This window comes from Anolis sagrei, chromosome 6 (assembly GCF_037176765.1).
Source record: "Anolis sagrei isolate rAnoSag1 chromosome 6, rAnoSag1.mat, whole genome shotgun sequence".
NCBI classification, from domain to species: Eukaryota; Metazoa; Chordata; class Lepidosauria; order Squamata; family Dactyloidae; genus Anolis; species Anolis sagrei.
The window spans coordinates 28,650,098-28,722,186 of NC_090026.1; the positions used below are offsets into that span (position 1 = coordinate 28,650,098).

The following is a 72,089-nucleotide window of genomic DNA, read 5'->3' on the forward strand; positions in this document are numbered from 1 at the left end:
CATGATGAGGTCTCTTCCAACTCTATCATTCTATGATTCCTATTAGACGGAGTGGTTGGCCTAAATGGCATCAAAAGTTGCCTTAAATGGCAGGTGAGGTTGTTTGTATATGTGAAAGTGACTTCAAGTCACTGTTTGACCTATGGTGGCCCGATGAATTTCAGAGTCACTGTCATTCGGAAGTGGTACCAGAAGTCCAAAAAAAGTACTGTAAATGAAATTTAAGAAGCTTGAACCTGTTTCATAGCTAAAAACACAGCAAAAGATCTTAAATATTTATTTTAAATTTCTTAGACAAGAAATACTCAAAGATGGTTTTCCCTGTTCCTTCTTCTGAAATATAGCCCACAGCACCCTATATTCCTTAGCGGCCTCCCATCCAATTAAATTTATTGTTAGATTTTCACTACCAGGAAGTAGGAAATGCAGCAAGTTCTTTTCTGGGATTTTTTTCCTTTTCCTTTTCTTTTTTTTTTCTCTGCTGGCAAAATAGTTCCTTGCTTCCAAGAGCAGGAGAACATGATTTACTGCTTTGCCTCAAACAGCAAATTGTTTGGTCAGCATTGTTATTGATGCTGGTAATGTTTTCAGGAAAGGCAGGATATAAATAAATAAAATCAGATATAAATAGATTTCTTTATTTTAAAAAAGGAACTAGAATTCTTTGCTAATCTGGAATAGGTCACTTGTAAATATACTGGTACATCTCGATTTACAGGCATAACAGTTGGGAAAGTTATTTTTAGAACCCGGTACTTATCATTGGCCATGTTGGCAAAGGGATGCTGGGAGTTCTTTTTGGAAAATGGAAATCTCCAGAACCTTTTGGAGAGTTTATGATTTTTGGAAAGGCATGGCCTTGTTAGAAGTCACAACCTTTTGAAAATGATGCCATAATCTCATGGTAAAAAGAATGACCTGTTGTCATAACCTTTTTTGGAAAATGGCATTCACCAGCATTCATGCAAGACACCTAGGTCTCTCAGCTGTTAGACTGATGTACCTAGGCACAACTTTGAACTGCTAGGGACAAAGTTCATGTATGTACAAACACACACACACGTGTGTGTGTGTGTGTGTGTGTGTGTGTATACAGAAGTTTCAGAAGTGTTCTTTTTAGTTGCCCAAAACCATCTGCTCTCCCTTAACATATATTTGCCTTTAAATTATGCTCTCAAGAGATAAAAATAAGCAGACTTCTGTAAAAGTAACATACTTGGTTTATTCACAAACTTCATGTATTCAGCATACAGGTACTTTGCATATGAATCCATTTACAGATAGGAATAGAAGTAGTTTCTCAATGTAGGTAACACAAGGCATCTTTCTCATAATCAATAGTCCAAAGCATCTCTCTGTTCTGAGAGTCTCTATCTAGTCTGAGAGTCTAATAGAGTCTCTATCTAGTCTGAAAGTCCAATGGAGTCTCTACAGTAAGCATACAGTTCCTACTGAAGTCCAAAACAAACACTGTTCTAAAATGGAGTCTGAGTCCTGAACATGCCCAGACCTGATCACATAGTTTGCAGTCCCTCCCACAACAAAGAGTTGAGGTCAAATTGCATACCAACACGCATATACAATATAAGTAATCTGAACTATACACATAAAAAAACCAGTGAAGGTTGAGAAGGTTGCTATTTCCAACATTGTAGCCCAAAAGTAACTTCTCAACTCTCTACCAGACTTGTTTTTACAATAGGTTCCAACCAATAATGCTAATAATACGACATTTTGAAATTTTGATATGGAGAGATTAATGCATAGGAAACAGAGCAAAGCAGTTAAGCATATGGGATCTAGCAATAAAAACCCTGTGTTTTCTAAGTGGAATAAGTGGAGATGTGATCTGCTAAGTGGATATATCCTGTTAGAAGATAGAGGGTGCCAGCCATGGCCTCGTTATAGGAAATGTTGAATTTAATTCAATGTATGCCAGACCATCCCAACCTGGTGCCCTCCAGATGTGTTGGCTCCCATGCAGGCTGGAGATGCTAGGTTTGTAGTTCAGCACAGTTGGGAGGCATTAAATTTCAAAAGACTGATGTAAACGAGACTCTTGTACTGTGCCAGTATGTCCAAATACAAAACAGGACGTTTGTAATATTACCAGCTGCAGTGTATCTTTTATCAGTTGTAAAGTCATCTCTTGTATCAGACTCCAGAGCTGTCTTTCCTTGTGCTGCCACTTCTAAAACTGTTGCCTCTGGCAGCCTTGGCCTCTTCCAATGTACTGAAATGGATTTCTAGAGCCCAGAATCTAGACAATTGGAGGAATTGTGCCTTCTTTATGCCTTTGGAATTTAGCAAAAAAGCACAATACAGCCAACAGTGTGAATAGTCAGCTTCCATTCTACTTGTAAATAGTAGCAAATGGGTTGCAGTGATTTTTCTGGGCTGTACAGCCATGTTCCAGAAACATTCTCTCGTGACATTTTGCCCACATCTATGGCAGGCATCCTCAGAGTTTGTGAGGTCTGTTGGAAATTAGGCAAGTGAGGTTTATCAAGCAGACAAGAGTTCTTTCTCCCACCCTGGACATTCCACAGATATATATAAACCTCACTTGCATGGTTTCTAACAGATCCCTTAACCTCTGAGGATGCCTGCCATAGATGTGGGCAAAAAATCGGGAGAGAATGTTCTGGAACATGGCCATACAGCCCAGAAAACTCACAGCAACCCAGACATCCCATATCTATGGAATGTTCAGGGTGGGAGAAAGAACTCTTTTCTGTTTGAAGCAAGTGTGAATGTACCTTTGCTACAATTCCCATTAAGTCTAGTCATGTCTGACTCTGGAGGATGATACTCGCAGGCAGAACTCAACATAGAGCAGAGTATCATATACCACTGAGCCAAAAATCTGTATCTTCTGAGGAGAACAAATTCTCAAGTGTATAACCTTTCCACCAGAAGAAGGCCTGAGACAGGCCAAAACCGGTCATGGACGGCTGATCTATAAGCTACTCAACATAAGAAGATACGACATTGATATTATTCTAAAGAGACTGTACCAGAATTTACATAATAGTGTTTGACATCACTGTGAAATTGAACAGTACAACATGTCTATATAACTGCTTGTTGAATTCCATTATTATTTACTCTATGTATAAGTGGCATTTTTGTTGTATGTAGTGGACAGCTGATCTATAAACTACTCAACATAAGAAGATACGACTTTGATATTATTCTAAAGAGACTGTACCAAAATTTACACAATATTGTTTGACATCACTGTGAAATTGAACAGTACAACATGTCTATATAAGCCGAAGAGCCGGCATTGTTTGTCAACACATCCAAGGTCATGTGGCCAGCATAACTGAAGCGGTACCTATTGATCTACTCTCATTTGCATGTTTTCAAACTGCTAGATTGACTGATGCTGGGCCTAACAGCAGGAGCTTTCCACAGAAGCGATACCTATTGGTCTACTCACATTTGCATGTTTTGGAACTGCTAGGTTGGCAGAAGCTGGGACTAACAGCAGCTCACCCCGATCTCCAGATTTGAACCGCCAATCTTTCGGTCAGCAAGTTCAGCAGCTCAGCAGTTTAACCTGCTGTGCCTCCAGGGGGCACTACACACACACACACATAGAGGTATATTCAAACTCTTGCATATGAAATGTAGAACCATAAGCTAGAAACGGAGAGGTCAAACCAGCTCTGAAGTTATTATAAATACTGACTAGTAGTATGTATTGATTTATATTACACATTTATTTTGATTTCTTGATACTTCTGTTACCATTTCTTGTTGCTTTTCCATTCAAGCACACATTCAAACATCATTTTGCCTCCTTTCTAGGCATCTTGCTTGTGATGTGTTGTGCCGTTACATAATGTCCAAATTCAACTAATCCAACAACTGTATCCATTTCTTTTTCTAAAGGAAAAGAACTTGCCTTTCAAGTAGAAACAACAAACTTCAAGGTCCTGCAAAAAAGGAAAGAAATAGCTTGTTACAACATGGGCTTGGCAAAATGTCACTTGGTGGTTATTTTCAAAGTAGAACATATGTCAACAAATACTGCCACCTCCTGACATCTTTGCCCCATTCAACTAGGAAATACTTTCAAAGGAAATTATAATAATGTAAATCAGGCATGGGCAAACCTCGGCCCTCCAGGTGTTTTGGACTTCAACTCCCACAATTCCTAACAGCCAATAGGCTGTTAGGAATTGTGGGAGTTGAAGTCCAAAACACCTGGAGGGCTGAGGTTTGGCCATTCCTGGTGTAAATGAATTTAGAGAGCTAGTTTAGTGTAACAGCTTGAATGTTCACCCAGAATTCCAGAAGACCAGGGTTTGAGTCCCCTCTTGGCCATGGAAACCCATGGGCAAGTTTCATTCTCTCAGCTTCAAAGGAAGGCAATGGCAAAGCTCCTCTGAACAAATCTTGCCAAGAAAACCCAACGACAGATTTGTCTTCTGGTCACCATATGTTGGAAATGACTTGGAGGCATACAATAGCACAATGAAGTTGAGTTACCATGTTGATGAGTCAGTGAATGTTAAATTGCAGGGCACACTGCTCAAAGACACCCATTCTAGGCAAGCAGTTAATTAAGGTGAAGAAATCCCATCTACCACAATAGGAACAAATCAACTAAAAATAGATGTCCCGGAACAGATGGTTCACATTTTTATTGGGCACAGAACTGGGCATCCTATGTTCTCCAAATCCCCAAAGCAACATATGTACTCTTCACGACAAGTAAATATGTCTGAAGAATACTCTCTATTTCTCTCGTTCTTTCTCTTTTTCTCCTTTTTCTTTCCTTCATATTGCTAGTGAAGTCGAACATGACCCCCCCCCCATAAAAGATAGTAACTTATAGTTTTGCTAAGGACAAGGACACCAGACTGGATAATAAGGGTTAAGCCTTGGCCAACTTGCCTAGACACTAACAACAACAAGGACCCTTCCCATGTTAGATAGTGCGTACATTTAATCAAGGTTTTATGCCCTATGTTTCATATATAGCAGAAGGTAGCACATGTCTTACTGAGAAACCACCGCCTTTTACACTTCTGTACTCTCTTGAACTTCTATGAGACCCTGGTGGAAGGGATAAGTGGGTATGTTTTCTATATCATGATTTCTATATTTCTATATCTCTCCCTGTGTATCTGACCTTTTCCTGATCTTTTTTGCCCAATTCCCCTTTATTGAAACATGTATAAAAATATAAGAAGCCTCCTCTGTGATCCTGGAAAGGAGGAAATACTCAGTTGAAAAAGAACCTTATCAAAAGACATTTCTTGCATGGACAATAACAATGAATCGTGACCCCTGGGCCTCGGAGTTGGGCCCCCCAGGGGAGGCAGTCGCTTGTCTCAATAGGACAAAGGAAGCCTCCGGAAAGCCACCCTTTGTCCTGATCTGTTACTCGTTTAAATCTCCTTCCACTGAAACTTCAGCCAAAATTCCCTCATTGTTTCTATATCTCAGCACCCAGAAAATCCAGATCTGGCAGGCTTGCCAGACATCAACATTTATTACAGCCAATCAAAGACAATAGGAAAGGATGGCTATCTTCAATAATCCTCTCAAGAATCCATTGTTTCCCTCTCGTCCAGCCTCCCTCTCTCCTGATTCGTCAGGACGCCGAGGCGGCAGAAGCCCAGCAATTGGCCCAGGTGCTCAGGAGGCGGCCAAGCTTCCTCCCAGCTGTAGGGCGCCAGCCAATTACCGTCGAGCTGGCAGAAGGGCGGGGAGCAGGAAATTCAAACCTGACAACTCTGTTTCTGTATTTAAAAAGGCTTTTATTTGTGTACATGTTATGCTTGGCTTGGCAAAATACTTTGCTTTGTATCCTTTTCAGCTGAATCGCAACAAAATCATCTCGGTGGCACTACCTTCAACTTTGGTGAGATTTCTTTTGGAAACTTAGGAAAATCTTTTAAATTATGGCTTCTCTTTGCTCACCATTGTAGCAAGCCTTCTTTGGTGGTTTCGCAGGGTCTCTCCTTCAGGGGCAGACCCTTTTAAATTCCTCCTCAATTTCACTAGCATGATAGACTAGACTGAGTTTTGGATTGAGACTCTGGAGACCAGAGTTTGAATCTCCACTCAGTCATGGAAACCAGCTGAGTGACCTTGGGCGAGTCACACTCTCTCAGCCTCAGAGGATCACAAAGTCAACCCCATTCTGACCAAATCCTGGCAAGGAAACCTTGTGATAGGTTCACACTAGGATCACCATCATTTAGAATTGGCTTGAAGGAACGCAACAAATTTTGCTTCTCTATTTCATTTTTTTCTCATACACAGAACTTGAAAGCATCAGATGACACCATCACTTGTTCCCTAATAATGGTGGAGATGATAATGAAAATGCAACAAAGCCACCGTTCAAAATGATCTATTTTTAATGATTTTCAAAGGTTACTTTTAAAGGACACATTTATAAGCACATGCATTAGGGTATTTAATGTTTTACATCATTCTCTTATCAATCAATGGGGTTTTTGGCCCTTAAAACGGGAAACGCAATGGAAAAAGGAACTGTTAATGAAACAATATTATTAAATTGCTTGTTTTCATTAGTAACCAATCTGGACAGCATATTATTTGAGAACGCAGAAATGCTGGACCCTAACAACTACCATGTCAGACTACACAGAGAAGCCATTAAAATCCACAAGCATGTGGACAATTTCAACAGAAAGGAGGAAACCATGAAAACAAACAAAATCTGACTACCGGTCTTTAAAAAAAAATCTAAAATAAGGACAGTAAATAAAGAGCAACACTAAAAAAACAGGGGAAATCCCGATATGAAACAATCAGGACCATCTAACACATCTTACCAAAGGATTCCCCGCAGGCAGGAAGCAGCCAGGCATTAAAGCTGTAAGGCCATTCAATGCTAATCAAGGTGGCCAACCGCAACTTCCACACCTGCCTCAAACAGACAAGAGTTCTTTCTCTCACCCTGGGCATTCCACAGATATATAAACACCACTTGCCTAGTTTCCAACATATCTCACAACTTCTGAGGATGCGTGCCATAGATGTGGGTGAAACGTCAGGAGAGAGTGCTTCTGGAACATGGCCAAACAGCCTGGAAAACTCGCAGCAACCCAACTGGTTGTACATTGGAAAAAAAGCTGCAATCAGTAATAGAATAAATTACTTTGAATAATAATAATAGTAATAATAATGATGATAATAATACCCATCTCTTTTCCACCTGCATTATCTAGGTATACGTTCTTGCCAGAGAGAAAATGAGAAAGGAATCAAAAGGGAGGGACAGGAAAAAGAGTAGTGGAGAGATAGAATGGCAGAAAGAGAGAGAGAAAACCGAGAGTGTGAGGTGAAGTGAGAAGAGATCTTAAAATGCAATCTGTAAAAGCTGTCTACCTACCTTTCATTCTGGATTAACCCATCAGTGGCTTTGGCCCCAATTTTTCTCATGCGGTTTTACTTTACTCTAGGCGAAAGCCTTCAACCTCCATGAAACATATTAATCATAAATAAGCCCCACCGAGTTCCATACCAGCCACTTTCTCATATGTGATAACATATCGCATTATACTATATGGATGTAATTTCCTAGTAGAATGGTCCCCCCTTTTCATGCCCCAGGGAGGGAGCTCTGTTTGGATTTTCCGCCTCATGGGCTGACAGATGTCGGGCTGGCCCTGGCTTGAAACTTATTGCACAGGAATGGCAATGAGGCAATGTTAGTCATGGCAGTGGCCAAAACTGTCTCATAACCTCCCTTGCAAAGACATTTCTTAGGGTTGCCACATTTAGGGTGCTATCATAGAGAATAGCTGTCTCTTTCTGGGTCTCTGGGCAGAAAGACAAATCCATGGACAAATGGCACCAAATAAAAAGTTTGACTTTCATTTGACATTAAAGAATGAGCATACTATTCATCATATCATATGAAAAGTGACAATTCCTAAATCTAATCTCTAGGCTGGGATCCCTTCATTAAATCTGGGATGGTGTTAGCTAGTTCCGCTAGGACAATCAAGTTTTTGGTTGGCATGCAGTTCCTGTGCTTCTGTGATCCATAAATTACAAAGCAATTCCTAATGGGCAAAACTGCCTGGAATAGAGCCTCACTTTGTCTAACCTGCCTCCAAAAGGACAGTGGCATCACCAGCACTACTACTTGTTTGCTTAGACCGGCGTTTCTCAAGCTGGGGGTCGGGACCCCTAGAGGGGTTGCAAGGGGGTGTTAGAGGGGTCACCAAAGACCATCAGAAAACACAGTATTTTCTGTTGGTCATGGGGGTTCTGTGTGGGAAGTTGGGCCCAATTCAATCATTGGTGGGGTTTAGAATGCTCTTTGATTGTAGGTGAACTATAAATCCCAGCAACTACAATTCTCAAATATCAAGGTCTATTTTCCCTAAACTCCACCAGTGTTCACATTTGGGCCTACTGAGTATCTGTTCCAAGTTTGGTCTGGATCCATCATTGTTTGAGTTCACAGTGCTCTCTGGATGTAGGTGAACTACAACTCCCAAACTCAAGATCTGTACCCACCAAACCCTGCCAGTATTTTCTGTTGGTCATTGGAGTTCTGTGTGCCAAGATTACTTCAATTCTATCGTTGGTAAAGTTCTTTGATTGTGGGTGAACTATAAATCCCAGCAACGACAACTCTGAAATGACAAAGTCAATCCTGCAACCCCATCAGTATTCAAATCTAGACTTTTGGGGGACTTGTGCCAAATTTGGTCCAGCGAATGAAAATACATCCAGCATATCAGATATTTACATTACAATTCATAACAGTAGCAAAATTACAGTTATGAAGTAGCAACGAATATAATTTTATGGTTGGGAGTCAGCACAACATGAGGAACTGTATTAAGGGGTCACAGCATTAGGTTGAGAACCACTGGCTTAAACCTTGTAAGAAAGCCTGGACATTAGAAAAGTGTCCTGATTTTCAAATCTCAAAACGAAGGCGCATCCTGGAATAGAACAACGATGCCATGTGGCTCGGCCTGCTCACCCTGAACAACTAACTAGTTTGCTGTTCTCAGTTGTAGTAAAAGATGTTGGTCTGTTGCCAATATGGAAGGGTCAGTTTTCCATCCCATTGGCTCCAAACATGGAATTTTGAATGGTGATAGTGGTGAAGGCTGCCTTCTTGTCCTTTTGGTTTCAAACAGCAAAGGCCAAGAAGGAAGGTGGGTGGACAGCCTTGTTCTTTTTGACTAAGGTTCAACTTGAAGCCCATAAGTTCCCTCCATCTCTGTGAATCTGCCCATTGAAACATGGCCCTGTCTTGTCCTTGGCTGTTACAGAGTTCTTTTCACAAACTTCTTTGTGTGGAATGGTCCAAGTTTTTTTGTACCTATACAGCTGCTTCAAAGCAAAGCATCCCATGTGCCCCCACCCACCCCATCCCCTTTGAAGGCTTTTACCCTTTTTTCTTGTCGGTTTTGTTTCCACCTGGAATGAGACCATTCTGAGAGAAACGCAAGGAGGCGAGGAATATGTCTCTTTCTCTCGTCAATATTTTTTCCTGGGGAAACTGGAGAAGGCCATCTTTGTTAATTGCTTATGTCTCTGTCCCTCTTTGAGGCAGACAAGGCCGCCTATTCATGCTAACAAAAGCCAAGGGGAGACAGGTCTGGGATTTGCACTGTCGCGGCCCACCGTTTGATGTAAGGTGCTGAAAAGAGGCAGCTGGCTTTGTTGTCAGGAAATAATAATAATAATAAAGACGCACCAGAGGTGCCAGGATTCAACCTAGGAAAGGGATACTGTTATAGGGAGGGGGAGAGGGAGGGAGGCAATGCCTCTGCTTTCCAAAAAGGTGAAGGAAAAAATGGATCCTGATACAAACAGAAAAATGCAAAATCAGCTGTGTTCTAACGGAAACTGTGCTATCATGCCTGGTGGCTATAACTCTTAGTGAAAGAGGCATGGACGTGATATCTCTCCCCAGGGGATTGCTTCTTGCCCTCCTATAGGAAAACTGGAACTCCCAAAGACCAAAACACTGTAGATAACTCAAAATAGGTTTTATTGTTAACAAAGAGTTATCCCTTTAAGGCAATAAGCTGGAAGTTTCAAAGGGGTAAAGGAAAATATACATTACAGTCTCTGTTTCTCTTGGGTCCAAGGAATTTTGCAGCTGAGAAGCTTTTCCAGGTCCCTCTTTCTCAATGGCTGTGAATATCGGAATAATCACAATCCCAATTCCAATGGCCTATATTTTGAAGGCACAAAGCCTTCCTCTGGTGCCAAAGAACTAGTTTGAAGGCACTTGAGACTTCTCAATGTCGTCCAGGTTGATCTCAACATGAAGCATAAGTCTCAAGGGTAAGAACCCCAGAATTGGTGCTGAGAGGTAACTTAATCAAGGGCTTCAGAGCCAAATCTCACATCCATCTGATAGAAAGTTTGATGGTGGAATGGAAAAGAAAACACTGCCCTGCTCTCTAGGAAGAGGTGGGGTCAAACAATTGAGCAGGAGGAGCAATTCAACTGGTGCAAACAACATTGATTGACAGCTATAAATAACCAATCAACCCAACTATACATTTACAGAGTAAAAAGGCAAAATCAGGCACGATACAACAGTTCAAATCCTGCAACTTACAGTTCTACATATAGGTGGTGCCACTCATGCCGTCACAGAAACTTCTCTGTCTAGTTAGACCAGGACACTTGTAGTCCTTTTGTTATGGAAGCTCAGAAATGAATGGTTTTCCCATGTCTTTTATTTTTAGGACCCAATAATTAGAGTCAACTCCTAAGATTGGCCCTATCATTGGGGAGAACGAGGTCATTTCAGTTCAAAGATGCAGAGGAACAGATAGTGATGGGAGGGCTAAGAGAACATAATATATGGATTGTCCTGCATGCCCTAAGCTAGTTTCCTGCCTCCAAGTACAATATATCCCATATGCATGGGGGTATTGGGATAACAATGCAAAAGGTTTGCTCGGGTAGATCAGCCCCCCGCAATCAAACTCAGCCCCCCCCCCCCTCCAAATCAAAATCCTGGCTACGAGCCTGTGTAGGATGTAAAGAAAGGTATCACAAAGATGTTAAGCCAAAAAATCTCTAGCTATAGACTTCCATTTCATCAGAAACTTGTCAGCAGCTTTGCAATAAACCAAAATATTAGACCAGTTTGAAGTCGGTTGACTAGACTGGCTTGTGAAGCGAGAAACCAGCTTCTTGATTTGTATGAAGCAGAAAACTATGGCTAATTAGAGACTTTTTATGTTAATTGTGACTTGAGGAAGAAAAGATTAACAGGCTCGGTCATATTTTAACATACTGAACTAAAGTAAGATTGCCAAACTAGAGCCGGTGTGAAAAAAAACACAACTATACACACACATATTGCATTTACATTAATACTAATCACTAAATAATGTTAACAAATTAAAAGTCTCTGTGTGCAAACAAGTGCTTGCTGATTAGTAACCATTTGTTTGCTTAAAACCATTCACCGTCAGCAAATAAGTGTCTCAAGTCTTTTAAAAAAATCAAACAAACAGAAGGTATAGTTAGTCACAGAAACATGCTTTTGCGTTCATTGGGCAGGAGACTTGTGGGATGGTGAAGGCAGACAGGAAACAAGGAGAATTTGGGCTGTCTTTTACATCTGTATAAATAAAAGGACTAACTAGACAATGTTCTTTTTTCTCTAAGCAAAAGCAGACCTTTGAATGTTCTTGCCCCTGCAGGCCTGCTTCTGATTGTGGCCATGCTGGAACAAGAAGGATCACTAATGAATTAGGGCAGCTTTGACCAAGTTGGATGGGAATGGTGGGAGGGCACCAGGTTGTGGTCGGTTGTGTTAAAACATAGGGCAGTGTTATTCAAAGTTCCCATATTAAGCTTGAGCAGTGATCTGAAGTCTTAATAGAGACCTGTGTCCACTGATGGTATCACCACCCCAGACTTCAGAACTGACTTCAGTGTTCAAGCTGTCCTTGAACACACAAAAAAAAAAAACCTACAAAAGAAGATTAAAAATTTAAATTGAGAATTGGAACATATTCACAAACTCTGGTCCATTGTGAGCGGGTTGAACAAAGACAGTAGTTTCTTTGCACACTACACATACAACACTAGTTAACACCAAGATCAGTGGTTCTGAATCTTCCTAATGCCATGACTCTTTCATACAGTTCCTCATGTTGCGGTGATCCCCAACCATAACATTATTTTCATTGCTACTTTATAACTGTTACTATTATGAATAGTAATGTAAATATCTGATATGCAGGATGCGTTTTCATTGTTACCTCTCTTTCTCCACACCTCTCTAAGCCCTGCCCTCTCCCAGGCCCCCCTCCTTCACCTTCTCCCTTCTCACCCCCTCACCCCTCTCCTCCTCCTCCTCCTCCATCCTCTTCCCTCTTGGCTCCTAAGCAAACCTCATCTCCATTGCTCCCGTCTCTTCCTTCTAAAATGGCTGATGGGTTTGAGTGACATCATCACTTCCTTCCAGAGAAGAAGAAGAGGCCTGTTGGAAGCAAAGGGGTGGGGAAAAGTTAGTGTTTCATTTCCTAGGACCATCAGAAATATCTGTTTTCCAATGGTCTTAGGCGACTCCTGTGAAAAGGTCATTCAGCCCCCAAAGGGGTCGCAACCCACAGGTTGAGAACCACTGACCTAGATTCATAAGGGCCTCCTTGGCCAGTTTGTCAGATCTTCTTTCTGGTTCCGAAACATCACGCTACATTTCAGTAACTCCCTCCACCAATACAGTCTGTTCCTCTTGCCATTCGGCAATATCTTGCCTCCTGTCTTTGTCCCCCCCCCCCCCCCCATGACCATCATTAATACCCCATGACTATATTCCTAAGTTTTGTATTTTTATGTCTATTCACACACACAATCTGCCTATAAAGGTCTGTTTGTAAACACTTGGTTCTATGGATCTGAAGAACTGGACAAGTAGACACTGTAGAATTAATACAGTTTGACACCACTTTAATTGTCATGGCTCACTAAGTATATAATCATGGGAATGGGAAAGAGAACACATTTTGAAGACCACTGGTTTTCCCACTCTATAGATCTAAAGCAGAATCGGAGTCATACTATCTTCAAACTGTGGTTGGACTATAGCTCCTAACATTCCTCACTGTTGCCTATGATGGTTCACATTTTCCAACCATATCTGAAGGCTGCATTATTCCCATTCCTGCTCTACATGCTGATTTTACATTGGAGAGCACTAAAAATGTGCCTCTCCCTTCAGCATCAAAAGTGCTATCTCTGTTCTAGCATCTCATTCCTATTTCATGCTTTGAGATTGCAATTTAAATCACAGCTGCTTCCCACTCTTTCCACTAACTTATTTTAGTTTCGTTAAAGACAAGCCAAGTGAAGTTTGGTTTTATTTGAAATATATCTTACCCCCCCCCCCTTCCCGGTTTTAAGTCTTTTTTTTCCTGCTTCTAATTTTACAACATGTGATGTTTCATAGTTTGTAAACTGTTTTGAAGTTTTACATTTTACAATGCTTTGAGGATCCTTGGAAATGACTCAGAAATTATTTTATAAATAATTAACAGCTGTAGATGTGGCAAATTGAATATGAATATGCCAATAGTACTAACAAGGATAATAAAATGTTTTATTTTCTTTTATCTGGGTAGTGTTACATTCAGTCGGAAGGTTGGTCTTTCAAATGCCTTTTCCATTATTGTGTGTGTGCAACTTTTAATGAATTAATAATAATAATAATAATAATAATAATAATAATAAACTTTATTTAGATCCAGCCACCATCTCCAAAAAGGGATTCGGGGTGGATTACAAGATGTGACATAATGGAAAATAAATCACGTGTAGTTCATGTTTGATCAACCACACACTGCCTTGCCAGAGAAAGAAAATATGCCACGCAGGTGAACAATAAAGAACAAGTAGTTTGCTCTTCGTAGTTCAAAACAGATGTACAATGTGATCAGTTGCATCAAGTCACATAAAGTCCTTTTATGAGAGGTTTAAAATGGTCTTTCTTTGTCCATATGGATAAACTCCTTCAGCAGCTCATGAAGCAAGAGTACACCCCAAACTCTGTCTCTCTCTGCTTCTCTCTTCAAACTGTCTCTCTCTGTAGCTACATAGCTCAAGCCTGAACAAAAATGTAACAGCATCCAAAAGTCCCAGGCTCAGACATCTCCCCGGGAATTGCCCAACCAATCGGCTTCATGCATCTTATTTTACAGTTGACACACACACACACACACACATTGATTCCTTGCTTGCTACAACAGAAGGCACTACAAGTGTAGCATATAACATAAACAGTACAGGAGTATACAAACAATATCACATAAAAGTTATAAAAACAACCACAATAAACATAAAATAAAATAAAAACACTGTTTGAAATGCAAAATTCATTTGCACCCAATTAATTACATGAGATGTTTTTAAGGTGATGAATACCTAGAGATTGTCTGGAACCATCCAAAATTGTGAACAGGATAGTGCATGGGTTAAAACTGCAGCAACTGTGACAAAGTGGAGAGATAATGCAAAAAGAATGGCATGCGACTCCACTAACAGTTTGTAAGACACTTGAAGAAAAAAAACATTTTGCTGCATTATTTATTTTGAAGCCTGGCCAATATCCATCCAGATTAATTCTGTGAAAGCATCCTTTCACAGGGCACTACAATCAACTTGAATGTTTTTACAAGAAGCAAGAAGAGCCAAGTTCAAATCAAATTGTGCATGGAAGCCCATGTTGGGCTATATATTTGCATAAGAGAAGCTGAGAAATATCTTTAGGTGTCAAATTCAGGGAAGGGGAGGTAGGGAGGGTAGACATGTTACCCTCTTTCAGCAGAAGACAAGTGTTTTGTGGCAGCATAAAAAGGTGACAGTTAACTTCAGTCTTAAATGCACTTTGTTTGGATAACTAGGTTTGGAAGTATCTTGCATATCTTTCAGCGGCCAAAGAGCAAATGCCACCACGTCCTCCAACTGATAAAAACTGGGACACGGATGGCAAAGCGACATCAGAATGTCATTGAAATAGTAAAAGAGCACCTGATAAACCAACCTGGATACAGCATATTATTTGAGAACACAGAAATTCTGGACCACTCCAACAACTACCATGTTAGATTACACAGAGAAGCCATTGAAAACCACAAGCATGTGGACAATTTCAACAAAAAAGAGGAAGCCATGAAAATGAACAAAATCTGGAAACCAGTATTTTAAAAACTCTAAAATCAGGACAGTAAGTAAAGAGAATACTCAAAACACAGAGGAATTCTGCACAAGAATAAATCTGGGCCAGCTAACATCTCCCAACAAAGGATCCCTCAGGCAGCAACAAGCCAGGCTTTGAAGTTGCAAGGCCATCAAATGCTAATCAAGGTGGCCAATTGCAACATTCACACCTTTCTCAAATAGACAAGAGTCAGGAGAGAATGCCTCTAGACCATGGCCATATAGCCCGAAAAAACTTACAACAACCCAGACACAAGTTCTTTCTCCCACCCTGGGCATTCCACAGATATATAAACCTTGCTTAGTTTCCAACAGACTTCACAGCCTCTAAAGATGCCTGCCATAGATGTGGGTGAAACATCAGGAGAGAATGCTTCTGGAATATGACCATGCAACCCGGAAAACTCACAGCAACCCAGTACCTAGGTTTTTCTGGCATCTGAGGCCAAAAAACAAAATCACAAGTGCCACTACTTGGAGGGCAAAGTGTAAGCACAATAAATAATGAGCAATGTCTCTGCCCTTCCTAAAGGCTTGAAGATAGCTGACTTGGGACGCCTCTCTGTCTGCTTAATAAGAAGGCCTTCCCTTCCCCAGATGTGCCAAGTAAAGGGGAGGAATTTGTTCAGTGGGGTCAAGGGGCTGTAATGTACACATGTCACAATCTCGGGTGGTTTCCTGTAACATTTCCATGTACACAGTTATCAGTATTAGCGTTCCACAAGACTGTGAGAGAGTAATGTACTACTCATATTTCAAGGCCAGTCTGTTGGCAATCTCTCTTTCCCACCCAGCCCACCAAGGTGAAGATAACATACTTCACACCACAGGGGAAGTGAACACCATAAAACATTGTGCCATAATGCACCAGCTAGCCTTTCAGGTATGGTGTGCTTCGACCAAGCTTATGTTTTCTGTCCCGTGTGATGGCAATATTCACAAGTGACACATTTGGTAAAGGTAAGTCTAATCCTGTCTGACTCTGGAGGGTGGTGCCCATCTCCATTTCTAGGCCAAACAGATGGCATTGTCCGTAGACACCTCCAAGGTCATGTGGCCAGCATGACTGCATGGAGCACTGTTACCTTTCCGCAGAAGCGATGCCTATTGATCTACTCACATTTGCATGTTTTTAAACTGCTAGATTGGCAGAAGCTGGTGCTAACAGTGGGAGCTCACCCTAGTCCCCAGATTCGAACCGCCAACCTTTTGGTCAGCAAATTCAGTGACTCAGCTGTTTAACCCACTGCGCCACCAGGGGGCCCGACGAATTTGGTACTCCATGGAAAATTCTCTCCCCTCTATTTTCACCTTGGCTTCTATGACATGCCAACTTGGTAGGACTTTCCTTGAACTACTCTTCTCTTGCTTTGCCCTTAGGCAGATTTTCTGGAATTGTTGTTGTAGTTACTTATACCCTGCTTTCTTCTTTTAACAAGGCTCAATTTTTTTTACTTATTTATTTACAGTATTTATATTCTGCCCTTCTCACCCCGCAGGGGACTCAGGGCAGATTACAATATACACAGACATGGCAAACATTCAATGCCATAGACACACTACATATATAGACAGACAAACAGAGGCTATTTAGCATTCCAGCTTCATGGAGGGTATTCTGGCCACCAGGGGAGCTGTCGCTTCACCATCCATTTGTGACACTGATGGAGTACTTCCTCATTCTTTTGCATGCTTGTTAGAGATTGTATGGCATGGTAAATTAATTAAATTAGCCTCCCCGCATAAGTGGTACCTAAATTTCCTACTTGACAGACGCAACTGTCTTTCGGGCTGCAAAGGTCGACAGCAAGCTACACAAATGGTCGGAAGCTCACTCCAACCCGGGCTGGCTTTGAACTCATGACCTTTCGGTCAGTAGTGATCTTAATGCAGTTGACCCCCAGCCAGCTGCGCCACAGTCCCGGTGTTCAATGTTAAAAACAACACTCAAAATGGAATGTATGAGAACACCCAAGGCGAAAACAGTGCAAAGCAACCTCAGTCAAGGATGATTTATGACTGTGTCAGAAATGCAGCTATTACAATAAAGGTTATCTGTTCATACCTCACTGCCTTGCATAGTTTGGGGGCTGGATTTGCTGAAGAAATTGCTGCAATCAGGTCTCCAACAAGTGAAATCGTATCTAGATGGGGTTGATAAGGTTCTTTAACATATTAGCTTGCAAACTATTACAATAATCCCCCCCTCCCCCACTGCAAAAAAGAACAATGTTACTGGGAAGCTGAGCCAAAAGTGCACCTTTTCTGCATCTTTTTCAGGCTGTGATCCCACCAGTTTTTTGTCACAGGCAGATGGCATTTGTTGCAAAAGTTCCAATGAATCATCTGAGCAAAGGTGTTATGCCTCTGCTTGTAGTCTGTGTGCGATCTTCTTGCAGCAGCTGAGGATGTGATCTATTGTTTCATCTGCTTTCTTCCAGAGTCTACACTTGGGATTTGGCGTTGACTTTTCAATTCTGGCTTTGATGGCATTTGTTTTAATGACTTGTTCTTGGGCTGCCAGAATCAAGCCTCTGTCTCCTTTTTCAAAGTTCCATTTGTGAGCCACATCCATATTTTTTCCTTGTCAATTTTGCTCTCAATTTTTCCCAGGAACTGTCCATGGAGAGCCTTCTTTTGCCAGTTTTCTCTTCTACATTGTATTTTTATGGTATTTCCTCTTTGTTTTTTGCACTTGAAGCAGTTTTCTACTATTGACTTCCCTCAATGTTGGTTCTTGACTGCCTTTCACATAATCTGCCAATGCATGTTTCTCTTCTTCTACAATTTGTTTCGCTTGCAGAAGCCCTCCGCCTTCTGATTTTCTGGGCAGCTAAAGTCTGTTGACATCATTGCATGGGTATAATGAGTAGTAGATTGTCATCAGTTTTCTTGTTTTTCTGTCCATATCATCCAGCTCTGCTTGTGTCCAGTTCAAAATTTCAGCAGTGTATCTGATGACAGGGATGGCCAAGGTGTTGATAGCCTTGATCGTATTTCCGCCATTTGCTCTTCAAAACCTTTCTGACTCTTTGGATATATTCTTTGCTGACCACATTTTTCACTTGCCCATGCTTGATATTGTCCAACTGTAGTATGCCTAGATATTTATAGGCTTCAGGCTGATTGCATTATTATTATTATTATTATTATTATTATTATTTTACTGACACAAAAACACAGGATGTCACAGCAAACAAGATATATATACTGGATTTCGTATCACAAAATCACAAGTCAAACACTTCCCAAGCATCTAGGACTGTGTGATGTATTTTCGAATTATGCGCTCAGATCCAAGTAAGGTGGCCTTTTGCAGTTGACAGATCGTGATTTTGTCAATGTTTATTGCTTCTAAATGCCGGCTGATATCTTTGGTGAGGCACCCAGTGTCCCAATGACCACTGGGACCACATGTACTAGTTTATGCCAGAGCCTTTGCAGTTCGATTTTGAGGTCCTGAGAACAGCTGAATTTTTCCTGTTGTTTTCCGTCAATTTGACTGTCACCTGGTATGATGACATCAACAATCCAAACTTTTTTCTTTTCCACAATCATGATGTCTGGCATATTGTGTTCTAAAACTTTGTCTGTCTGGATCCGAAAGTCCCACAGTATTTTTATTTATTTATTTATTTATTTACCTTACTTATATACCGCTGTTCTCAGTCCGAAGGCGACTCACAGCAGTTTACAACAAAGAAGAACAGCAAGAATTCAATGCCAGTATAAAAACAATTAACAGCCTACACATTACACAGTTAATAAACAATTACTACAAAAGCCATTCACTATCATCTCATCATTTTTGCATGTTATTTCCCCACTACGTTTGATCCCAACAGTTCATTACTACTGGCAGCTGGTATTTGTGACAGAAGTTCCAATGAATCATTTGGGCCACAGAGTTGTGCCTCTGTTTGTAGTCTGTGCGATTTTCTTGCAGTAGCTGAGGAGATGATCAATGGTTTCATCAGCTTCCTTGCACAGTCCTCATTTTGGGTCATCAGCTGATTTTTCAATCCTGGCTTTTATTGCATTTGTTCTGATGGCTTGCTCCTGGTACTACTACTACTACTACTACTACTACTATTATTTGTAACACAACAAGGTGAGTCCACAGTAGACAAGATCACTCTGCTGGCTGTTGTATTGGACACATCTCCATAAGGCTCGGAGCTTCCAGACCCAGCTATCATACTATTACCACAAAATTCATTACAAAGTTTTACAAAAGTTTTTCTTTCTATGTATAGAGACCACTGTTGGCAGAGTGGGTTAAAGTGCTGAGCTGCTGAGCTTGTTGACTGAAAGGTTGCATGTTTGAATCCGGGAAGCGGCATGAGCTTCCACTGTCAGCCCCAGCTTCTGCCAACCTAGCAGTTTGAAAACATGCAAATGTGAGTAGATAAATAGGTAGTAGGCCTGGGCGGTTTCGTTCGTTAATTTCGTAATTCGTTATTAATTCGTATTTAAATTAGCTTACGATCCAATATTGAACCATGCAGGAATAGTGTGAGGAGTAAATTAGATTCGAAACCATTTTTTCAATTTATTTCGTAATTATTTTGTAATTATTTCATAATTATTTCATAATTATTTTCGCATGTCTGGTGCAAGTTTTATAGTTGTTGTTTGTTTTATCACACCAACAGTCAACAGCAGAGGGAGAGGGAAGCTTCAGAAGTTCCCCCTGTCCCAATTGGAGGTTTTTTTAGCATATTGCGCAATCGCGTCCGCCATTAACGAATCGATTCGTAATTATACGAAATTTCGTATATTTCGAAATTTTTAAAAGGAAAAATTCGGAATTATTAAAAAAAACGAAACGCAAGGGCACCCTAAAAACGAGTTTAGAACCACATTTTTCCGTGGTTACCCAGGCCTAATAGGTAGAGCTCTGGTGGAAAGGTAACGGCGCTCCATGCAGTCATGCGACAACAGGCCTGTAGCGAGGGGGTGATTTTAGGGGTTCAACCCCCCCCCCCCGAAATGTTTCAGATTTTTTAAAAAAAATAACCTGGTTTACTCATGAATTTTAACTGGTTTACCCAATCCCCATGCTGCTAAGTCTATGAGATGCAAAAAATTAAGAGTCCCTCCAGAACTGTAAACACTATCTCAAGCAAATATTGACAATTTATTCACACTGTCATTACTTGCAGCAATAGCCGATGTAGCGAAGCAACCAAGTTGGGGGTGTGTGTGTTGAATGCTCTCATTAAGGAGGCCAGACTTGGTGGAGGTGGTTGACAGGGGCGGAGCTGCAGGCTATTGAAGATTGCTCTGCCCCCTGTTGTGCTCTTTGCTTCAGTGTGAGCTAGGAGGCAGGTTTCAACTCCCCCCCCCCCCCGAAATTTTCAAACTTCCCCAAAATTTTCAACCCCCCCCCCCGAAATTTTCACCCCCCCCCCCTCCAAATTGTGAACCCCCCGAAAAAAATTTTCTGGCTACGGCCCTGTGCGACAACATGACCTTGGAGGTGTCTACGGACAATGCCATCTTATTGGCTGAGAAATGGAGATGAGCAGCAAGGAAAAACCTATAGAGACGTTGAGGAAACCTTGGACCTTTGATTGATTGGTTGGACTAAGGTCCCCTCCCACTTCCAGCCAGAACTCTCTCCAATGGGACTAAGCAGTGGGGCGGGGCATGGGCAAACTTTGGCCCTCCAGGGGTTTGGGACTTCAACTCCCACCATTCCTAACAGCCTGTTAGGAATGGTGGGAGTTGAAGTCCCAAACCCCTGGAGGGCCAAAGTTTGCTTCCACCTAGGCTATCCCTTTCGGAAGGTGCCTGGGCTGCTTCCTTGCAGCAAAGGGGAGGAGAGGTGGGGCGGGGAGGCGTGGGGCGTGGGCTGGGAGGCTTGGCGTCAGGTATGGGCTTCGGCGGGACCTTTCCGGAGCGCCTCCACCGCTAGGAAAGCCTCCTCTCCCCCCAGGCAGGCAAGATCGGGCAAGGAGGAGGAAGCAAGAGCACCGGGCTGGTGCTTTCTCTCTCTCTCTCTCTCTTTCTCTCCTCCACTTCCGTCCACCTTCCACCTCTTCCTCCTCCTTTCCTTCCTTCCTCGCTCCTGCCACCTCCAAACCTGTTCCTCCGGTCCTGGGTCTTCTCCCTTTCCTCTCTTTCTTCAGCTACCCGCCCACCGCTTATCCTTCGGGCAGCGGGGACTCCAGGGACAGCCTTTCCACTCGGATATGTTACACTCACAACAATAACAACAACAACAACAATAAGGACAACGGAGAAGCACAACAAGAGCCTTTTGCGCGCTCTGGAATGGCAGCGCGGAGAAGAGAGAGGGAGCCCTAGGCGAGGGAGCCCCCTTTTGTGCGCGGAGGGGAACTGAACCAGCAGAGAGAAGAAGAAGAGGAGGAGGAGGAGGAGGAGGAAGGCTTCTTCTCCTCACCTTCAGGGGCAGAGAAGTGCCCTCAAGGTAGGAAACCAATGGCTGGAGGTGGGAGGGAGGCAAGAGCAAGCATCTGCACTGTAAGATTGCTGCAGTTTCAGGGGCGGCTCAACCCATTACACAAAGTAAGCATTCGCAGTATAGTTGATTTTGCCCAGGGGCGCTCTTGGGGGAAAATAGACCTTGACATATGCGAGTTGTAGTTTCTGGGATGTATAGTCAGAGGCAGACCTAGGTAATTTTCAACGGTAAGCAAACAGTATTTTGGCACCCCCCCCCCCCCCCAAACCAATCACTGAGATATATATATATATATATATTGAAGTACTTTCGTCACATCATGAGGAGACAGGAAAGCCTAGAGAAGACAATTATGCTGGGGAAAGTGGAAGGCAAAAGGAAGAGGGGCCGACCAAGGGCAAGATGGATGGATGGCATCCTTGAAGTGACTGGACTGACCCTGAGGGAGCTGGGGGTGGTAACGGCCGACAGGGAGCTCTGGCGTGGGCTAGTCCATGAGGTCACGAAGAGTCGGAGACGACTGAACGAATGAACAACAACATATATATATATATATATATATATATATATATATATGTTCGTCGTGGGAGTTCTGTGTGCCATATTTGGTTCAATTCCATCATTGGTGGAGTGCAGAATGCTCTTTGATTGTAGGTGAACTATACATCCCCGTAACTACAACTCACCTATGTCAAGGTCTATTTTCCCCCAAGAGCACCTCAAGAGCGCCCCTGGGCAAAACCAACTATACTGCAAATGCTTACTTTGCGTAATGGCTTGAGCCGCCCCTGTGTATAGTTCACCTAAAATCAAAGAGCATTCTGAACTCCACCAATGATGGAATTGAACCAAATATGGCACACAGAACTCCCACGACGGAGAGAATATATATATATCAGTGATTGGTTGGGGGGGAGGGGCAAAATACTGTTTGCTTACCGTTGAAAATTACCTAGGGCCGCCTCTGTGCAGTTTGATACCGCTTGTGCTCAAAATGCGATGGACTCATAGTCGTTCACACTACTAGGCAAAGGGATCTGGCATTCCACATATATCCGTGGAATGTCCAGGGAGGGAGAAAGAACTCTTGTCTATTTGAGATAGGTGTGAATGTTGTAATTGGCCACCTTGATTAGCATTTAATAGCCTCGCAGTTTCAAGGTCTCGCTTCTTACTGCCTGGGGGAATCCTTTGTTGGGAGGTGATAAGCTGGTCTATATTGTTTCTTGTCTGGAATACCCAAGTTTTTGAGTGTTGTTCTTTATTTACCATTTTGGACTTCCAGCATTCCTAACAGCCTCAGTTAGTACACAAACTAACTTACTAACTTACTCAGTTAGTACACAAACTTCTTAATATAAGCTTTCCTAAACTCGGGGTGCGTCTACTCTGCAGAATTAATGCGGTTCGACACCGCTTGAACTGCTATCATTTATTTACTGCCATGGCTCAAGTTTTACAAGGTCTCATCCTCTGGCAAAGACTGCTGATGCTTCACCAAACTCTCATTACTTTGGGTTGCTGTGAGTTTTCCAGGCTGTATGTCCATGTTCCAGAAGCATTCTCTCCTGACGTTACGCCTTTGCCACAGTACCTTATTTATTTATTTATTTACTAGCCGTCCCCTGCCATGCGTTGCTGTGGCCCACATGGGGGTTCCGTGTGGAAGGTTTGGCTCAATTCTGTCATGGGTGTGGTTCACAATGCTCTGTGATTGTAGGTGAACTATAAATCCCAGCAACTCCAACTCCCAAATATCAAGATTCTATTTTCTCCAAACTTCACCAGTGTTCACTTTTGGGCATATTGAGTATTCGTGCCAAGTTTGGTCCAGCTCCATCATTGTTTGTGTCCACAGTGATCTCTGGAAGTAGGTGAACTACAACTCCAAAACCAAAGGACACTGCCCACCAAACCCTTCCAGTATTTTCTGTTGGTCATGGGAGAACTGTGTGCCAAGTTTGGTTCAATTCTATTGTCGGTGGGGTTCAGAATGCTCTTTGATTGTAGGTGAACTATAAATCCCAGCAACGACAACTCCCAAATGACAAAATCAATTTTTTGAGTGAAGCCCATACATTGGGTTGTTAGGTGTCTTGTGTCCAAATCTGGTGTCAATTCGTCCAGTGCTTTTTGAGTTCTGTTAATCCCACAAACGAACATTACATTTTATTTATATAGATTTACGACATTTATATGCTGCCCTTCTCACCCCGAATATTATTATTGTATTATGTATACAATATTCATATTATGTATACAATAATAATACATTGTATACATACAATATATTATTAGCATAGTACAATATCAGTATTAAATTTTACTATATTGTACTATATAATTATATTGTAATATTATTAGTAATATTACATGTATTTTAAACATATAATTATATTATTATTAGTATTATGTTGCATTACATTATAATATTATAAATATTATATGTATATACAATATATTACATTAAATTATATTATATTACATTATATTATATTGTATTGTATTATTAGCACAGCACAGGAGACAAGGTGGAACTGTCGTCCCCGCGTCCCCCCCGCTCTTCACTCTGGCCCAGAGCGACAGTTGGTGCTGTGGGAGGGGTCCCTTAGACCTACAAGATACTTTTGCACACCAATGCCCATTGGAATCAAAAGAATGGGAATGTATTGTCGAAGGCTTTCATGGCCTGAATCACTGGGTTACTGTGAGTTTTCCGGGCTGTATGTCCATGTTCCAGAAGCATTCTCTCCTGACGTTTTGCCTGCATCTATGGCAGGCATCCTCAGAGTTTGTGAGGTCTGACTTCTTACTGCCTGGGGGAATCCTTTGTTGGGAGGTGATTAACGGGTCTAGATTGTTTCTTGTCTGGAATACCCCAGTTTTTGAGTGTTGTTCTTTATTTATTGAAAATTTATTTATTTATTTATTTATTTACTGCATTTGTATACCGCCTTTCTCAGCCAATCGGCGACTCAAGGTGGTTTCCAACAAATCAGTATACATAAAACATAATAGATTAAAAAAATTAAACAGTATAAGACATTAAAAAAGTAATAAAAGCAGTAAACAATTCTCAAATGATATGCTATGTCCGGGTTGGGTCATTGGGTGCTCCAGACAAGAATCAATCAGGGCCAGCTAGCACCTCCCAACAAAGGATTTCCCCAAGGCAGCAACCAGCCAGGCTTTGAAGCTGCAAGACCATTCAATGCTAATCAAGCTGGCCAATTGCAACATTGCCTCAAGTAGACAAGGGTTCTTTCTCCCACCCAGGACATTCCACAGATATATAAACCCCACTGTCCTAGTTACCAACAGACCTCACAACCTCTGAGAATGCCTGCCATAGATGCAGGTGAAACATCAGGAGAGAATGCTTCTGGAACATGGCCATACAGCCCGGAAAACTCACAACAACCCAGTGATTCTGGTCACGAAAACCTTCGACAATACATTCTCATTCCTTTGATTCCAATGGGCATCGGTGTGCAAAGGTATTTTGTACCTTTAAGTTACTGTGTGGATGGTTTTCTAATAGTTGTAGGTGCTTTTTAAATGGTTGCTTTGGAACAATTAGAGCTTAAGCGACTGAGGGGAGAAAGGAAAGGCCTGAGGCTGTTAGGAATGCTGGGAGTTGAAGTCCAAAACACCTGGAGGGCCCAAGTTGGCCCACAACTGTTTTAGATACACCCTATGTCCGCTCTGTGTTACTGGCTCGGAGGTAAGAAATCTAGTTCTCTGCTCACAGAGCGCACACGTTCCTCTTTACTCAATGCACCTTAGGGACCCTGGCTTGCTTCCCCCAATGTTCCCCATTTTTTTGCCTGATCGTAAAACTGTACTCGTTTAGATTTCAGCAACCTTAGGTACAACTGTCTGCCTAAATATCCTAAAGGCACCAGATCCTGTCTGATCTCGGAAGCTGAGCAGACTTGGGGTGCATCCAAACTGTAGAATGAATGCCGTTTGACACAACTTTAACTGCCATGGCTCCGTGCTTCGAATCCTGGAATTTTTAGCTTGGTGAGAAACTAGCACTTTTGGGGGGGGGGGGGGGTATAAGACTTCGTACAAATACAATTCTCACGATTCCGCCATGGTGGTGTCAAACTGCATTCAGTGTGTTGTCGAAGGTTTTCATAGCCAGAATCACTGGGTTGCAGAGTTTTCCGGGCTGTATAGCCATGTTCCGGAAGCATTTTCTTCTGACGTTTTGCCAGCATCTATGGCAGGCGTCCTCTGAGGTTGAAGGGTCTGTTGGAAATTAGGCAAGTGGGGTTTATATATCTGTGGAAAGTCCAGGGTGGTAGAAGGCAAGTTTGAGGCAAGTTTGAATGTAGCAATTGGCCACTTTGATTAGCATTGAATGGCCTTGCAGTTTCAAAGGTTGACTGGTTGCTATCTGGAGGGATCCTTATTTGGTAGGTGTTAACTGGCCTTGATTGATTATTATCTGGAATTATCCTGCTTTTTGAGTGCTTTATTTATGTTCTTTATTTACTGTCTGGATTTTAAATGTTTTTAATGCTGGTAGCCAGATTTTCAAGGTTTCCTCCTTTCTGTTGAAATTGTCCACATGCTCATGGATTTCAGTGGCTTCTCTGTGTAGTCTCACATGGTGGTTACAGTGGTCCAGCATTTCCGTGTTCTCAAATCATATGCTGTGTCCAGGTTGGTTCATCAGGTGCTCTGATATGGCTGATGTCTCTGGTTGAATCAGCCTGCAGTGCCTTTCATGTTTCTTGATTCGTTTCTGGGCAATGCTGCGTTTGGTGGTCCCTATGTAGACTTGTTCACAGCTGCATGATATATGGTAGACTCCTGCAGAGGTGAGAGGATTCCTCTCTGAATGTAGCATTTGTTGGATTTTCTTAGTGGGTCTGTAGATAGTTTGTAGGCTGTGTTTTTTCATCAGCTTCCCTATGCGGTTTACTTGATGTATGGTAAGAACACTTTACCTCTGGGTGGATCTTTGTCTTTACTCTTCTGGCTTGTTCTTATCCTTGAAGCTCTTCTGATGTCTGTGGTGGAGTCTCCATTGACTTGTAGAATCCCCTTTAGGTGGTTCACTTCACCTTGGAGGAGGTGGGGTGTGCAGATTCTTTTTGCACAGTCTGCCAGGGCTTTAATTGTGTTTCCTTTTTGGCTTGGGTGATGGTTGGAGTTTTAATGTAGGTATCTATCTGTGTGTGTAGGTTTTCTGTAAACTGTGTGGCCCAATTGTTGATTGGTTATTGCGGATGACTAGGAGCCCCCGGTGGCACAGCAGATTAAACCCATAAGCTGCTGAACTTGCTGACCGAAAAGTCAGTGGTTTGAATCAGGGGAGCAGGGTGAGCTCCCACTGTTAGCCCCAGCTTCTGCCAACCTAGAAGTTCAAAACATTCTGATGTGAGTAGATCAATTGGTACCATTCCTATGGGAAGGTAACGGTGTTCCATGCAGTCATGCTGTCCACATGACCTTGGAGGTGTCTACGGACAATGCCGGCTCTTCGGCTTAGAAATGGAGATGAGCACCACATCACAGAGTCGGGCATGACTGGACTTAATGTCAGGGGAATACCTTATCGAAGGATTTCATGGGTTGTTGTGAGTTTTCTGGGCTGTATGGCCATGTTCCAGAAGCATTCTCTCCTGACGTTTTGCCTCTTTGTCTTAGAAATTGAGATGAGCACCATCCTCCAGAGTTAGACACAACTAGACTTAATGTCAAGGGGAAAACTTTTACCTTTATCTAGGACATCTAGAAATGGCAGTTTTCCTTCATTTTCTTTTCCCATGGTGAATTGGATGTTTGGATAGATGCTGTTGAGGTGGTTCAGGAATTTGTTGAGTTCTTCTTCTCAGTGGCCTCAAATGTTCAAGGTGTCATCCACATATCTGAACCATTTAGTGGGCTTTTTGTTCCTGTTTCATTCTATGGTGTAGATGCACCGCTGGTTAGTACTTGGATGGCAGTGCTTTATGGAGTTTGGCAAACCCACCTCTTAATATTACTTGTGTAAGAAAACCCATAAGTCGACAGGCCAATTGAAAGCTTATATGCATGCACAGGTATAGCAGCATGTGCTCTGAAATAGCCCAGGTGCACAGGCGATAATCCCCTTCCAAAGCACCCAGGCGCCCAGGATTCCTGCACGCTTTCTTCCCTTTCCGGGACAGATCTAAAGAACCTGAGATTGGATTCCAATAAACCCCTCCCTTTCCCAGCCACATACATATAGAGGAGAGTGAGCTTTGATTCCTCTTCTTCCCTCCAAAATAGTGCAGTCGGAATTCCAGGAAACTTCCAATCACTTATTTTTAGGTCAGCCCCCAGTTTGGCCCAGCTCTTGCCTTTCCAGGTAAATCCATGGTTTGTGTTTGTGAGAGGGATCTAGGGTCATGGTCAAGAGAGTAACCCCCCCCCCTCCCTTTCTTTCCACATGCACACACGCACACGCATGCCTCTTTGCCTAGGAGGATGGCTAGATGGAAACCAGCTGGAAAGAGACGAAGAGGAAAAGCGGAAATATCCCTGCCTTGCTTGCTCTTTCATCCGCCTGGTTTGGATTACCTGCTGCTGATGGAAAGCAGCATGCCTGGGCTCCCTGGAAGGGAGGACAAGGCAACTACAAGGGGAAAGCCAGGGTTGCCCACCGCCCACGCGCCCGGCTGGGGTCGAGACCCTTTCGCTTGCCTTCGGAGACAGGGAATCCAAACCAGCAGTGGCCAACCTGTCCTTTGAAGGAGGCAGATTAGGAATCTTGGCCTTAGAAGAAAACAAAGGCACTTTTCTTGCACTTCTGAACCAAATGGATTGCTAGGAGGAGAGAGGGGGCAAACTTATTTTCTGCCAGTCTGGAGTCTAGCAATGGATTCAATTTGCAGGAAAAGAGATTCCATCTAAACTTTAGGAAGAATTTCCTGACAGTGAGAGCCCCCGATAGCACAGTGGGTTAAACCGCTGAGCTGTCGAGATTGTTGACCAAAAGGTTGCAGGTTTGATTCCAGGGAGTGCCGTGAGCTTCCACTGTTAGCCCCAGTTTCTGCCAACCTAGCAGTTTGAAAACATGCAAATGTGAGTAGATCTATAGGTACCACTCCAGCGGGAAGGTAACGGCACTCCATGCAGTCATGGCGGCCACATGACCTTGGAGGTGTCTACGAACAACGCCGGCTCTTCAGCTTAGAAATGGAGTTGAGCACCACATCACAGAGTCGGGCATGACTGGACTTAATGTCAAGGGAAAACCTTTATCTACCTAAGAGCTGTTTGGCAGTGGAGTAAGCTGACTCAGTGTGTGATGAAGGTTTTAAGCAGAGGCTGGTTGGCCATCTATCGCAAGTGCTTTGATTTTATTTTCCTGTTGGTTTGGATGCCTCTTGGTGGTCTCTTCCAACTCTATGATTCTATCATTCTTAAGTCCAGGCAGTCAGCCCATTGTATGCTAATCAAGGTGGTCAGTTGAAATATTCACATCTAGCCCACCTGACAAAAGTCCTTGGTCATTCCACAGATATATAAACCCCTTCCAGTTCCAACAGACCTCACTGCCTCTGAGGATGCTTGCCATAGATGCAGGTGAAACTTTCAGGAGAAATGCCTCTAGAACATGGCCATATAGCCTGAAAAAACCCACAAGAACCTAGTGATTCCAGCCATGAAAGCCTTCGACAATACATAACATTAAATCATCAATTAAAATCACATCATATTCCTGGGCCAATCCAAGTCGTCATTATGATAATTATAGTCCCTATTGCACTGCTCCCATTACTGATCAAAGACCTGATCCCAGAGCCATATTTCAATTTTTTCCCTGAAGGTCAGGAGGGAGGGAGCAGATCTAATTTCACTGGGGAGAGAGTTCCATAGACGAGTGGCCACCACTGAGGAGGCCCTGTCTCTCGTCCCTACCAATTGCACCTGCGAAGGAGGTGGGACCGAGAGCAGGACCTCCCCTGACAATTTTAGCCTCCGAGGTGGATCATAGAGGGAGATACGTTCAGACAGGTAAGCTGGGCCGGAACCATTAAACCAGATATAAAATTATATTAGTGTTCACAGGTCAACCAGTGACCCTTTCCTTTTAAAACAAGGTTCTTGTTGTTTTTTTCTGAATATGTCCTGCCTTCCAGTTTCCCATTTTCAACCCAAATATGCATCGGGTGAGACTCCATGCAGCTTTTCCTCAATTGCAGTGTTCTCTGAATGTTAGATTATAGCTTTTATTAACCTTGGGGATAGTTAGAAGCCAACATAATTAGTTGTGGTTCAGGTTGCAAACAAGGAGGAGGATTGGCTAATTCTTGAGACAGCAGTGTGTACAGTAGTTTGAACCTAGTTTAAAGCGGATAGTGAATAGGTTCAGTATGTCTTGTGTTTATTGTGGGGGCAAAACTTGGAGATATTCATGTTTGGATTACAACTTCAGAATCTCTTAACTAGCTTAACCAGTGGCTAAGATACTTGAGGGATTCTGAGATTATAGTAGTGGTAGTGAGGAAGATCAAGGTGGCTTAAAGTCTCCTCCAAAATGTTGTTTGTCAGGCTCTGAATGGGGAGGTGCCCAACCCCCCATTCAGTCACGTTGTTTTCATGGTCACCAGGTCAATTTTGTTTGGGTGGCTTGTAAAACTAGAAACCCAAGTCAGAATTTGTTTTCAATGGGAGAATTGAATTGTGATATAGGACAACCCAGTATCAATGGGGGAGGCATTCCTGGAGTTTGCATGGATACATAATACTGTGGATAATAGGGAACCCTATTGAAACGAGGGACTTTGAGCTCAAGAATACAATGAGATGTGCTGGTGGATCTATAAAGTGTTAGGGAAAACTACCCTAAAATATAGCAGGACATCCAAAAATCAAACAGGATACTTAAAAGTTGAGTATTCAGCTCATTAGCAAGCAGAGCGTGAAGTGACATTAGTTGTGGCTGTAAAGAATTAAGAGCTTAGGCAGGCAAAGATTCAGAGTCCAATTTTAAAAACCACAAAAGGTTTATTTACAATAACAAAGAAGTAACTACATTTCTTCATGGTAAAGAACTGGGTCTGAGCTATTCTAACACCCATCTCTTCTGAGGTTTCAAAGAGAGGGGGGAAAACACCAATCACTACATCTCTCTGACACACAAGGAGAGAGAAATCTCAAAGCACACAGAAGTCAGATTCAAAAAAGCTATCAGTGGATAAGTATCCATTCTATACATTTATTTATTTATTTATTTATATTTCAAACTTATATGCTGCCACTCCCCTAGGGCTCGGAGCGGCTTACAAGAACAAACTAAAATCTAACACAAATTAAACAACATATCAAAGATCAAAAGCCTGTCAAAACAAGTATGTCTTACAAGCCCTGAAGAAAGCTGATAAATCCCGCAAGGCACGGACTTCTGGTGGCAGTGTTCCATAGCGATGGTGCCACTACTGTGAAGGCTCTGCATCTGGTTGCTGTTAGACGCAAGGTTTTAAAACTGGGGACTTCCAGAGGGATCTCTGGGGTTGGTAGGGGGTGAGGCGGTCCCTCAGATACATCGGCCCCAGACCATATAAGGCCTTAAAGGTAAGTACCATCACTTTAAAAGTGATCCGGTGCTCAATTGGTGACCAATGCAGTTGCAATAAAATTGGTGTTATATGGCATCTCATCGGAGCTCTCACAAGAAGCCGAGCAGCTGCATTTTGTACCAACTTGAGCTTCCGGATCACCAGTAGCTGAAGGCCAATGTAGAGGGCATTATAGTACTCCATCTTGAGATTACCGTGGCCTGGATCACTGTATCTAGGTCATCGCTGGACAGATAGGGGGCCAGTCATCTAGCCTGCCGCAGATGAAAGAAGGCGGTTCTGCTAACGGCGGAGACCTGATCCTCCATCGTCAGCAGAGGGTCCAAAAGGACTCCCAGACTCTTTACCAATGATGACGGACGTAACGCCTCGCCATCCAGAGTAGGCAGCTGGATATCCCCACCTCCCAGTCGACCCAGCCTCAGAATCTCCGTTTTTGCTGGGTTCACCCTCAACCTGCTGGCGTGCAGCCATCCAGTAACGGCCTCAAGGCATTGATGAAAATTATCGGGTACAGAGTCCGGTCGGCCTTCCATCTTCAACATAAGCTGAGTGTCATCAGCATACTGGTAACACTCAAGGCCAAAACCTCGGACCAGCTGAGCAAAGTGGGCACATATAGATGTTAAACAACAGAGGGGAGAGAATGGCCTTTTGAGGAACCCCGCAAAATAGAGGGTTCAGAATGAGAGCAGAAACAGAGGAGATAAAAAATAGATACATTCCCAACTGCCATACAGGAGACATGGGGTAAGGAAAACCCTTGGGCAATACCAGGCATGGGCAAACTTCAACCCTCCGGGTGGTTTGGACTACAACTTCCACAATTCCTAGATTGTTAGGAATTGTGGGAGTTGCAGTCCAATACACCTGGAGGGCTGAAGTTTGCTCATGCCTGGTCTATACTAAACTAACTGCACCTTGTTGTGGACTTGAGACTTGGGCAGTCTGGGGTTGAATTCCAACATAAAGTGCCTCGAGACACCATCGTTTATCATGCTTGAATATGGGGATTGTAGTGTAGTTTTCAAAGAAAACTATTAGTCTGTTTTAGTACAAACATAGATGATGGTAGAATGTGGAAGGAATGCTTGTGGTTTCTTTAAAACTAATTCATTTTGGCAGAAATGTTCATGGATTACAATCCCAAAACTCATGATGAAAACTCCCCCAGAATAAATTAGTGTAAAGATGCCACAGGGCTCTTCCCCATTCCACCTACCTTCTCTCTTTTTAAAGTCCATTCCTGACAACTCCAAGAATTCTTTATTGCAATTCAGGTGGAAGCTCATTATTTTGTTATAGGTATATTTAAATAACTGGAAACCAAAAGCATTTGTAGATGATCCAGATATCTGCTGGCAAAACCCAATTTACCTTCTGCCCAACTTGGCTGAGAGACAAGCAGAGAAGAAAAATACCTGTGCTTCTCTCTAAGGGCATTGTTAGCAAGAATGAGTCAAGAAGCAACTGGGTTTCATTTGAGCCCAAATGTTTTCCAGATTCTTTAGATCTGTGGTTTAAATTTTGAGTTCTTTTTACTTCACCTATAATCCACCCTCAGGTTTCTGTACTATGAGGGTTGAATGAAAAGTAATGCCTTCATCTTCGTAACTCCTCAACAGATGGCAGTACTGGTATGTGGCAGGTACTGGGTTGTTCAGTAGACTCCCCTCTACAGTTCCATTTTGGCAGGAAGCCTTAGCATTGAATGTTTGTGTTGTTAAAGTGTGAGGTATGGAACCCTGCGCAGACGGTTGGTCAGTGCGACTTAAGCAACGTGCAGTCATTGAATTCTTGACAGCAGAAGGTGTCAGCTCAAAGGAGATTCATCAGAGCATGCAAGCTGTTTATGGTGATTGTGTTGATGTGGGTACTGTGCATCATTGGGCGAGTAAGTTCAAAAATGTTGAGGTGGGAACATCTGACTTGCATGACAAAGAGTTGGACATCCTGTAACAGCAGGACAAACAAAACAAAGGGTGACAGATTGATTCAGGATGATTGCCATATCGCTCGGAAATTTCAAGCATAATTGGCATTTCACAAGAATGTGTGGGTCACATTATTGCTTTGCTTGGCTATTGTGAGATCTGTGCACAATGGGTACCCAGGATGCTGATGCCTGAAATGAAAGCTCACAGACTTGAAACTTCAGAGACTGGATCTCACCACCGTATGACATCTTCCATACAGTCCAGATTTACCACCGTCTGACTTCCATCTATTCCTGATAATGAAAGAAGATTTGCTGGGACATCATTATGCTTCTGATGAAGATGTTGAGAGAACTGTGAGACGCTGGTTGTGGAAACAGAATGTTGACTTCTTCCGTGATGGCTTCGGAAAATTTGTTCATTGTTGTCAGAAATGTATCCAATTGTTTGGTGATTATGTGGAAAAGTGAATAGTGGTAGTTAAAGAGCACATTCTAAGGATTATTTCTGCATTTGAGTTATTAAAATATTCCCATCTAAACCCAAGTAATGATGGTGGAGGCATTTCTTTTCATTCAACCCTCATACATTATGCCCCACCCTCAAGACTTCTCTCATGGTTAATGCCAGGCATTTTGCTCCCAGAGGTAAAGGACAAGATAGCACCCCTTCCCTAGATCGTGTTCTCAAAGGGATCTTATCTCAACTGTGGCTGTAAAGCAGTTCTAAATTCTCCCATCACCACACCTTAGGAAACAGGGTAGTTTAGTGTGCCCAGGATGGGACATGTGATGTACGCAGCTCTATCTTCCAATTAAAATGTGGAGTTCATGAAGAATAGCCAGGAGGAGGATGCCAATGCTTCCTTGCCGCAGCATCTGTTGCCTGAGGCATTTGCCTCACTCTGACTCATGAGAGTGTTGGTCTTCTTCCAACGAGTACAGTCACACCAAGGTATCATACCAAGGTTGACCACAAGGTAAACTTGAGTTGAAAGTGTGATGTGACAGCTAAAAACGTCAATGCGATTCTAGGCAACATCAATAGGAGTATGGCCTCTAGATTGAGAAGTAGTAGCACTACTCTTCTGCTTTGATCAGCCGTCACCTGGAATACTGTGTCCAGTTCTTGACACCAACTTTCAAGGAGGATATTGATAAGTTAGAATGTGTCTAGAGAAGGGCAACCAAAATGCTCAAAGGTCTGTATGCCAAGCCCTATGAGGAGTGGCTTAGGAAACTGGATATGTTTAGCCTGGAGACAAGAATATTCAGATGTGACTTGATAGCCATGTTTGAAAGGAGCAAGCTTGCTTTCTGCTGCTCCAAAGACTAGGATACAGAGCAATGGAGTCAAAACTACAAGAAAGAAAACCCACCTAAACATTAGGAAGAATTTCCTGACAATGAGAACTGTCCAGCAGTGGAATGCACCATCCTGGAGTGTAGTGGAGGTTTTTACACAGAGACTGGGTGGCCATCTGTCAGGAATGCTTTAGTTTAGTGGTTCTCAATTTGTGGGTCCTCAGATATTTTGGGCTTCAATTCCCAGAAATCCTAACAGTTGGCAAACTGGCTGAGATAATAATAATAATAATAATAATAATAATAACAACAACAACAACAACACTTTATTTGTACCCCGCTACCATCTCCCCAAGGGACTCGGTGCGGCTTACATGAGGCTGAGCCCAAATACAACAATACAAGCAATAAAACAACAATACAAGCAATTAAAATAAAAACATGGACAATAAAATAATGCAACATTAACAATAAGACCACACGATTAAAACTGTGGGAAGGCCAAATGTAAAATTGAAATTGAAAGTAATACTGGAACATGGGCAAAAAAGTGATGGGGCGTTTGTGGAAAACATACAAGCAGACCTTAAAAATATATAATTTCTTGCAGTTATAAGCCAAAACATCTGGGGACTCACAGGTTGAAAACCAATGCTTTAGTTATATATTCCTGCATGGTCATTGTGGTGTCTGCTAACTCTTATGACATTTCAGAGTAATTTCTTTCTTTCTCAAAAAGAACAAGGCAGTGAAATTTCTGGCCCATCCCCTATTCAGATATCAGCCAGCACACCAATGCCTTAGATCAAGAAATGGTTTTCTAAGATTTACAGAGATACTCGCAGAAACACCTCAGCAAGCAAGAGTCCAAAAGTGGCAGGAGAAAACCCAAAACCTTAATCTATGGTTGATACTAGATGAGAGACTCTGTCCTGGGCACACAGAAGACTGGGTGACTTGGAAGGCTTTGTATAGACTGCACTCTGGCACCACGAGATACAGAGCCAACCTTAAGAAATGGGACCACAAAGTGGAGCCCATGACATGTGAGTCTAGAGAAGAACAAACCACAGACCACCTATTCCAATGCAGCCTGAGCCCTGCCACATGTGCAATGGAGGACTTTCCTATAGCAATGCCAGAGGCACTCCAAGTGGCCAGCTACTGGTCAAAGGACATTTAATAGAATGCCAAGTTTTTAAACTTTGTGTTTTCTCAAATACATCCCAATTGTACCCTTGGTACGCTCCTGACACAATAAATAAATAGGGTAACTTCAAAGCTACTCAACTGACTTGGTGAAGTAATCTAAATATTACTAACATAGAACCGTATCCCTTTTAGAGCAGAAGAAAGAAACAGAAAGAAAGAAAATTGTGGGAGTTGAAGTCCAAAACACCTGGAGGGCCCAAGTTTGCCCATGCCTGTGATGTTCAGTACTTTGGCTCGATATACACTGCCAAATAATGCTGCTTGAACTTTAATATATAATCAGTGTAGACCCATACCAGGCAGTTCAAACTGCAAAACATGGGTCTATACAAGAGTTTCTTCGGCTCCCACAATTTCTAGCAGCTGGTAAGCTAGCTGGGATTTCTGAGAGCTGATGTCCAAAATACCTAGAGGAGTAGAGTTTGAGAAATACTGATCTATACCAACCATATAATGCAGATCAAATCACATTATTTGGCAGGGGAGATGGAGCCCTAATTGCCCCCCACTGGGCATCTGTCTTGCCCCTTCCCTCTTTTCTCTCCCCATAAACTGCATATGCTTCTTAGTATGTACTTACTTACTACACTAGGCAATCCCTTGTTGTCCGAGTACAATGGCCTTCCAAGTGTAGAGTTTTGGTGGTGGTCCATAGGTAACTGTGGAGCCCTATTCTTGATCTGCATGTTCTTCCACAGTGAGGACGTTGTTTTCCTGGTGAAACGCGGTCCCGGTCAGCGTTGGCTTGACACGCCTTCCTCTTGGCACATATCTTCCTTTCGCGCTCCATTCATACCTCTTCAAATTCCACAGCACCACTGGTCACAGCTATTTTATTTATCGTGTCAGTATCAACCAGAAAATTGTATTACATTTTTAACAAACAGACAAAACAGAGTTTGCGAGTTTGGTAGTTGATTAAATATCCTTTGGCCAGTATCTGGCCACTTGGAGTGCCTCTGGTGTTGCTACAAGAAGGTCCTCCATTGTGCATGTGGCAGGGCTCAGGTTGCATTGCAGCAGGTGGTCAGCAGTTTGCTCTTCTCCACACTCGCATGTCGTGGATTCCACTTTGTAGCCCCATTTCTTAAGATTGGCTCTGCATCTCATAGTGCCAGAGCACAGTCTGTTCAGCGCCTTCCAAGTCGCCCAGTTTTCTGTGTGCCCAGGAGAGAGTCTCTCATTTGGTATCAGCCATTGATTGAGGTTCTGGGTTTGAGCCTGCCACTTTTGGACTCTCGCTTGCTGGGGTGTTCCAGCGAGTGTCTCTGTAGATCTTAGAAAACTATTTCTTGATTTAAGTTGTTGACGTGCTGGCTGATACCCAAATAAAGGATGAGCTGGAGAGGTCTCTGCCTTGGTCCTTTCACTATTGGCTGCTACTTCCCAGTGGATGTCAGGTGGTGCAATACCGGCTAAACAGTGTAATTTCTCCAGTGGTGTAGGACGCAGACACCCCGTGATAATGCAGCATGTCTCATTAAGAGCCACATCCACTGTTTTAGCGTGGTGAGATGTGTTCCACACTGGGCGTGCATACTCAGCAGCAGAGTAGCATAGCGCAAGGGCAGATGTCTTCACTGTGTCTGGTTGTGATCCCCAGCTTGTGCCAGTCAGCTATCATTTTCAGTCAGCTGACCTCCAGTTAGAGCGTCCAAGGGCCAGGGATTTCCAGTTCTTGGTGTCAATGCCACGGTTTTTAAGGTTAGCTTTAAACTCATATTTAAATCTTTTTTCCTGTTCATCAACATTCTGTTTTCTTGGTATGTAAGTGTTGGTGACATTTTAGTCTTGAAACCAGTTGCACAAAGTAAGAGTAAACACTAAGAAATCACACCAAAGTATATGACAGTTTGCTTTAAGAAAAAGAAAAATACCAGCCAGCATAGGCCCTATCTACACTCCTATATAAAATCCAGATTATCTGCTTTGATAATTTGAATTATATGGCAGTGTAGTTCCAGTCCTAGTTTGTGGTCATGCTTGTGGGGGAATTCTCTTGTCTGATCCAAGAAGGGAATTTTCCAAATTGATCTCATGTAATTTGGCTGCAGCATCTTGATTGCGTTGCACAGCGCAAGGGGATCCTTTAATACAGACCTTGATACAATTTGCAAAAGTTTGCAAAACTTGCTGCAAAAGCTCGTGACATTTTTTTTTCAGGTGGGGAGGAACAGAAATGAAGGGAACACCAGGAGCCAGAACGGTGGCCATCCTTGACAAAGCCAGGGCTTCCTGCTTGTTGATGATCAGCACCGGGGCTGGGAGGCGGCAGGTTGGAGCCTGCCCGGTGCTAAGCTACGCATACCTCCTCGGAGCAGGGGCTGGTTCCCCTGTGTGGAATGCCTGCTGTTTCGCACCACACAACAGCATTCATCCCCCCCCCAACCCTTACTCATAGGAGGGAGCAAGGTCATGGGCGCCAGGCATTTTTTGAGGTGGGGGGGGGGGGAGATGATGCTTATGCAAATAGCCTACGGGTCAGGCTTAACTATCTCTTAAGACTTGTTTGCTTAGCCACTAGGCACCACTCCCCTGCCAAAGAACCCAGGAGTCCATGCCTCACCCAGTTTCAAAGCCAGCCAACAAAAGATGACCGGGGTCCACCCTGGGTTGTCCTTATTGATAGGAAGGGGGATTTGGGAAGGGTGGTTCTTATCCCAAGGCTGGGATCATGATTGCTGTACTAAATAGGTTAGGACTGTGTTTCTCCAACTTTCTAATGCCGCGACCCCTTAATACAGTTCCTCATGTTGTGGTGGCCCCCAACCATAACATTATTTTCGTGGCTAGTTCATAACTGTCATTTTGCTACTGTTATGAATTGTAATGTAAGTATCTGATATGCAGGATGTATTTTCATTCACTGGATCAAATTTGCCACAAATACCCTATACACCCAAATTTGAATACTATCAGGGTTGGAGAGGCATCGATTCTGTCATTTGGGATTTATAGTTCACCAGGCCCGTAGCCAGGATTTTGTTTCGGGGGGAGCTGAGTTTGATTCGAGGGGGGGGGGCTGAGTCTGAGTGAAAGAGGGTCTACCCTATGAAACCTTTTGTATCGTTACCCCAATACCCCCATGCATATGGGATATATTGAGCATGGTGATCAGATCATGATATGAATAAATTTAACAGTTTAAATAATGTACCAGTAAGGCCTTATTGCAGACCACTATGAGAATTTCGGGCGGGGGGACTGAAGCCCCCCAAGGTCCCCCGTCGTCGTCCCCCCCCCCCCCCCCGGCTACATGCCTGTAGTTCACCTACAATCAAAAAGCATTCTGAACTCTGCCAACAATGAAACATGGACACTCAATATATCCAAATATTAACACTGGTGGAGTTTGGGGGAAAATAGACCTTGACATTTGGAAGTTGTAGTTGCTGGGATTTATAGTTCACCTACAATCAAAGGGCATTCTGAACTCCACCAACGATGGAATTGAACCAAAATTGACACACAGAACTCCCATGACCAAGAGAAAATTCTGGAAGGGTTTGGTGGGTATTGACCTTGAGTTTTGGAGTTGTAGTTCACCTACATCCAGAGAGCACTGTGGACTCAAACAATGATGCATCTGGACCAAACTTGGCACAAATACTCAATATGCCCAAATGTGAACACTGGTGGAGTTTGGGGAAAATAGACCTTGACATTTGTGAGTTGTAGTTACTGGGATTTATAGTTCACCTACAATCAGAGAGCATTCTGAACCCCACCAGTGATAGAATGGGGCCAAACTTTCCACCCAGAACCCCCATGCCCAACTTAAAATATTGTGTTTTCTGATGGTCTTTGGTGACCCCTCTGATACTCCCTCACGACCCTCCCAGGTTAAGAAATGCTGGGTTAGAATGACAGGATAGTGGCCTTTCACCTTCCACTAGTACTTTCTGCTTTGCCTTATTCCATTTTCATCCCGAATCTTTTGGAACTAAAATCTCAGACTCTCCAGCTAGCATAGAGTGTATTACTACTACTACTACTACTACTACTACTAATGTAGGAGTCCATAGGCAGCATGACCTAAGTAAGTTGATTCTACCTACTGTGTCATGGCTTGAGAAATTTAAAAAAAAAAAAAACAACTTGAGAAGGGCTGCATGTATACATGCTCAGATAGAGGGGCACATGGATTGTCAAATCCTGTACCCTCTTGCTGTTCAACTGTTCCCAGACATTCAAATGAGGGCAAGGGGTTTATTTCCCTGCTCCACAGACATTGTTTCCTATGGAAATGTGTGTATCATTGGAGTTGGGGTAGGTAATGAATGCAAAAGAAGGCATCAGAGGAAAGGGATTAAACACTCCATCAGTGTCAGTTTTCAAAGGGAAGAGGGATTAGCCCCCTTCCCAAGCCCATTCTCCCCATAACAGCTTTCCCCAGATGTTTCTACATCTGGATCCCATTCCCTTGGCTCCTGTCGGCAGCTGTAGAATGCTTAGCATCACCTGATGTTTCCCAGCTGCCCCTGGGATGGGTCAGGAGCAACATTTGGGTCCGGAGAGTATTTGGAAACCCCATTTTCCTTCCACAATGGGAGAGAATCATGAGGATTTTATGGACTATGACTTCCTGAATCTCTAAGGCAGCATGGCCACTGGTTGTGCTGGATAAGGAACTCTTGAGAGTGTGGTTCAGACAAGTAGTTCTCTCAGGCTACAAATCCCAAGATCCCATAGTATTGTGCCATGGCAATTAAAGTGTTGTCGGACTGTATTAATTCTAGAGTGTGAATGCATTCTAGGTCCCATCATCATCATCACAGGAGAGGACTTGGAGAAGGCCAGATTGTAGAATTCTTTTCTGCAGGGCGGGTAACCTCTTACTGCTCTCTGTTTTCTGGCAGGCAAAGGCCTTTTTATTCAAAGCAGGCATTTAATGATTAATTGGTTTAGGGAGTGTTTTTATAGAGTGTTTGTACTGTATTTTTAACTTTATGGTTTTAAACGATCTTCCACTTTTAATGATTTATACTTAATAGTTTAATATGATAATTTGTTTAATATGTTTTAACTTTTTTTATTGCCGGGGGGGTGGGGGGTAGCTCTTTCTTGCTCTGGCTTTTTTGTAAGCTGCCTCGTCCTGGAGAAAGGCAGCAGCAAAATACATAAAATAACAAATGTTGAAAAATAATACACTTGGTGCCCTCCATATAGGTTGAATTAGAGCCATTCTCATAATCCCTAGACTACAGTTGCCTGTCTGAATCCATAGAGTCTGCACCCACAAATTTAGCTATCTGCTGCTTGAAAATATTTTTTAAAATTCCAACAAAGCAAGCCTTGAATTTGCCATTCGGGAAGTTTAGCACAGCTGGTAAATCACCAGAAACTATAAGATCTTTCAACCGGAAGGCTGCAAGTTTGAAGCCTTGGGTCAGCACGAGCGGCTGACTGTCAGTCCTGCTCACTGTTTACCTAAGCAGTTTGAAAACAGCTTTACCTGTAATTAGAGAAATTAGGTACCGCTAAAAGCGAGGGAGGTGTTTTACGATGCCCTAAAGCAGTGTTTCTCAACCTGGGGGTCGGGATCCCTGAGGGGGTCACAAAGGGGTGCCAGAGGGGTCGCCAAAGACCATCAGAAAACACAATATTTTGTGTTGGTCATGGAGTTCTATGTGGGAAGTTTGGCCCAATTCTATCGTTGACAAGATTCAGAATGCTCTTTCATTGTAAGTGAACTATAAATCCCAGCAACTACAACTCCCAAATGTCAAGGTCTGTTTTCCCCCAAACTCCACCAGTGTTCACATTTGGGCATATTGAGTACCCATGCCAAGTTTGGTCCAGATCCATCATTGTTTGAGTCCATCGTGCTCTCTAGATATAGGTGAACTACAACTCCCAAACTCAAGGTCAATACCCACCAAACCCTTCCAGAATTTTCTCTTGTTCATGGGAGTTCTGTGTGTCAAGTTTGGTTCAATTCCACCGTTGCTGGAGTTCAGAATGCTCTTTGATTGTAGTTGAACTATAAATCCCAGCAACTACAACTCCCAAATGTCAAGGTCTATTTCCCCCCAAACTCCACCAGTGCTCACATTTGGATATATTGAGTACCCATGCCAACTTTGGTCCAGATGCATCATTGTTTGAGTCCACAGTGCTCTCTGAATGTAGGTGAACTAAACTCCAAAAACTCAAGGTCAATACCCACCAAAGCCTTCAATACCCACCAAAGTCACTGGGATTCTCCCTCCAACCCCATCAATTTGGCTTATTAGGTAAGGTAAGGTAAATTTTTTCCCCTGACATTTAAGTCCAATCGTGTCTAACTCTGGGGGTTGCTGCTCAATTTCTAGGCTGACATGACTGCATGGAGCTCCGTTATTGAATATTTGTGCCAAATTTGATCCAATGAATGAAAATACATCCTGCATTTCAGATATTTACATTATGATTGGGAACAGTAACACAAGTACCGTTAGGAAGTAGGAATGATAATAATCCCAGTGACTACAACTCCCAAATGTCAAGGTGTATTTCCCCCAAACTCCATCTGTGTTCATATTTAGGGCGTATTGAGTGCTTGTGCCAAGTTTGGTCCAGATAGATCATTGTTTGAGTCCACAGTGCTCACTGGATGTAGGTGAACTACAACTCCCAAACTCAAGGTCAATGCCCACCAAACCCTTCCAGTATTTTCTGTTGGTCATGGGAGTTCTGTGTGCCAAGTTTGGTTCAATTCCATCTTTGATGGAGTTCAGAATGCTCTTTGATTGTAGGTGAACTATAAATCCCAGCAACTACAACTCCCAAATGACAAAATCATAATTTTTTGAGTGATGGTCACTCCTTGTGTTGTGAGATGTTTTGTTGCCAAATTTGGTGTGATTTCGTTCATTGGTTCTTTTGTTTTTAAGGTACTCATTATGCACAGAGAATTTTTTATATATAGAAGCATCCATGGATACAAAAGCCAACTTTCACATGTTTTGGTATGACTTCTTAGGCTGGATCTACACTACTCCATATCCCATGATCTGCTCACAGATTATCTGGCAGTTTAGACTCATATAATGCAGTTCAAAGTTGATAATCTGAGATCAGATTCTGGGATATAGGGCAGTGTAGATCCACCCTTATTAGGTTGAAACAGGGTGAATAGTAACCTTCAACTCCTAGGTCCTATTCACTGAACATTTGTCTCTTTTGCCAGGTTGGATGAGTGACATCAGGCCTTCAGTCAAGTCCAATTGTTTCCTGAGCCAGAACTCTTCGCAAGAGTGAGGAAAAAATACTTACCTCTGGGCAAAGGCCTGCTCTGCTTGCTCATCTCATGGAGAAACCAAGATGTCTGAGATTTGCCAAGACTTTCAGGAGTCCAGACTTTCCGGCACATGAACTGCGAAGAGACACCAGCATCTGTTAAGGACAAGGCAGCAGAAAGTGATCATCTCAGTGTTCCCAGATTTCCTCGCATCAAGGAGTATCCAAACAAGGTCATACTCTGTAGGGTCATGAATAAAGTTGAGGACCTGCTTGGCTGTAATATAAGGAAGCACTGATTGTACAGGTAATAGCCTCACCTGTCCCAGTCCATCAACCTTCTTTCTCTTTCCTTGTCATCCATTCTTCTTTCTCTTCCTTCAAACTTATCTGCAGCTGTTTGGCTCTTACAATTTCAAACGTCTTAGGGCCCTTCTCAATAGGCCCTATATCCCAGGTTTTCAGTTTATCCCAGATTATCTGGGAGTGAGGACTAATATAATCCAGTTTAAAGCAGAAAATCTGGGATCAGATCCTGGGATATAGGGCCTGTCTGGAAGGGCCCTAAGTCTTCAAAGCATTTAGCGCAGTGTGTTGTTTTCTGTCCCAGAGTACGTGAACAGGGATAGCCAGGCTTCAAGGTTATTTAATCCTGCCCCCAAGATGTGTTTTTTAAGCTAATGCCAGTTGCCATTCCATTGTAGAAGCTCCTTGTGGTGCCTACCGTCAGCATTTGGGGGAAAATTATTTCTCTAGGTGTGCCGTCACACCCAGACCCTATAAAATTAAAACTAAGATGTGCTTCTCTCTTTGTCTGAGCAGACAGCGGGGATCTTTCTTTAGAAGCTCAAAAATTCTCAGCAGCTGAGGCCACTTCAGGTTTGGAACATCAAAACAGAATATTTATTTCTCAAAGTCCTTGCAGACTTGGCACAGCTTGTCAAAGTTACAAAAAAAAAAAAAACCAGTCAATTGGTGAAACCACAGAGACGATCTTTCTTTCTTTTTCCTTCCGTTACTGAGGCAACTGTTCTCCAAATGGTAGAAAATTTCCCGAGATCCTTTCACCCTAACCTTGAGCTGCTATGGCTAGAAAAAACAGGTTTTTTCCCTATCTATAGCTCAAGGTTAGCTTTGGAGATGAAGTAATGCTCAATAATATTCAATAACTTTTCTATATCTCAATTGCTATCTATAACTCAATTTTTATCTATAACTCAATTAGACCCAATATTACTCAATCTGCCTCTCTAGCTATAGTATCTCAATTATATCTCAATTGCTATTCTATCTATCTATCTATCTATCTATCTATCTATCTATCTATCTCAATTAGCTTCTTTATCTATATAACTCAATCGTACTTACAATGATTTTTTCAGAGCTACCTGCCTGACCAACAGCACAACTGAAGTTTTCTTTCTCTACTGAAGGGGGCAGGGAAGATTCCAAAATGGAGACCTCAAACCCTAGGAAAAAGGGCGGTCTCTAAACCCAAAGAGATACTTTCCTAAACCAATAGCTGCAAAAGGGCCTGCAGGCTGGCTTTGCAGACTCTGATACTGTTTAACTTCTAGGGTGCTGCTGGGTCTGTAGCAGCCCTGGGGAAATGCAAAAGAACACTATCCCATGCAACTAAAAGGTAATGCAAACTATGCTCCTAGAAGACGGAACACTAGGCACAATTCTGAGAGCCAGAGGTAGCCACTAGAAGTATAGAAATGAATAAGAAGTGTTCGTTACTCGGAAGTAAATCGTATGTTTTATGCTTATGACGTGTATTCGATGCACACTTGTGATGTTCACCAAACATTAAGAAACTGAACCGTTTCATTGCTTCCGTTTCTTAATGTTTGGTGAGCACTATGTGCGTGCTCACCAAACATTCAATTCCTTCATAAGTAGCTGTGACGCAGATAAAATTCACACAACTTTGGTAAAGCCAAGAGAACATAAAGTGCTTCAAAACCAATTCTTTCACCCTGGAGTTTTGCCCCATTGTCACCGTAAGGAAAACGCTGTGGGTATGACTAAACTTAATAGAGATTGAGAACAAAGCCATCTTAAATGTAGTTTTGGAAAGAGAGGCCCTCAATGGTAGGTAATGCAAAAAGTCCTGCCATAAACTACATTTTCCAGAATGCAGTTCTGCTCAGGACCCAAATGAGGGCTGAAGGACCCAAATAGCTGGCTGCAGTAGTCATCATTTAGCGTTAGTCTAATAATAATAATAATAATAATAATAATAATAATAATAGTTAAACCCGTGTGCCGGCAGGACTGAAGACCGACAGGTCGCAGGTTTGAATCTGAGGAGAGGCAGATGAGCTCCCTCTATCAGCTCCAGCTCCTCATGTGGGGACATGAGAGAAGCCTCCCACAAGGATGATAAAAACATCAAATCATCCAGGCGTCCCCTGGGCAACGTCCTTGCAGACGGCCAATTCTCTCACACCAGGAGTCACTCCTGACACGACAAAATAATAATAATAATAATAATAATAATAATAATAATAATAATAATATTGAATCTGTGAAGAGGACTAAAGTAAGCAAACACTAAGGAACTGTGGCAAAGCCAAGAGAACATAAATTGCTTTCAAAATCATTCCTTTTACTTTGGACCATCAGCATAAGGAAGGCACTTTGGGGGGCAGGTGGCCAGCAGTTTAGAGTCACTAATAATAAATGAATCTGCAAAGAGAACTTAAGTAAGTAATAGTATAAATCTGTGCTAAGTTGAAGTTCTCTGGTTGTGTGTCATAAAGACAGACGGATATTCAAGGGGATTGTGGTGGTCGCTTTTTGGGGGACGAATTGTTTTGGTCTAAACTTTTTAAAATCCCCAAATGTGTGAATCTTTCTGAAACTTCTGGGGATTGATGCCCTGGTTATCCTGTGCACTGTATATAAAACACAAGTAGATCACTCTTGTGGTTTTTTAAAATGTTGTTTATAAAAACTTTGAAAATTCACCAAAAATCAGTGGATGACCAAAACATTATGAAACTTGAAGGGCAAAAACTGGTAAATGCATTCTACCATTGTAGTAAATTTCACCCCAATAGCTTTAAAAATGAGGGGAAAGGGAGCCACTGAAGTTTCCCCACTGACAGTGATGTTTTCCTTATTGCACATGCACGATTGCCATTAATAAAATAATTACAAAATTTCATTAGTCTTGTTAGAGTTCCAAATGTTTCATCTCTGAAACATTAGAAACACTTTACAAATGAAGCACCAGCGCCCCCTAGTTTTGTAAGTACTTTAGAACCATTTTAAATGCATTGCACATGCCTAGTAGCCACAAATTCTTTATATGAATGAGACCAAACAGATCTTCCTTTTTTTCTACTATCTCATGATTTTGTAATATGACTTCTGAGATTAGGGTGAAACATGTTCACGTTGACCCTGGAGGGAGGTGTTTCACCTGGAGAGGGATATTTCTTTGACTCTAGTAGGCCTTGACTTATTAAATCTGGTGTCCTGAAAAAGTTGAATTCAAGGTCTAGATGCATTATTTGGCAACCCTAGAAGCCCACTATCAATGATTATGCTTAGTAGTCATATTTGCAAAATTCAATGACTACTGAATTCTGTTGCAATAAGACCCTCGTATCCATAAGAGGTGTTTTACAGGCTTGACTGTGGTTACCTGAAACTATTAATATGACCAAACACCATTGCATCTCCTGACTTGTATTACCTGTGGTATCCACATGCAATCCTGGAATGTATGAGGGTTGAATAAAAAGTAATGCCTCCACCTTCGTAACTCCTCAACAGATGGCAGTACTGGTATGCGACAGATACTGGCTTGTTCAGTAGACTCTCCTCTACAGTTCCATTTTGGCAGGAAGCCTTAGCATTGAAAGGTTGTGTTGTTAAAGTGCAAAGTATGGAACCCTGCACAGACGGTCGGTCAATGCGACTTAAGCAACGTGCAGTCATTGAATTCTTGAGAGCAGAAGGTGTCACCTCAAAGGAGATTCATCAGAGCATGCAAGCTGTTTATGGTGATTGTGTTGATGTGGGTACTGTGCATCGTTGGGTGAGTAAGTTCAAAAATGTTGAGGTGGGAACATCTGACTTGCATGTCCTGTGACAGCAACCACCAAGTTTCACAAACAAAAGGTTGACAGATTGATTCAGGACGATTGTTGTATCACTCAGAGAGAAATTTCAAGCATAATTGGCATTTCACAAGAATGTGTAGGTCACATTATTGCTTTGCTTGGCTATTGGGAGATCTGTGCACAATGGGTACCCAGGATGCTGACGCCTGAAATGAAAGCTCACAGACTTGAAACTTCAGAAACTTGATCTCACCACCGTACAACATCCTCCATACAGTCCAGATTTATGCTTCTGATGAAGACGTTGAGAGAACTGTGAGATGCTGGTTGCAGAAACAAGAGTGTTGACTTCTTTCGTGATGGCTTCAGAAAACTTGTTCATCATTGGCAGAAATGTACAGTTCCATTTTGGTGGGAAGCCTTAGCATTGAACAGTTGTGTTGTTAAAGTGCAAAGTATGGAACCCTGCACAGACGGTCGGTCAATGCAACTTAAGCAACATGCAGTCATTGAATTCTTGACAGCAGAAGGTGTCACCTCAACATTTTTAAACTGACTCACCCAACGATGCACAGTACTCACATCAACACAATCACCATAAACAGTTTTCATTCTCTGGTGAATCTTCCTTAGCATGACACCTTCTGCTGTCAAGAATTCAATGACCGCACATTGTTTAAGTCTCATTGACCGACCATCTGTGCAGGGTTCCATACTTTGCACTTTAACAACACAACCGTTCAATGCTAATGCTTCCCACCAAAATGGAACTGTAGAGGAGAGTCTACTGAACAAGCCAATACCTGCCGCACACCAGTACTGCCATCTGTTGACGAGTTACGAAGGTGGAGGCATTACTTTTCATGCGTCCACTTGAAGGTGGGGAGCCGTGACAGTGTGGGGTTCCTGTTGGTGTATCGCCCACCCCGAGATCCAGCAGCTTCCCTGTCTGAGTTAGCGGAGGTGGTCTCTAATTCGGCCTTGCTCTCCCAGCGCCTGGTGGTGCTGGGAGACTTTAACATCCACGCCGAGACCACTTTATCTGGCGCAGCTCAGGACTTTATGGCCACCATGACGGCCATAGGACTGTCACAGATAATATCCGGCCCCACGCATCAAGCTGGGCACACTCTCGACCTTGTCTTTGTGGCAGACGACGAATTGATCAGAGTGGAAGATCAAAACATCCTTCCAGTGTCATGGTCTGACCATCACCTGATCACATTTAGACTTACTGCGACCCTAAACCGCCACAGGGATGGAGGACAAATTAAGATGGTCCGCCCTAGGAGACTGATGGATCCGGATGGATTCCTGAGGAATCTTAGGGTTCTTCCTGCCTTGGAGCCTGGCGATTCTATCGACGCCTTGGTAACTCTCTATAACGGGGAGATGGCCAGGGTGTTAGATATGATCGCACCCGAACGCCCCATCTCGTTGCGTCGTGACAGGCCATCTCCTTGGTTCACCGAGGAGCTGGCTGTGATGAAGCATACGAGAAGGGGGCTAGAGCGCAAATGGAGGAAATCTCGAGATGTGTCCGATCGAACACAGGCTAGAGCCTCTCTTAAGGCATACTCCATGGCCATACGGGTGGCCAGGAAGTCATTCACGACCGCTCGTATAGCATCTGCAGCAAATAGATCATCGGAGCTGTTTCGGGTCGTGGGAGAACTCCTCCACCCACCTGCGGTGGAGGAGGTCCCTGACGACCCCGCAGCTCGGTGTCGCGATTTCGCACACCATTTTGCAGATAAAGTCGCCCAGATACGCCTCGAGCTCGACTCCAATTCCATCGCAGTGCCTGAAGAGGTGACGGAGGCACCTGCTTATCCAATTTTGTGGGATTCTTTTAGGCTTGTTCTTCCTGAAACCGTGGAGGAGATTCTTGGGGCTGTGAGAGCGACCACCTCATCTCTAGACCCATGCCCATCCTGGCTCATTAAATCAGCCAGAGGGGGGTTGCTTGACTGGTTTGTACCGATTATCAATGCATCGTTGGAGCAAGGGATTTTTCCATCTAATTTGAAGCAGGCCGTGGTTCGCCCACTTATCAAAAAAGCTTCCCTTGACTCCACGGTGCTGAATAATTACAGGCCGATCTCCAACCTCCCCTTTTTGGGTAAGGTGCTGGAGCGGGTGGTCGCCTCTCAGCTCCAGGGTTTCCTAGACGATACCAACTACCTAGATCAGTCACAGTCTGGTTTCAGGCCTGGTCATGGCACCGAGACAGCCTTGGTCGCCTTGGTGGATGACCTCCGCAGAGAACTGGACAGGGGGAGTGTGACCCTGCTGGTTCTCTTGGACATCTCAGCGGCTTTCGATACCATCGATCATGGTATCCTTCTGGGTCGTCTCTCCGGGATGGGCCTTGGGGGCACGGTTCTGTCGTGGCTCCAGTCCTTCCTGGAGGGACGAACTCAGATGGTGAAGCTGGGAGACGCCTGCTCTGACCCCTGGCCTTTGACCTGTGGGGTCCCGCAAGGCTCTATTTTGTCGCCCATGCTTTTTAACATCTACATGAAACCGCTGGGAGAGGTCATCCGGAGTTTTGGAGTTGAGTGCCATCTCTACGCGGATGACACACAACTCTACTACTCTTTTCCACCTAATTCCAAGGAGGCTTCTCAGGTGCTAGACGAGTGCCTGGCCGCTGTGTCGATCTGGATGAGGAGGAACAAGCTGAAGATCAATCCCGATAAGACAGAGGTCCTCCTGGTCGATCGTAAACCGGATCGGGGTATAGGGTGGTCGCCTGTGTTGGACGGGGTTACACTCCCCCTGAAGCCACAGGTCCGCAGTTTGGGCGTCCTCTTGGATTCTTCGCTTACACTTGAGGCTCAGGTGTCGGCGGTATCCGGGAGGGCCTTTGCGCAACTGAGACTTGTGCGCCAACTGCGACCATACCTCGTGAAGGCTGATCTGGCTGGGGTGGTCCATGCCTTGGTCACCTCTAGAATGGATTACTGCAATGCGCTCTACGTGGGGCTGCCCTTGAAGACGGCTCGGAAACTTCAATTGGTCCAGCGGGCAGCAGCCAGGATGCTAACCGGGGCTCATTATCAAGAGAGGTCTACCCCTCTGTTTAAGGAGCTCCACTGGCTGCCGTTTATTTTCCGAGCCCAATTCAAGGTGCAGGTGCTTACCTACAAAGCCCTAAACGGTTTGGGACCACCCTACCTGCGTGACCGCATCACCATCTACGAACCCACACGCTCGCTACGGTCATCTGGAGAGGCCCTGCTCGTGATCCCACCCACGTCGCAAGCGCGCTTGGTGGGGACACGGGACAGGGCCTTTTCTGTGGCGGCCCCCCGACTTTGGAACGCCCTCCCAAAAGATCTCAGACAGGCCCCCACTCTAGCCGTTTTCAGAAGGAATTTAAAAACTTGGCTGTTCCGTTGTGCCTTCCCAGACTAGGAATCCCCATCCCAAGTCCTAGTAGCACCTTAGTATAACTAATTGTCGCTGCACACCGCACTTTTTACCCTACGTGCCTCCTGCCATTTCAGCACTTTTAACCCTTGTACCCCAGTGCACCGGCCGAACCAGTTTTTAATAATGTCTTGATGTACTGCCATTGTCGTTATTTTGTTTATTGTTTGATTTGCTTGCTATTGTGGTGTTATGTTATTTTGCTTATTGTTGATTTGCTTTGTTATTGCGATGCTACCTTTTCTATTGTATTGTGTTTTGTGGCTTCGGCCTGTGTAAGCCGCATCGAGTCCTTCGGGAGATGCTAGCGGGGTACAAATAAAGTTAATAATAATAATAATAATAATAACTTTTCATCCAACCCTCGTATTTTCCAGAGATATGTAGGTTGCACTGTATACCCCTACACCTTGCAAACAAGCATTTGAAATGGAATGTATTTCTTTCCACCCAGGTTCCCGCCGTGCAGGGAGGGATGCTTATTCTGCTCCATGCCATGATCACCCCACTGCTCTCTATCATCCGTGCTGCCCCCATTCCCAATGCCAGCGCCCTTGCTAACACCACAGACATCCTTTGGGCTGAGACTCCCGTACAGGACTGGGACCTCTTCTCTCCCCGCGTCACTCTTTCCCACCATGAACCTGAAGGACCACCATTGCTTTTCCTCATGGAGGACTCCAACACCCAGCCAGGGCAGGCTGCTAACCAAACGCTCAAGTCCAAACGCTCCGTGGACAGTTCTTTACGCAGGGGGGAGATGTCAGTGTGTGACAGCGTCAACGTCTGGGTGACGGACAAACGCACAGCTGTGGACATCCGTGGAAGAACTGTTACAGTGCTTTCTGAAGTCCAGACACTTACGGGGCCCCTGAAGCAGTACTTCTTTGAGACCAAATGCAATCCAGCTGGGGGCACGGTGGGCGGATGCCGAGGTGTAGACCGTCGCCACTGGATCTCGGAGTGCAAGGCAAAGCAGTCGTATGTGAGGGCTCTCACAATAGATTCCGACAAGATTGTGGCCTGGCGCTGGATCCGTATTGACACCTCATGTGTCTGCACCCTACTCACTCGCATGGGACGGACGTAGGGAGGGATGTATTGTGTGGTTGTCACATTGGTTCGTCAAGACACAGCCTCCTCTCTGGCCCAGGTTGTGCTTGGTGTGTTTCCCTGGTCAACACAGTCTCTCATTGGCCAAGGGGTGTGTGCAGTATTCCCATTGGGCAAGAGGAAGTGGGTTTGACCCTGATTGAGAGACGCTTGCTGCAGTATCTGTCTCTGTTTCAGCAAAATTCAGGAGTTTGTATTGACAGAACACAACACCATGACTACAAGTTATAGCCATCATAAGGATGTCACTGCGGTGTGTCATTCCTTGGAAGTGGAGACCCAAAGGTTGAACTTCGCTGGTATAGCTGAGCACCTTTTGTGGACTGGAAGGCAGCAATGTTTCTTATTAGATGGGAGATGGCTACAGAGACATTTATGGGTCCAACATGATCAAAAGGTGTCTCTGGACACTTGCTGTAGAGTCTTTCACCCCTCTTAGCTTTCACTGCCAGATCTCACCAACTCTTCTTTTTACTGGCGTGCAATACAGAGTGGGTCTCAATTTTTGCTCCTCACTCTTTAGGCTCAAGACCAAGATCTTACAGATCATCTATTCTAGGAGAATCCCTTCCATCTCATAGAAAGCTACCAAGGATTCCTACTGCGTAATGTGGGAAGTGGGGATCTAGAGCATATTTTAGGGTGCATTATCAGTATGTGTGTGGACCACCAGCCACATCTACTAGGCTTCAGCAATGCTTCATTGCACACCAAAGGTGCCTGAGATTCCCTCTTGGCTATGCAGTAAAGTGGACATTCATCTATTGCAAAACATTTGTCCGCCATGACCAACCTGTTCATCATGGAATGGGGGGGGGGGGGGGGGCTCTAATAAACTCCCGAGCAACCCTTTTTTTGGAACACACATTTGGAAATCAATATGCGAGGTGGTGTAAGTTTACTTCTGGAATTTAACTTCCTTTTTATTCCATTTGTTTTCCTCTCTTCATATTTATTGCCTTCCTTCCCCCGATACAGTTCTGTGTCTCTGACCTTGTTCTGTCATTTTAATTATTAACTTATTTGTGTATTCTCTTTCTGTGTGGGTAATTTCTAGGAAAACTGTGTGTTTCAAGGTAGTGAGTGGGGTGGAGATTAAAAACAAAAGAGATGCCTGCTATTTCATTTCCAGTGTCCTGACGTGTTACTTGGAAGTAGTGGGAGTGGGGATATTGGAAATGAGAGTCTTGGAAGGGGAAAAAAGGATGGCAACCAGAGTTAATGTTTTCTGTCCTCCAACTGTGCTGCTTCTTGGAGATCCTGCAGAGAAGCTGTACCCTTCCCCTTAGTTCCACCTGATAATCAAAAGTGGGACAGAAAACTCTTGTTTTAAGACAATGGTTCTCAACCTGTGGGTCCCCAGATGTTTTGGCCTTCAACTCCCAGAAATCCTAAAGTAAAAGTAAAGGATTCCCTTGACATTCAGTCTAGTTGTGTCTGACTCTGGAAGGTGGTGCTCATTTCTAAGCCGAAGAGCCAGCTTTGTCTGTAAATGCCTCCAAGGTCATGTGGCCAGCATGGAGTGCCGTTACCTTTCTGCAGAAGTGGTACCTATTGATCTACTCACATTTGCATGTGTTTGAACAACTTGGTTGGCAGAAGCTGGGGCTAACAGTGGGAGCTCACCCCACTCCCCAGATTGAAACCACCAACATTTCAGTCAGCAAGTTCAGCAGCTCAGCAGTTTAACCTGCTGTGCTACCGAGGGCTCCCTAGAAATCCTAACAGCTAGTAAAATGGCTGGGGTTTCTGGGAGTTGTAGGGCAAAACACCTGGGGACCCACAGGTTGAGAACCATTATTTTAGGAGATATTACAGGCAGAAGTTAAATTAGGTCTTTCCAGTAGAGAGCTCTGGGTGGTTTATAATACATGAGGCCTGTAACAAAACATTTTCAGGCTTGAATATTTTTTGACTGGGTTATGTTTTTATGCCTCCATATATTGGTGATGAGCCTTTTGCATCAGGCTGCAGGAATCACTATAAAGCAAAGTAGATCTGCACAGCTCTGGTGTGAATCCTGGTTTGGTTGTGTGTGATACCCTAAAGACATCACATTCCTTCTGATTATGGAAGCTAAGCAGGACCAACCCTGGTTGGTACCTAGAAGGGAGACTGCCAATAAATTCCAGATCCTGTGGGATAGATTTTAGAGGAAAGAACTAAGAAAAACAACCTCTGAGCATTTTTTGCTTATGAAAAAAAATCCTATGAAATTCAAGAGACTATCGTGCATTCAGTTATACCAGGGGTTCCCAACGTTTTTTAGACCAGAGACCACGTGACCAGGGACCACTCTCCAACATTAGTACCAAAAGGGTTACGAATCAGTTTTTGGTCAACTTTAGATTCAATTTGGTTATTTGGGGTGCTGATTCAGAAAATTGCATTGGCTAGACCACATTGGCTCTAGTTTCTGATACAGAACGTATGCCATCCAGTAGTCGCCATCTGCTCACCCACAGAAAAACATTCAATAAGCCTTGGCACTATAAGAGGCTTCTACTAGACCATTCGCTCTTGTTGCAACGGTGTAGTAATGGTGAGGTCGTGGACCATATTTTAGTTCTTGCGGACCACAGGTTGGGAATCACAGAGTTATACCGAACAAGAGAGATATTGAAATGATGTGATGTTGCTATCTGGGAGCAGGTGTTCTTGCACAATGTTTAAAGGACTGCAGCTGTGAACACGCTGAATAAATTGACATGCAGATTTTAATTTCAGTTTATGGTTTCGTTTATTGGTGCAGAAAGATTAAACTGTTGTTGACCTCTTTCAAGCACCTGGTGTATATTGTGAGTGTATACACATTTAACATCCTTTTAAAAATGTTTCTAGGTATGGTATTAGTGGAAGGAAAGCCAAATGTACATATTCCATGAGCATTGTTCCATAGGGAAGACAGAGTATGGGGTATTCTCAAAAGGAACAGCTAAAGGACTCTTATTGTTTCTTCCCCATGCCATTTGAAGTTGTTATCTCACTACTTTGTGCAGAGATCTTACATTGTGGCCATCCAGATGCTCGTGGACTGCAGCTTCCAACAGCCATAGCCACCTTAGCCAGTGATATGGGACATCTGGCAGACAGCTATACATTCCCTATCCCTGCTCCACAATTAACCTTCAGTCATCCTTGATAGACTAAAACCAGGAGGGACTGAAGTCACTAGTTGGCCAGAAAATAAATACTTCTTTTTAGCTGCCATGAGATCAACAGAATGCATGTTTATGACCAGACTTCAAAGAAGCTGGTCAGTATTTGGCATATTATGAAAAGAATTGTTATCTGGTGTTAGCCAATTAGTAACTTTAGAGGATCCTGATTTTAGTCAGGGACGATTGAAAGTTTAACTCTAGAGTCCTATCCGCAGCACCAGTACAGAATCACTAATATATATCTAATTAAAAGCTGTTAAAAGCAGTTATATCTGTGTTGTGCTATTCAAATCAAAGACACCAACATTGCTGTGTTATCTAGTGGGACAAACAAAAAGATTTTGGAATAGATTCATCAACTATTTTGAGTACCTGTAAAAGAAAGACCTCAATTTTCTGTAACTTTTAAATTACATTTGAATTCACATTTACAAACGGATTTTTATGAAACTTGATATTTATCCTTAAACTAGTTTGGGTACCTGGCATTTTTTTATTGTACAATATGCATAAGTTTGTGGGTGAACTACAGCTCACATCATGCCAAGTTAACCCCCTATATCTCCATCAGTAGTTAAAGTTTGTCATGTTGGGCAAGTGTGCTCTAGGTGCCTCATTGGTGGGGTTCAATGTGATCTCTGGCTGCAGGATAAACTACAGCTCCCACCATGGTGGGTCAGTCCCCTCAAATCCCTCCAGCAGCTCCAGTTTTGGTCATGGGGGTTCTGTGTGACAAGTTTGGTCTAGATCTATCATCAGTGGTGTCACAGTGTCTCTGGATGTAGGTGAACTACAACTTCCAGAAATGAAGGTCAGTCCCCCCCCCCTCCCACAAGCACCTCCAGTGTTTTCAGTAGATCATGGTGGTGCTGTGTGTCAAGTGTGATTCAGGTCCATCGTTGGTGGGGTTCACAATTTCATGGGTTGTAGTGAACGATAACTCCAGAAATCAAGGTCAATCTCTCACTAACCCTTCCAATATTCAAATTTGGGTGTATCAGGTATGTGTGAATCGTCGTTTGGAATCACAGTGCTTTCTGGATGTAGGTGAACTACAGCTCCTCCAAATCAAGATGAACCCCCCCCCCCCCCACACACACACACACACACAAAGCTCTCAATTATTTTGTTGGTCATGGGGGTTCTGTGTGCCAAGTTAGGTCCAGGTCCAACTTTGGTGAGATTCAAAGTGCTCTCTGATCGCATGTGAACTTTAAATCCCAGTAACTACAACATCCAAATGTCAAGGGCAATTCCCCCGAAAACCCAACAGTATTCATATTTGGGCATATCAAATATGTGTGCCAAGTTTGGTTCAGATCCATCTTTCTTTGGGTTCACAGTGCTCTCTGGATGTAGGTGAACTGCAACTCCTATAAATCAAGGTCAATTCCCCCCAAACCTTTCCAGTATTTTTTATTGGTCACGAGGGCTCTGTGTGCCAAATGTAGCCCAAGCCCATTGTCGCTGCCTTGTTGCAGAGTGAACTACAACTTCCATCATCTTGAGTCAGTCCCCCAACTCCCTTCAGTATGTTCAGTTGCTGATCAATTCGGCTGTGTTTGTTGTGTGCCATAGAAAAGCATAGGAAAGAGTTAAGGGAGAAGCAGTGGGTGGGGTCATGCAAATTCCACCCCACTGTGATGTTTGTGGTGGAGGAAACACATAAAATCTAGGATCAAATTGGCCATGTATGAAAGCCTTCACTTGGGGAGTGGGCAATATGTTTGTGGAGGACATTGGCAGGGGTTGTACATGTTCACAGCGCTCGCTGTAAGCTGCAAAGTAATTGGAAGGAGGGCCTATGGTGGTGCCTCATGCGTGGGGATCATAGCTGTTTGTGGAAGTGGGAGATTGTCTGTGAAAGTGGGCACACCAGCAACTTACACACTTACATATTTTCACTTTTATTATGTGTATAGAAGATGTACATTCTGAACATCTGGGAGCAAGTCTGAGACTGACTGTCAAATTTTGTGTGGATCCCCCCCCCCCTCCCAGAAAATTGCTGAGTTTAGTTCATTGGGTATGATGCAAATTTTGAGGATTGTGTATACTATCATTCAACATTTTGTTTCATTGAAATTCTAAGTACAGTAGAGTCTCTCTTATCTGACATAAACAGGCTGGCAGAATGTCGGATAAACGAAAATGTTGGATATTACGGAGTCCCCTACTATTACCTGCCCAACGTGGCGCTAGACACCTAGAATACTAGCAATAGGAACTCAAAGGGTTAAGGCAAGGCAACACCTTGGGGCTAGAGCGGCCCAGAAGGAAGTACCCGGATGTGGAGGAGAAGTGTGGAAATTACAGCGGGAAGGAGGAAGGATGCTTTCAGTCCTGCCTCTTTTCCCTCTTGCCTCCTTCCTCCTCCTCCTTGTCTTGCCTTTTTCACTTATTGGGAATGGAGAGAGAGTTGGGGGACTCTCCTTTAATTGAAGGGGAAATGCTGGAGGAAAGGGGGGAGCATCGGATAAGAGTATCAGATAAAATGGAAGGTCGGATAAGCAAAGGTCGGATAAGCGAGACTCTACTGTAAAACAATTAACACTTACTTGGATACATTTCCAGGTATCGAATGCATCTCTCTGCCCTGTTAGATTCTTGTTTAGCACTCTCAGATGCATCAACATTTGGTAGGAGGTAGTCTTCAAATTGAGAGCCAATGTGGTGTGAGAAAACTATGTAACATCATTTTTGTTCCTGGATTATAAATATAATTTCCTAATTGTTTCTATCATAAAAACATGGGAAAGTTTTGTTAAACTGCAAAACTTTGTTTTTGTGGGACATTCTGCAGCACATTTTGCTATAATTTTCATCGAGTCTCAACTTATTCAACATAGTTTGAGGCAACCACAAAAATTAAGTTTCTGGAGTATAACAACTACTTTCAGAGTAAGTACTACACAAACAGGAAATGACACTTTCAAACCGGCAACATTTATTTTTTTCATATGTGGTTATATAAGCGTAATTTGAGCATTTGACTACCACTGTGGTGACCAGAGTTCGAATTCCTGCTCAGCCATGGAAATCTATATAAATAAAAATGTAGTGTTTGCTTGTGGGATTGACATAACTCAAAAACCACTGGACGAATTGACACCAAATTCGGACACAATACACCTATCAGGCCAACAAGTGACCATCACTCATAAAAACACTGGAAAACACTGAGGAAGGGACTTAAAAAGACAAAAAAATGAATTGCAACACATGCACAAAACCACATATATACACATATACACAAATATATACATACACACATATATACACACACAAAACACATATACACCAACCGGGCCACAGCAACACATGACGGGATGGCTAGTCCATTATAAAATGGCGAAGTGTTGTAGCAAGGACAGCAATGTGTCTTCTGGTATTGTAAAAACTAACACATCTATTATAGTATAGTTTTTCGAGACTACAGACCACTTCATCAGATGTAGGAAGCAGTCTCCCAAGTTGGTATATATAAATGCACCATGTGTTTTATAACTGTGTGTGCTGGAGCTGGGTGGGAAATGGAAAAGCCATGTGTTTGGCTATATACATGCCAGCTTAGGACAGCACTTCTTGCATCTGGGGGAATTGACTCCTTCCCATACAAGCTTGTTGTTGTGTGCCTTCAAGTTGTTTCTGACATGACCGCCCTAAAGAAAGTCACTGGGTTTTCTTGGCAAGGTTTGTTCAGAGAGTCTTGCTTTTGCCTCCACCTGAAACCGAGAGTGTGACATGCCCAAGGTCATTCAATGGGTTTCCATGGTTGAGTGAGGATTTGAACCCTGGTCCAACACTCAAAGATTAATAGTTCAACACTCGAACCACTATACCACATTGGCTCACACCATAATACATGTGTCAGTCTCTAGAACATGTCCTTTAATGATCTGCAGCTGGAACATCTGTTTGGCATAGCAAAGAAAGGACAAGTTCAAACAATGGTTCCAATAAACCAGTGCAGTATTTACTATCGGATGTGGGGGGTCTGGCATGTTTCCTCCTAATGGCAAAGAACCAGCATCATATTTGTGCCCATTGACTACCATTCTTTATTTCTTGAGAATTTACCAGGGAGAAGCGGCAGATGCCTCGTAGACTGTTTGCTTGTCCATTGGCTACCACTTTGGGTTTAAAGAAGGTAAGACATGATGGCCACATAATGAGAAGACAGGAAACCTTGGAGAAGATAATGATGCTGGGGAAAGTGGAAGGAAGATGGAAAAGGAGCCTACGAAGGGCAAGATGGATGGGTGGTACCTTGAAGTGACTGGCTTGACCTTGAAGGAGCTAGGGGTAGCCACAACTGACAGGGAGTTCTGGCGTGGGATGGTCCATGAGGTCACAAAGAGTTGGAAATGACAGAACAAATAAACAACAAAGACATGATGGAGAAACTGCAAAGACTCATGAAGCCCATTGACCATAACCTTGTCCTTTTGGATCATATGAGAACATGTGATACTGCTGGAGACAGTCTTCAATGCATTAAAGTGACTATTTTGGATAGGCAGTGGAAGGACCATGGGACATAACTTGTTATATTATCGCTCATTGTTCCTGACCCTGAAAGAGACAACAATATATAAGAGAACAACTTGCTGCTCAGACAATGTTAGAATAAAAGAGTTGGAAGAGACCTCGTGGGCTATCCAGCCCAACCCCCTGCCAAGAAGCAGGAAAATTGCATTCAAAGCACCCCCGACAGATAGCCATCCAGCCTCTGCTTAAAAGCTTCCAAAGAAGGAGCCTCCACCACACTCTGGGGCAGAGAGCTCCACTGCTGAACAGCTCTCACAGTCAGGAAGTTCTTCCTCATGTTCAGATGGAATCTCATTTCTTGTACTTCGAAGCCATTGTTCCACTGCATCCTAGTCTCCAGGGCAGCAGAAAACAAGCTTGCTCCCTCCTCCCCGTGACTTCCTCTCACATATTTATACATGGCTATCATATCTCCTCTCAGTCTTCTCTTCTTCAGGCTAAACATGCCCAGCTCGTTAAGCCGCTCCTCATAGGGCTTGTTCTCCAGACACTTGATTATTTTAGTCGCCCTCCTCTGGACACATTCCAGCTTGTAAATATCTCCCTTCAGTTCTGGTGCCCAGAATTGGACACAGTATTGTCAGGAAAGAATTGATTTCTTGCATGAAAAAGTGTCTCTGGCAAGATATGAGCTGCATCTCACAACAGTTGATAGGAAAGAATGTACTTATGGTGCTATGAGTCTTGGAGTCAGATGGCTTTAATGTGAATTTAAAATGGTTCAAAGGACAGGGAGTACCATGGACTGGCAATAAAACCATCCATGAAACAAAGGAAAGTGAAGTGATGAGATATAAGCTCACAAACAACAATGAAACAGCTGGAATAAAGGACCCAGAGAAAACGTGGGCCATAGTTTCAAATGTGTCTACACCAGGCATAGGCAAACTCGGGCCCTCCAGGTGTTTTGGACCAACTCCCACCATTCCTAACAGTCTCAGACCCATTCCTTTTCCTTTCCTTTTCCCCCTCAGCTCCTTAAGCGTACTTGAATTGTAGTGTCCACAACTGAACACAGTATTCCAGATGAGGTCTGACCAGAGCAAAATAGAAGGGCATCATTACTTCCCTTTGATCTGGACATTATGCTCATTTGATCCAGCCTAGAATTGCATTGGCTTTTTTAGCTGCCACATCACACTGTTGACTCATGTTCAGTGCATGGTCCACTAAGACTCCTATATCTCTTTCAAATGCATCAGGTGTGTGTGTGTATATGTATATATGTATGTATGTATGTATGTATGTATGTATGTATGTATGTATGTAAACAGTGCTCCATGCAGTCATGCCTCCATGCAGACATGACCTTGGAGGTGTCTATGGACAATGCTGGCTCTTCGGCTTAGAAATGGAGTTGAGCACCACACCCAGGGTCGGACACAACTGGATGTAATGTCAGGGGAAACCCTTTACCAACTTAGCAGGAAATAAGGGAGAGTAGCAACGATGTGCACTTCTCTCAGTTGATCCATGGAACATTAAAGAAATAAGAGCATTTGAGTAAAGATTGCAGGAAAGAGAACACTGACATCAGTCTTGGGATCTAGAACAGACCTCCAAGCCAGACTGAATACTTGGGTGGTGTTTTTCTGGAACATAATGCCAAATGTTTAAAAATGCAGAAAAAAGAGAGAATATTAATAAGAAATGATCCTGATATCCACAGTGGCACAGTGGGTAAAACTGTTGACTTGCTGAACTTGTTGACTGGAAGGTCAGTGGTTCAAATCCGCGGGATAGAGTGAACTCCTGTTGATAACCCCAGCTTCTGCCAACCTAGCAGTTCGTAAACATGCAAATGTGAGTAGATTAATAGGTACCGCTCCAGCGGGAAGATAATGGCGCTCCATGCATTCATGCTGTCCACATGACCTTGGAGGCATCTAAGGACAACGCCGGCTCTTCAGCTTAGAACTGGAGATGAGCACCACCCGCCAAAGCGAGACTCAACTAGACTTAATGTCAAGGGGAAACCTTTACCTTTACTTACCCTGATATCTGTTGGAAATCAAAGTGTATCAAGAATGTATACTTGTTTGCAGTTTCCAGGAGAGGGGGGAAATAATAATAAGGGGACTATCTTTGATCTTCAGTAACAGGGAGAACATGTTTGTGAGGAAGTGGCCATGTCCTCCTGGAATCGGTTATATAAAGGAAAACGTCAACTAAATGCTAAATAAAGTCAAATGTGCAATCTGAACTTTGAGAAAGCAACTCCCAATCGGCTTCAGGAATAGTATGGTCAAAAATATTCAAAGAAAAGAGAACACATGATGGATGTCAGTTGTTAAAGGTGAGAGACTGAAGACACAGCTGCAAACAATTCCAGTAAGAGGGAATAATGGGAAATGTCCGAACAAAAGGAGGTGGCTCCATAAAGAGCTTTCAGATGAGCTGATGCTAAAAGGGGGCATTTATAAGGCACAGAAGGAGAAACAAAGCACGAAGGAGGAGCAAATAAGCTCATGTGTTGCTGAAGGTTTTGATGGCAAGACTCACTGGGTTGCTGTGAGTTTTCCGGACTGTATGGCTATGTCCCAGAAGCATTCTCTCCTGATGCTTCACCCACATCTGTGGGAGGCATTCTCTGAAGTTTTGAGGTCAGGCAAGTGAGGCCTATATATCTGTGGAATGTCCACGGTGGGAGAAAGAACTCTTATCTGCTTAAGGCAATTGTGAATGTTGCAATTGGCCAGCTTGATTAGCATTAATCTGGTTGCTTCCTGCCAAGCTTTGAAGCTGCAAGGACATTCAATGCTCACAACCTCTGAGGATGCCTGCCACAGATGTGGGTGAAATGTCAGGACAGAATACTTCTGGAACATGGCCATATTAGGGATTTTCTTTCTTCATATGAAGGGTGAAAAGAGTACCAAACTTTTTATTCTTATCTATATACATGCAGACTATATATGTGGAGGGGAAGAACATAAAACAAGGAAAATAGCCCAGAGTTATGGCAGCACTTAACAGCTATGGCCTAATGCTCTGGAATCAGGGGATTTGTAGCTCGATGAGGTAACAGCACATTTTGACAGAAAAGGCGAAAGACTTGATAAAGGTACACCTCCCATGAACCATGACAGATAAAGTGATCTCATAGGCAACCTCACAGGCAACCAAAGATAGTTTATTCCATACCATGCATCAATGATAAACTATAAACGAGGGAACTTGGGCAAATCGCACTCTCTCACCGTCAGAGAAAGGCCACGATAGACCTCTGCTGGAAACATGCTTGAAAAGAGGCCGGAGTGTCCTACCAAGGGGAAATTTCTCAATGTGACGAGGTGGTTAGAGGACGAGCCATACTCTCTCAGAGGAAGCCCATGGCAAAGCTCTCTACAGACTAGCACTTCATAGTGACTGTGTGCTAACTGGTTGCTAGCTGGAGCAAATGATAGGGAGTGGGCAACACCCCTATTAAAACAATTCCACTCCCTGCCGATAAGTTTCCAGTCCCAATTCAAAGTGCAGGTTATCACCTACAAAGCCCTAAAAGGTTCATGTCCTGCCTATCTTCAAGACCGCATTTTCCCGTATGGACTGGCATGGACCCTGAGATCTGCTGGGGAGGCCCTTCTCTCGATCCCGCCAGTGTCACAAGCCACAGTTGGTGGGGACGAGAGAGAGAAAGGGCCTTCTCAGAGGTGGCTTCATTTTCTGGGACTCTCTCCCCAGGGAGATTAGGCTAGCACCCACTCTGTCTGTCTGTTTCCCTTCCATGGGGACCTCAAAACATGGAAGTTCCAATGTGTATTTGATAATGGTTCGGCTCCTGTCTAGGATTGCCCAGTCCTCATTGACCGTCAGCTTGAACTCTGCACTTTAACCCCAGCCCTGGCCCTATAACCTGCGTTTTGCACAAGCCCATGCCCAGCCCTCTCTAAATTTGATCGGCCACCATATTCCTGGTTTTGGTCATTGAGGTTGGCTTTGGTTTATTTTAATGGTGTTTTTATACTCTACCGTTTGAATTGTTTAATTAGATTGTCATGTGTTCATTATGTTTTCCAGTGTGTTTTTACTTCGTTAACTTTGCTGTTATTGGGCTTTGTTCTGCTTGTAAGCTGCCCAAAAGTCCATTTGGGGAGATGGTGGCAGGTCATAAAAACAAAGTTGTTGTTGTTGTTGTTGTTGTTATGAGTGTGGCTTAGAGGGCACACCCTCAGGCTCAGAGGGGGGGGACATGTCACAATGCCCCCCCCCCCCCCCCGCCTGCATCACAGCCAGTGCCCTTAACCCCTCTGCCCCCCAGTGAGCCTCACTCTAGGCCTTTGGGAATAGAGAGTGAGGAGGATGGCAGAGGCTTGTAATGCCAGGCGCCCCCTGTGGGCCCCCAGCCCACGTCGACAGGGGCATGTGGAGGAGAGGCGAGCCCAAAAGGAGGGGGCCCAGGCCCCCCAAAAGCTCCGCCTCCTCAGGAGCAAGGAGTTTGTTCCCCTTTTGGAGCCCCTTCCAGGGGGCATAGGAAGGCATGGGGCCCCCTGCCTCAAGAAGCAGGGGCCCCTCCAACCCGTCCTGCTCCCCAGGAGGAGGGAGGCAGAGGGGGCCCTGCCCTGCCTGGGTCACCCCTCGGAAGGGGGCAATGGAAGCGGGGCCAGGGCAGAGAGGCGGCGGCCGTGCCCCCAGGGGCCTCTCCGGGCCCTCCTGGCGGGGAGGGAGGCGGAGGAGGAGGTGCTTCCCGTCATCCTCCTCCCCGCCCCCTCCTCCCCCCCTCCCCGGCCGAAAGCCAACACCTGGGGCCCGGAGACCCGCCCCCTCCTGCCATACATCCGCCGGCCTGCCCGTATTCCATCACCGCCCTTGACCCCGCCCTCAACTCCCTGCAGGCGTTTCAGGTAAGTACAGATGCACAGCACCCCCTGATCCTCCCCTCCCCTTCCTTTGCCCCTCCCCCTGCTGGTGGGGTTTGCTTTTCCACATGGAATGGGAGGGACCTTGCTTGCGGGGGCGGGGCTTGGCTCTAAGCAAGTGTCATGGGGAAAGGGGAGGAGCCTCACCTCACCTAAAGGGGCGGGGCTTCCTTTTAAGCAAGGGACAAGAGAATGGGCGCAAGGGGGGGGCTCCCTTGGAGAGGGCGGGGAATATTGAGGAATTATTAGGATTCTAGGGACCACATATACAGTATATAGATAATATATATTATGATGTACATATTTTGATAATTAAAATATTTTTGATAATTAAAATCAGAATGTAGAGGGTGGTCAGTTGGTGAGGATGGGCAGGGGGAAAGCCTTCTCATGGGGAGGAGTGAGGAGAGAATAGAGTTCACTAGAGGGGACATGAACACAGAAAAGGGAGGCAACTGTCACTCCTCTGTGCTCTTTTGACATTAGCAGCTATACAAAATATATAAAAATGTCTTTTCTTTGCAGGTGAACCAGACGGTTTTCATCGACCTCCCCCTCCCCCTCCTCCCCCCTCCCCCTCCCCCTCCCCTCCCCTCCCCCCCCTTGAGGGGTTCCTATGCCAGAGGTATCATCGTTGCCCTCCTCCTCCCCTTCCTCCTGAGGAGAACATCACGAGGAGCTCCTGCGCTACAGGAATCGTTGTCATCATCTTCCTCTTCTTCCTCCTCCTGAGAAGAACATAATAAGCAGCTCCTATGCCAGAGGTATCATCGTCGCGCTCCTCCTCCTCCTCCTGAGAAGAACATCATGAGGAGCTCCTGTGCCAGAGGAATCGTTGTCGTCATCTTCCTCCTCTTCCTCCTGAGGAGAACATCCTGAGGAGCTCCTATGTCAGAGGGATCGTTGTCGTCATCCTCCTCCTCTTCCTCCTCAGGAGAACATCCTGAGGAGCTCCTATGCCAGAGGGATCGTTGTCGTCATCCTCCTCCTCTTCCTCCTCAGGAGAACCTCCTGGGGAGCTCCTATGCCAGAGGGATCATCGTCATCCTCCTCCTCTTCCTCCTCAGGAGAACATCCCTGAGGGTCTCCTTCTGCGCTGGAGGGAGTGAGGCCCAGCTGCTCCCAGCGCCTTGCCATCGTTGTTGCCCTCCTCCTGCTTCTCCTGAGCCAGGCTTGACTTCTGTGAGGGAAAAAGAAAATACTTGTACAGGCCTTGGTCAGCTTATGTGTTTGTTTCATGTTCTGTTTATGTATGTAAATAAAAATTATTTTTTAAAAAAGAGAAATGGAGTCCTCATTTTTTATGCTGTGTCTTTTTTGTATGTTTTTTGTAGTCCAACACTCAAGCCACTAAACCAGGTGTCCTCAAAGGCCCTCCAAGCTCATTTACGCGGCCCTCGCTCAGGGTCAACCTAAGTCTGAAATGACTTGAAAGCACACAACAACAATCCTATCTCATCAGCCGATGTTGTGAGGTTTGTTGGAAACTAGGCAAGTGAGGTTTATATATCTGTGGAATAATGTCCAAGGTGGGAGAAAGAACTCCTGTCTGTTTGAGGTAACTGTGAATGTAGCAAACGGCCAGCTTGATTAGCATTTAATGGCCTAGCGGTTTTCACTTTCCTACGCTTAGGTGGATCTGTAATTGGTTAATTGAACCAACCCAGAGAGTGATTCTCACCAATGATTCCTCTTCATCCTGGAAAGAAGTGACAAGTGGAGTGCCCGAAGAAGGGTTCCGTCCTGGGCCCGGTCCTGTTCAACACCTTTATGAATGACTTAAATGAAGTGTTAGAACAGTGGTTCTCAACATGGGGTCCCCAGATGTTTTTGGCCTACAACTCCCAGAAATCCCAGCCAGTTTACCAGCTGTTAGGATTTCTGGGAGTTGAAGGCCAAAAACATCTGGGGACCCCAGGTGGAGAACCATTGGGTTAGAATGCAAGATCATCAAGTTTGCAGATGATACCAAATTGGGAGTGATAGCCAATACTCCAGAAGACAGGAGCAGAATTCAAAACGATCTTAACAGATTACAGAGATAATTGGCCAAAACCAACAAAATGAAGTTCAACAGCAACAAATGCAAGATAGTCCCCTTAGGCAGAGGAAATGAAATGCAAAGATACAGAAGGAGTGTGTGCGTGTGGCGCTGGCTTGACAGCAGTACGTGTGAAAAAGATCTTGGAGTCCTTGTGGACAACAAGTAAAACATGAGCCAACAATGTCATGTGGCAGCAAAAAAAAGCCAACAGGAATTTTGGCCAACATAAATAGGAGTCTAGAGTCTAGATCCAGGGAAGTCATGCTACCCTTCTATTCTGCCTTGGTCAGACCACATCTGGAATCACACTGTGTCTAATTCTGGGCACCACAGTTAAAGGGAGATGTTGACAAGCTGGAATGTGTCCAGAGGAGGGTGACTACAACGATCAAGGGTCTGGAGAACAAGCCCTGTGAGGAGTGGCTTTAAAAGCTGGGCATGTTTAGCCTGCAGAAGAGAAGGCTGAGAGGAGATACGATAGCCATGTATAAATATGTGAGGGGAAGTCATGGAATTTGAGAGGAGCTTAGACCCAATTCTTTTCTGTCAAGAAATGTTGTTTATATTTTTACAAATATTCTTTTTTGAAACTTTAAAGATTGGACTCTGCATCTTTGCCTCCTAAAATCAAGAATTGTTTTTGCAGCCACAACACTTCATCTTTTGCTTGCTGTGAGCTGACTGCTCAATAAAGTATCATGTTTGTATTTTTGGATGCTCTGCGATTTTGGGAGCATTCCCTAGAACAGGGAAGGGGCATTTGTACAGCAATGGGTGCTCAGAACATACAAGCGGAAAAGCATAAACATAAGCAGGCGTTTCTATACAGAAGAGTTCTCGTGCATTAACATTGCTATGTTTTGAAACTCCTTCCCTTCTCGCTGATTGGCCAGCGCCAAGAAACCGCCCGGCATTTCCCAGGCCTCTGATTGGCCAGGCAGTGGGTCTTAGCTGATGCGTGCCCTGATTGGTGGAGGTGGCAATGATGCAGCTGGGGATCCCCTTCCAGCTGGGCAGGGAGATCCTGGGGCTTCCAATGGGCTTGTGGAGATGGTTCGGACAGTGGGGGGGTGGGATGGAGGGGCCTTCACCTGGATGTGTAGCAATAGAATGCTGGAGACAAAGAAAAGTCCAAATGAGGATTTGATGGGATTATGCAGATGCCAGCAGAGAAGATAATGAGAGTTCAATTTCCAGAAATCTTCACATGCTGGAAAGGCAAGGAAAGAGTCCCAGAGATGTCTATTGTTGGTAGAACTTTGTCCATCCATCAGTCGGTTTCTTTTGTTAGTCTTAATATTATTTAACTTGTGTGGGGTGCCGTTAACTAAGATAAATGAGGGGAAATTCTTTAAGTAACCTGCCCGTGAGTGACTCTTAGACTTTAGTCCCATGGATAGCTAAGATCCCCAGAAGGGAAATTTGGGTGGCAGGCTCATGTCCTCCTGCATGTTCCAGTTAGGTTCTTTGTTGCCCAGATAATGTCCCGTCTCTGGTTCTCACACAAGGCGTGGAAGGGGTATCTGGAAGTGCTCAAGAGATTGTCCAAGAGGTTACTGCAGTTCATGAGTTCATGTACATTTGCCTTCTATTTCATATAGTTCAATCATCATCATCATCATCATCATCATCATCATCATCACCATTACCACAAATGTGCGAGGGCATAGAGATGCCAAACAGACAAACCATAAAATGCAATCAGCCTGAAACCTATATATATCTGGGCATACTACAGCTGGACAATATCAAGCATGGGCAAGTGAAAAATGTGGTCAGCAAAGAATATATCCAAAGAGTCAGAAAGGTTTTGAAGAGCAAATTAAATGGCGGAAATACGATCAAGGCTATCAACACCTGGGCCATCCCCATCATTAGATACACTGCTGGAATTGTGAACTGGACGCAAGCAGAGCTGGATGATCTGGACAGAAAAACAAGAAAACTGATGACAATCCACTACTCATTACACCTGTGTAGTGATGTCGACAGACTTTACCTGCCCAGAAAATCAGGAGGCAGAGGGCTTCTGCAAGTAACACAAACGGTAGAAGAAGAGAAACATGCACCTGCAGATTATGTGAAAGGCAGTCAAGAACCAACATTGAGGGAAGTCAATAGTAGTAAACTGCTTAAAGGGCAAAAGACAAAGAGCGAATACCGTAAAAACACAATCCGGAGCAGAAGAGAAAACTGGTAAAAGAAGGCTCTCCATGGACAGTTCCTGGGGAAAACCGAGAGCCAAATTGACAAGGAAAAAACATGGCTGTGGCTCACAAATTGAACTTTGAAAAGATTCCGGTCGCCCAAGAACAAGCCATTCGAACCAACGCCATCAAAGCCAGAATTGAAAAGTCAATGACAGATCCCAAATGTAGACTCTGCAAGGAAGCAGATGAAACAATAGATCACATCCTCAGCTGCTGCAAGAACATCGCGCAGACAGACTACAAGCAGAGGCATAACACCGTTGCTCAGATGATTCATTGGAACGTGTGCTACAAATACCATCTGCCTGCGACAAAGAACTGGTGGGATCACAAGCTGGGAAAAGTTACAGAGAATGAACACCTCAAGCTACTCTGGGACTTCCGGATTCAGACAGACAGAGCTTTGGAGCATAATACTCCTGACCTCAGGATTGTGTTAAAAAACAAAGTATGGATTGTCGATGTTGCAATCCCAGGTGACAGAAGGATTGAAGAGAAACAACCGGAAAAGATGACACAATATGAGGATTTAAAGATTGAACTGGAATACTCTGGCACAAACCAGAGATCAGCACACTGGGTGCAGTGCCTAAAGACCTTGGCCTGCACTTAAACACAATTGGTGCTGAAAAAATTACCATCTGTCAGCTATAAAAGGCCACCCTGGGACCTGCATGCATTATTCGCCGATCCATCACACAGTCCTACACACTTGGGAAGTGTCCGATGTGTGATCCAATACAACAGCCAGCAGAGTGTCTGCTGTGGATTCATCTTGTTGTGTTTCAAATAATAATAATAATAATAATAATAATAATAATAATAATAATAATAGGTAGGTAGATCATGTGGTGCCTTTGATATAGGTTTCTAGAGGGAAAGAGGGGTGAAGAGAGGGAGTCTCGATGTTGATCAGTATAAAGTGGGAAAGGTTATTTAGGTTATTTGTTTTAATTTATTCCCCTGCGCTCGGGTGAGGTATTGCTTCAAGAAAAGAAAAAAACCATAATTTCGCAATATTTATAATTTAAATAACAAAAATGTATAATTGTAATATACAACTGTACTTACTTACTTAGGCGATCCCTCATATTTTGAGGATGATGGTCATCCAAGTAGAGTATCCTGGCAGTGGGTCCGTAGGTGACTGTGGAGCCCTATTCTTGATCTGCATCTTCTTCTGCAGTGAGGGCATCGGTTTCCAGGTGGAAGGCGGTTTCGGTCGGGTTGGCTTGACGCGGTTTCCTCTTGGCACGTTTCTCTCTTTCGCCCTCCATTCATGCCTCTTCAAATTCTGCAGCACTGCTGGTCACAGCTGACCTCCAACTGGAGCGCTCAAGGGCCAGGGCTTCCCAGTGCTCAGTGTCTATACCAGAGTTTAAAGGCTGGCTTTGAGCCCATCTTTAAATCTCTTTTCCTGTCCTCCAGCATTCCATTTTCCGTTCTTGAGTTCGGAGTAGAGCAACTGCTTTGGGAGATGGTGGTCGGGCATCCGGACAGCGTGGCCAGTCCAGCGGAGTTGATGGTGGAGGGCCATCGCTTCAATGCTGGTGGTCTTTGCTTCTTCCACCACGCTGACATTTCTCCACTTGTCTTCCCAGGAGATATGCAGGATTTTTCGGAGGCAGCGCTGATGGAATCGTTCCAGGTGTTGCATGTCACGCCTGTAGACTGTCCACGTCTCGCAGGCATATAGCAGGATTGGGAGGACAATAGCTTTATAAACAAGCACCTTGATATCCCTACGGATGTCCCGGTTCTCAAACACTCCCTGCTTCATTTGGAAATGTGGGGTGTTGTTTCAAGAAAAGGGAAAAAAAACATAATTTTGCAATATTTATAGTTTAAATAACAAAAAATGTATAATTGTAATATGCAACAGTATTTAATAAACCAAAAATTAATTATTAAACTTACCTGATAAGTGACTTCTTTGTCCATCCATCAGTAGGTTTCTTTTGTTGGTCTTAATATTATTTAACTTGTGTGGGGTGCCGTGAACTGAGATAAGTGAGGGGAAATTCTTTAAGTAACCTGCCCATGACTGATTTTTTGTTGCTGAATTTCATGAGCTAAATCTTCAATTGAAGGTTGGTATTTTGTACACTTCAAGCCCAAGCAAGTGCTACTAACTTCATCTGCTGCTATTTCTAATGGTAGGAAATGGCACCCATAGCACAGGACCTTGCCTCTCCTAGTCTCCCCCTCACTTATCTCAGTAATGATGGTCAATTAGAAATCCACAACACTCCAGAACAGTAGATTGGACGATGGTTGCTGTGGTTAGGTGGTTGCTGGCAATGGAGATCACAGGGCCCCCAGAGATGCGTCCCCCACAGCATTACGCTGCTCCCTGCTTTGCCGTCCGGTAGTGAGGTCAAAGCTCCCCTAACGGCCTAACCAGAACATCCCAGAACAAGACGCCCTCCGCCGATGTTTTGTTGGTTTTGGCCTACAGACCTCCAGCACAGAGTGTCTACACTACACTACCGCAAATCTTTAATCCTTAGCCACTGCACCTGGTTGTGCAGGAGCTGGGGATGAAATGTCCTTCTCGGCATGCGGCAGCATACTTCTCTGTATCCATCTGCGTGTCATCGAAAATGGCTAAGCGTGTCAGTGCTGACATGTGTGTCATAGGTTCGCCATCATGGATCTAGACCAGTGGTTCTCAACCTGGGGTCCCCAGATGGTTTTGGTCTTCAACTCCCTGAAATCCTAACAACTGGTAAACTGGCTGGGATTTCTGGGAATTGTAGGTCAAAAACATCTGGGGGCCCCAGGTTGAGAACCACTGATCTAGGCCAACCCCATCCTCTTTTCCTCACAATCAATGCGTCCAAGCTCCTTCTGGTTGTGTATGGAGACTTCATTCAAGGAGGCAAGGGACGCGCAGGTCTCGGCCAGGCCACCCTTCAGTTCAGCCAGGCCTTGGGAGAACTGGGAAACTGTAATGTCCATGTGGTAGAACTGGGCATTGAGATGGTAGACAGCCACATCCAGGATGTTCAGACGTGGGACGGGGGAGGAAAAAGAAGGCACCATATAAATTGTGAGTGTTCTTGAAGAAGGCGGAGGGTCCATCTACATTCTAGAATTATGGCAGTTTGACAGCACTTAGCTGCTATGCCCCAATCCTGTGGAATCAGGGGATTTGTAGCTCAATGAGGTACAGGCACAATTTGGCAGTAAAGGCGAAAGATTTGATAAAGGTACACCTCCCATGAGCCACAACAGTTAAAGTGATCTCAAATGGCAACGATTCTATAGAACACATACAGCCTGAAGCAGAAGCAGTTTTTAAAGCAGAAGTCTCAGGCCGTGCATGTGTGTGTGAAAAATAATGTGAAAAAAAATGAACAAACTCCTATGCACAAAGCACAGAACCATGAACTAATGATACAATGCCTAAAATGAAGAACAATTTGGACCAACATAAACTTACCAGTATTTCAATGAGAATGGTGGGCCTGTTTTTGGCTGATGAGATAGTCATGTGAATTCGGATTGTTGTGGTTGTTTCTCTGCAAGTCGTTTCAGACTTAGTGCAACCCCAAGTCTAAAGTTTAGGTCGGGGCCGGATAAATGATCTTGGAGGGTAAACTAAGGCCTACAGGCCTTAGTTTAGGGACCCCCGCTCTATACATATTTTGCAAAGCAGGATCTGCACAATAAACCTGTACCTAACTGTGTCTCTCCAGATTCGCTTCCAAATCGAGAGGAATGCACAAAAGTCTCTTCCATCTATTAAGGA

At 43.8% G+C, this 72,089-nt stretch overlaps 1 protein-coding gene and 1 long non-coding RNA gene across 4 annotated transcripts; one reads left to right on the plus strand and one right to left on the minus strand.

Annotated features, from left to right (window-relative positions):
- Positions 1-6,981: 6,981 nt before the first annotated feature.
- Positions 6,982-21,390, minus strand: LOC137097360 (uncharacterized). The gene is made up of 3 exons (XR_010910155.1): positions 21,302-21,390; positions 12,390-12,478; positions 6,982-7,101 (listed from the first exon to the last, which is right to left on the minus strand). It is a non-coding gene; the product is annotated as an uncharacterized lncRNA (long non-coding RNA).
- On the plus strand, positions 20,928-54,231 carry NTF4 (neurotrophin 4). Of its 3 annotated transcripts, XM_067469982.1 has the most exons (4): positions 20,928-21,649; positions 42,834-43,190; positions 44,266-44,525; positions 50,852-54,231. In XM_067469982.1, exon 4 carries the CDS (start codon positions 50,873-50,875, stop codon positions 51,485-51,487), a length of 615 nt encoding a protein of 204 aa, XP_067326083.1. In that variant the 5' UTR covers positions 20,928-21,649; positions 42,834-43,190; positions 44,266-44,525; positions 50,852-50,872; the 3' UTR covers positions 51,488-54,231. The 3 variants fall into 3 exon arrangements, with proteins under 3 accessions (XP_067326083.1, XP_060636720.2, XP_067326084.1); XM_060780737.2 differs by lacking the exon at positions 44,266-44,525; XM_067469983.1 differs by lacking the exons at positions 20,928-21,649; positions 42,834-43,190 and having other exon boundaries at positions 44,163-44,525.
- The last annotated feature ends 17,858 nt before the right edge of the window (positions 54,232-72,089 follow it).

Coding starts and splice junctions, on each gene's coding strand:
- NTF4 (XM_067469982.1), top strand. CDS start 50,873: ATGCTTATTCTGCTCCATGCCATGATCACCCCACTGCTCTCTATCATC.